At 37.8% G+C, this 72,089-nt stretch overlaps 4 protein-coding genes and 1 pseudogene across 4 annotated transcripts; 1 reads left to right on the top strand and 4 right to left on the bottom strand.

Annotated features, from left to right (window-relative positions):
* Nucleotides 1-15,158: 15,158 nt before the first annotated feature.
* Nucleotides 15,159-16,169, top strand: LOC112180470 (annotated as a pseudogene).
* A 2,222-nt stretch (nucleotides 16,170-18,391) lies between these two features.
* LOC112180351 lies at nucleotides 18,392-20,046 on the bottom strand. Its single transcript, XM_024318885.2, has 4 exons — nucleotides 19,631-20,046; nucleotides 19,246-19,382; nucleotides 19,023-19,120; nucleotides 18,392-18,930 (listed from the first exon to the last, which is right to left on the bottom strand). Exons 1-4 carry the CDS (start codon nucleotides 19,884-19,886, stop codon nucleotides 18,678-18,680), a joined length of 744 nt encoding a protein of 247 aa, XP_024174653.1. The 5' UTR covers nucleotides 19,887-20,046; the 3' UTR covers nucleotides 18,392-18,677.
* A 728-nt stretch (nucleotides 20,047-20,774) lies between these two features.
* Nucleotides 20,775-25,262, bottom strand: LOC112179336 (ubiquitin carboxyl-terminal hydrolase 21). The gene is made up of 8 exons (XM_024317734.2): nucleotides 24,551-25,262; nucleotides 24,296-24,416; nucleotides 24,051-24,161; nucleotides 23,655-23,827; nucleotides 23,228-23,563; nucleotides 22,883-23,005; nucleotides 21,375-21,945; nucleotides 20,775-21,281 (listed from the first exon to the last, which is right to left on the bottom strand). The coding sequence occupies exons 1-8, from the start codon at nucleotides 25,094-25,096 to the stop codon at nucleotides 21,037-21,039; spliced, it is 2,226 nt and encodes a 741-aa protein (XP_024173502.1). The 5' UTR covers nucleotides 25,097-25,262; the 3' UTR covers nucleotides 20,775-21,036.
* Nucleotides 25,263-42,613: 17,351 nt separating this feature from the next.
* On the bottom strand, nucleotides 42,614-48,071 carry LOC112178733 (probable ADP-ribosylation factor GTPase-activating protein AGD8). The gene is made up of 7 exons (XM_024316936.2): nucleotides 47,809-48,071; nucleotides 47,549-47,667; nucleotides 45,822-46,254; nucleotides 45,442-45,702; nucleotides 43,966-44,091; nucleotides 43,182-43,280; nucleotides 42,614-43,040 (listed from the first exon to the last, which is right to left on the bottom strand). Exons 1-7 carry the CDS (start codon nucleotides 47,875-47,877, stop codon nucleotides 42,933-42,935), a joined length of 1,215 nt encoding a protein of 404 aa, XP_024172704.1. The 5' UTR covers nucleotides 47,878-48,071; the 3' UTR covers nucleotides 42,614-42,932.
* A 15,265-nt stretch (nucleotides 48,072-63,336) lies between these two features.
* Nucleotides 63,337-64,096, bottom strand: LOC121050637. The gene is made up of 2 exons (XM_040511406.1): nucleotides 63,419-64,096; nucleotides 63,337-63,345 (listed from the first exon to the last, which is right to left on the bottom strand). The coding sequence occupies exons 1-2, from the start codon at nucleotides 64,094-64,096 to the stop codon at nucleotides 63,337-63,339; spliced, it is 687 nt and encodes a 228-aa protein (XP_040367340.1).
* Between the last annotated feature and the right edge of the window lie 7,993 nt (nucleotides 64,097-72,089).

Here is a 72,089-nt window from a genome sequence, read left to right as displayed (position 1 = left end):
AATGTAATCAAGAATAAGCATGCAATGAAACAAGTAAGCATATAGGGATGGAATTTACGAAAATGACTACCAAAATAAAGAAAAATTGGAGAAGTAAAAGGGAGAGATAAAACAAATCTGCGTTGACGACTCCTCCACAGCTACTTCTGAATTGGGTTGCCTCCCAAGCAGCGCTTAATGTTTATAGTCTTTCAGCCTAGACTTGTACCTCCATTTAATCCTCAGGGTTTGGAACGTTTTGGAGGGGTACGGCCTCCACTTCATGTTCCACAAATGCCTCATAGTAAGGCTTCAAGCGGTGGCCATTCACCTTGAACTCATTATTTGTATGTTCACTCTTTATCTGCACAGCTCCATGAGGAAACACATGAGTGATAACAAAAGGCCCAATCCAACGAGAACGAAGCTTACCTGGGAAGAGTTTGAGACGAGAATGGAAGAGAAGAACTTTTTGACCCACAACAAAAGTCTTCCTTCGAATCATTTTGTCATGGAATGCCTTCGTCTTATCCTTGTAAATTTTAGCACTTTCGAAGGCATCATTCCTAATCTCCTCTAACTCTTGCAATTGCAACTTCCTATGAAGCCCAGCTGCATCAATATCCATGTTGAACTGCTTCACAGCCCACCAAGCTTTGTGCTCCAACTCCACAGGTAAATGGCATGGTTTGCCATAGACAATTCGATATGGTGACATACCTATGGGAGTTTTGTATGCAGTTCTGTAGGCCCACAAAGCATCCTCTAGACTCAAGGACCAGTCCTTCCTGTTGGGGTTCACAGTCTTCTCCAATATCCCCTTAATCTGACGATTAGAGACCTCAGCCTGCCCACTAGTTTGTGGGTGATAAGGTGTAGAAACCTTATGTGTGACATCATATCTCCTCAAGAGAGCCTCAATCGTCCGATTGCAAAAATGGGATCCTCCATCACTAATGAGAACTCTAGGCATTCCAAACCTGCTAAAAATGTTAGACTTGATAAAATCTGCAACAACCTTAGAGTCATTAGTTCTAGTGGCTTTTGCTTCCACCCATTTGGAAACATAGTCCACTGCAAGCAAGATATAGAGAAACCCAAAAGATGAAGGGAAAGGTCCCATGAAATCTATACCCCAGACATCAAAGATTTCCACAGTTATGATATTAGTTAAGGCATTTGATCTCTAGGACCTAGGTTTCCTGTTCTTTGGCACTTATCACAAGTTATACAATAGGCATGTGCATCCCTAAACAATGTTGGCCAATAGAACCCAGACTCTAGTACCTTAAATGCAGTCTTCTTAGACCCAAAGTGTCCCCCACATGCTTTAGAATGGCAAAAAGAAAGTATGGCATTTTGTTCATGTTCAGGCACACATCTCCTAATCAGTTGATCAGGGCAATATTTCCATAAATAAGGTTCATCCCAAACATATTGCTTAACAATTTTCCTTAGCCTATCCTTATGAGCACGTGACATGGTATCAGGAATCTTTCTAGACACAATATAATTCACAATGTCTGCATACCATGGTTCACTTACCTGAAGTCCAAAGAGCTGCTCATCTGGAAATGTCTCCACCAGAGGGAGATGGTCTTCTTCATGCACCAAGCGACTCAAATGATCAGCTACCACGTTTTCACTACCCTTCTTGTCCTTGATTTCCACATCAAACTCTTGCAAGAGTAGGATCCATCTGATAAGCCTTGGTTTCGCCTCCTTCTTGGTCATCAAGTATTTCAAAGCTGCATGGTCAGTAAAGATAGTAACTTTGGTACCAAGTAAGTAAGAGCGAAACTTCTCAAGGGCAAAGACAACTGCAAGGAGCTCTTTCTCTGTGGTGGAGTAATTCATTTGTGCATCATTGAGAGTCCTTGAGGCGTAGTAGATGGCATAGGGCAGCTTTTCCTTCCTTTGTCCCAAAACGGCTCCAACTGCGTAGTCAGAGGCATCACACATTAACTCAAAGGGCAAGGACCAGTCTGGAGGTAACATGATGGGGGCAGATGTCAACAACTCCTTAAGCTTGTCAAAAGCTTCTTGACACTCCTTGTCAAAGTGGAAGGGCACATCCTTCTGGAGTAGTTGACATAAGGGTCTCGAAATCTGAGAGAAGTCCTTGATGAACCTCCTATAAAAACCTGCATGGCCAAGGAAAGAACGAATCTCTCTCACAGAAGTGGGAGAGGGTAAGTGACGCACCATATCAACCTTGGCTTTATCAACCTCTATACCCCTAGCAGAGACAATATGTCCTAGAACTATTCCTTGCTTAACCATAAAATGACATTTTTCCCAGTTTAAGACAAGGTTAGTTTCCATGCATCGTTTCAGAATTATTTCCAGATTATTAAGACAATCATCAAAATTCTTTCCAAAAACTGAAAAGTCATCCATGAATACCTCTATGATTTTCTCAATATAATCTGAAAAGATACTTACCATACATCTCTGAAACGTACCTGGAGCGTTGCAAAGTCCGAAGGGCATACGTCTATAGGCAAATGTTCCAAAGGGGCAAGTGAAGGTTGTCTTCTCTTGATCTTCATTTGCAATTGCAATCTGGTTGTAACCAGAATATCCATCCAGAAAACAATAGTAGTCATGTCCAGCTAGGCGCTCAAGCATCTGATCAATGAATGGCAGAGGAAAGTGGTCTTTCCTTGTAGTTGCGTTGAGCCTCCTATAGTCAATGCACACTCTGTGGCCTGTGACTGTCCTTTGGGGCACCAGTTCGTTATCAGCATTCTTTACCACAGTGATCCCAGACTTCTTGGGCACGACCTGAACTGGGGAGACCCACTTGGAGTCTGAAATAGGGTAGATCACCCCACAATCAAGGAGTTTGATAACCTCCTTCTTCACTACTTCCATCATTGGAGGGTTGAGACGACGTTGAGCCTCTCTAGTAGGTTTAGACCCCTCCTCCAGAAGTATCCTATGGACGCAAGTTGTAGGGCTGATTCCCTTGATGTCCGCCAATGTCCATCCTATGGCGGTCTTGTGTTGCTTCAACATGTCCACCAACTTCTCTTCTTGTGGAGTCGTTAGTGCAGAGGACACAATCACTGGTAAGGTCTCCTTGTCCCCTAAGTAGACATACTTCAAATGGTCTGGAAGAGGTTTTAGCTCAAGTTCTGGGGCCTGGACCACTGAAGGTAAAGTCTTGTTAGTGGATAACTGAATGGACAAGGGAGAAACAGACTTACCTATGAAGGGTGATGCCTCAAGGAAGGAGACGTTTTCAATGATTTTCTCCTCACAAGTGTCTTTCAACTTGTCCTCTGGGATGGTGACGCCTTCCTTTGTATAGCCTACCCCACTCTCAAGGGTAGTGACTAGGGTATCCTCATGCATAACATCAAACATTTTCTGCGCAAGTTCATCCAAAATGTCAGCAGAAAAACAATCATTAACCTCTAGGGGATACCTCATGGCTTCAAAGATGTTAAAGCCAATAATGTCACCATCGAACTCCATTGTAAGAGAGCCTTCATACACATCAATCTTCGTCCTAGCTGTCCTTAAGAAAGGACGTCCCAAAAGCAATGGAGTGGAACTTACAGGGGAGTCCTCCATTTCCAATACATAAAAATCAGCTGGGAAGATAAGATGGTTAACCTGTACAAGTACATCCTCCAACAAACCTCTAGGGTATGCATTGGATCTGTCAGCTAACTGAATGATAACATTGTCAGATTTAAGTTCCCCTAGACCTAGGGTTTCATAAACTGAATAGGGCATAACATTAACAGATGCACCTAGGTCTAGCATAGCATTCTTAAATCTAGAGTTACCAATAGTACACGGAATAGTAAAGCTTCCAAGATCCTTACACTTTGGAGGAATCTTTCTCTGAATCAGGGCAGAGACATTCTCACTTACCTTTACCACCTCCTTTTCACGGTTTACTCTCCTAGTAGTGCAAAGCTCTTTGAGGAACTTGGCATACTTAGGGACTTGCTTGATGGCCTCTAGGAGGGGTAGGTTTACTTGCACCTTCTTGAAAGTTTCCAAGATGGCTTGGTCACTTTCATCCTTCTTAGATTGGGCAAACCTGCGTGGGAAGGGCATGCAAGAAGAAGAAGAAGGGTTAGCAATAACTGAACTCGATAGGTTAGAATTATTACCTTTGATTTCCGGTTTTGCCTTTAAAGATGAGGATGCCTTGGTCTCTTCCTTTGACGTTGCAGGGTCCTTCTCAACACCCAACTTGGTGGGCTCTTGGTCTTCCTCAATCTCTATGCTCATTTGGACCTTCTTGGGTTGCTTGGGTGGATCCACCAATGGTCTTCCACTCCTCGTAGTCACAACTGATGCATTCTCCACATTACCCTTAGGGTTAGGTATTGTGCCACTAGGAAGCTTCCCAGTCTCATGAATCTTGCTCATGAAGTCCACAACTTGGCCCATCTGCTTCTTAAGATCTGCAATATCCTTAGTGTGGGTCTGTTGTCCTTGAATCAAAGCTTGAGTAGAGTTTGTCAAGGCTTGGGTGGAACTAGTCAAGGCTTCCAACGTTTTGTCATAGTGAGACATTGAAGGTCCTGAGTTCTGTTGAGGAGGAGGCATGTAGGGCCTTTGAAAAGATGATCCTTGGAATGAAGGCCCTTGAGGACGTTGGAAGTTCCCACCAAGAGGATTCTGAACATTATCATTGTTGGTCCACTTGAAGTTGGGATGGTCCCTCCATCCTGGGTTATAAGTATTGGAGTAAGGGTCATGTCTAGGACGTTGAGGTCCTCCTTGATATCCTCCTTGATACCCTCCAATAGCATTTGCAGATTCCCATCCTCCATTCTCATTGAGTTGAGGGCACTGATCTGTAACATGCCCTTGCATAGAGCATACTCCATAAGCTATTGTTGCACTTGGTCCCTTGGAACTTACCACTTGATTCATGAGTAGAGTAAGCTTACTCAGTTGGTCTTCAATGGCAGTATTCTTGCTCATCTCATGCACCCTACGAATAGAGTGTCCTACCCCCTCATATTGTTGGGAGTTCAAGGCACGATTAGCTATAAGCTCCTTCCCAACTGCAGGTGACTTATCCACGAAAGCTCCTCCAGCTGCAGCATCCAACATTTGCCTTTCCAAGGGTAAGAGTCCTTCATAGAAACATGTGAGTAGGGTCTCATCCTTCATCTGATGTTGAGGACATTGTGCAAGTAAGGAATTGAACCTCTCATAGTAAGCAGCATAGGACTCATCATGGGCTTGCTCTATTCCACTGAGCTTCTTTCTAAGTGTGATGACCTTAGAAGCTGGGAAGTATTTCTCCAAGAAGGCCTTTCTCATTGTTTCCCATGATGTGATACGTCCTGCAGGAAGTTCATATAGCCAATCCTTGGCTCTATCAGCTAGAGAGAATGGAAATGCTCTCATCTTCAGAAGATTCTCATCTGCCCCTTGTGGTTGCATGTTTGCACAAACAGATTGGAATTCTCGTACGTGCTTATTAGCATCCTCCATATTAAGGCCATGGAAGATAGGGAGCTTGTGCAACAGTCCACTCTTAAGCTCAAACTCTGCTTGTCTTCCAGCTGCAGGGGCAGGGTATACTATGCCTGTAGGGGGTCCTCCTTCAACAGTTGCGGTGGAGAGTTCCCTAATAGATGCCATTCTCTCTTCTTCGACTTCTTCAAGTGGTGGTGAAGGTGGTGGTGTAGAGTTGGACGAAATCACAGGTGAAGGTGAACGTGAAGGAGGAGATGGACTTGGTGTAGGTGATGTAGACTCCTCAGAAAAGTAAGTCCGCTTCCCTTGCTCGTTAAATGTGTACTCTTTGTATGTTGAAGGGGAAGGGCTTGTGTGCTCAAGAAGTGAAGGACCCTTCAAGCGAGCGAGCCTTGCTTCGATTTCCTTTAGTGTAGAGGATCTAAAAGGCTCGGTCATTCATAGGAATCCTGAACATCATCAAAATTCAAAGAAGTTAGCAAAGTATAAAGTGAGTTAATTACAAATTAGTGATTTATACATCAACCTTACTATTCACGAGTCACTATTCACAAGTTACTATTCACGACTTTACTATTTATGATTTATACAAGTATAAAGAGAAGTATAAATTACAAACTATCCACAATCTTTTCACAAATAAACCACGTAAGAAGTTTATACAAGTATAAAATTGTACAAACAACACAATTTACAAGTGGAGGTTATGTTCAAGTATCTTATTATCTTTACAAAATAAAGTTAATATCTCAATTGATTACAAGTTGTAAGTCGAGCCCAATAGAAACCACTACTATTGGTGAGATACGATCTAGGGATAGTCGTCTAGACATAAGTCGCTTTCCTTTGTTTCAGAAGGCTAGATGGCCAGATTAAGAGATAAGTGAGAGGGAGGACTCATTTTGGTGACACTACGGAGGCTACTCCCTCATTGAGGTTTAGGCCCCTATTGGCTACTCCCACATTGTGGTTTAGGCACAGTCTATAGTATCTCTGAGATCCAATTTGAACCCATCACCCAGGGTCTCAACCTAAGACACCACCTATATGCCTCTTACTCAGCTTGGAAAGAACTCATGTGTTAGACAGTTCTCCAAATGCTAATAAAAGCCGCCCACAACCTCATAAGACCTTAGAAAGGCACTAATGAAGGGTTAAGGCCAATATTAACAAAAAGGCCCTTATCTACTCATACGATTTTACACACTTATAACAATTAAGGACTTAACAATATTTACAATTAATTCTTTTGTTTTCTTTTGTATAACAAGACTTGACACATTGTAAACACAACTTTTACACAACAAAACGTCACACTTTGTACAACTTCCTCTATTTTTTTTTTTTTTTTTTTTTTTTTTTTTTTACTGAAAATACTTACAAGTGATTGTTTTCTTTCCTTTTCTTTACAATTATTTTCAACACTTAGGTACGGGAACAGGGAGTCTCGATGTGCAGTGGGACTGAAACAGCTACCCTTTTCAAGACTATGTTTAATCCAATATACCTTAGTGAATCACAATATTTTCATTTATTATCTATATCATTGATTTCAAATTCAATTCCAAGCGGTAAATCAAGAGGACGTGCGGCCCAAGTATAGTCGTCTAGACACAAAGTCCCTCCTACATCCTTTGGGCAACCTTACTGAGATGGCCAGGTAGGGGAGGGCGACCACGAGAGGTAGAATCCATTTTGGCATGAGCTACTCCCACAATGTGGTTTAGGCTCGTTTGCATGCACTTCTGGATTCAAGAACCAGTCATGAGCGTTGTCCCCTTTCCTAGACACCATCCCACATAGGCTATACTTACTTGGATGAAAAAGATTCTAAGTGTGAAGACAGTTCAATGAATGTTAATAAAGGCCGCCCTCAACCTTAAGGGACCTGGACTAGGTACCAATAAGGGGTTTAGGCCAATATTAATAAACACGACTTCACCTATTCCTTCTTTAATTTACAACTCACAATTAGAATTCGTATTCAATAATATAAATAACAACCTAAGTAATTAACTAACTAATTAACTAATTAACTAACAAATTATGAACAATTAACACGTAAAATTTTTTTTTTTTTTTTTTTTTCGAACACAACATATAAACAAAACAAATATTCACATATTTAACAAGTGATTTTTCAATCCCCGGCAACGGCGCCAAAAATTGATGTCGCTTTTGTTGAGCGACCAATTTAACCCTGAAATGTCATTAGTAGTATAAAGTAAATAGGGATCGTTCTATTCCGGGGATTGAGGGTACACCTGTCAATGTAGGACAAACAAACAATTAAAATTAAAACAAAGTATAATATTTACAAAAATATAACAAAATATATACATATTTACGAAAAAGGGGGGATTTTTGATTTTTGGTTTTCTAGTTTTAAACTGAGTTAAGAAAATAATTAAAATGCAAAAACATAAAAATATAAATGGGATGCAAGAACAAAGATCAAATTCGAAACTCATGATTAAAATTGATTCAAGTTCATCATTGTTCATCATAGTCATGCAAGAGGAGTTGATCATGTGAAACGTTCAAAAGCAAACAATTTCCCATATTTTACTTTCAATGCTAATTAACCTAAGCGAAAGCACCTAGATTAATTCTATCAAACATGCAATCAAACCCTAGAAAGCTAGTCAATCATGTCATGTTTAATGCATTAAGCACCTAGAAAGGCTATCAACTCAAATGTGCAACTTAGTATGAAAAAGTCCACCTAATTGCAATCTTCTTTGATTAAACTCGGTTTTTGTACAAAACCTTTACTACTTATCGATTCAAGAACACAAAACCAAAAAGTTGATCCATGTTCTCGAATTCGTAGCAACATTCACATAAAAACCCTAAATGTTTCGAACCATTCAAGATTATCATACAAAAGATTTCTATCATGCAAATTTAATCAAACACTCACACAAAAGCAACCATAAATCGCAATATATGAATCTGAAAATTAACAATTAATCATAAAATTTCAGAAAACAATATTTGTTCAAACAACTGTGTCAACTAAGGCATAACCAACGAAAATTACAAAGCAAAGGTTACAAGGAGAATCGGATTACACCGTGATGAAGATGAGATGAATGAAGTGATGAATGGACTCTTGAATTTCGAAAGCAATCTTCAAGGATGGTGATGGATGATGTGCACGGCTTGTCTTCTTCTTCCTTGGCCTTGCTTGAACTTCGTGGTTGCCCTAGAGGATGGAGATGAACACGGCTAGGCTAGGGAGAGTTTCTGATTTTTTTCTCAAAGTGTAAATGCAAAAGTGTGGAACTAGGACCTTCTTGACGTTGAGAGAAGAGAGGAATATATAGGGGACGGCTTCTAGGTCTTCAAGCCGTGAATTTCTTCTTTATTTTCCATGGAATTAATCTGAAAATGCCACATAGTTTCCTCCAATGATAGCATGCCACATAAGCCCTATGAGGTGGTGCAACCAATCACAAAATTCTCTTTTAATTCCCTAGAAATATTGCCGAAATTCCTTGAGATAATTTCTGATTTTTCTTGTTTAATTTCGGCCAACTTCCTTTAGGAATTCTAGGAATGAATCTAGACTCCATTTAAGCTTTTCTTGGTCTCCACCTTTTTCTCTTTCCTTAAAACTCTCTAGGAAATCTTTTTGCCGAAATCTCTTTGTTTACTTCTTGATTCACACGGCAATTCTCTCTCCTTCCTTGTATTTCTCACGGCAATCCCTAGCTTCTCTCTCTCTTTAAACGGCAAAGGCTCAAGATAACTCTTCCAAGAATATCTCATTCCAAGAAAATCTCCCTAGAAAATCTCCACCAAAATCTTCTTATTATTTCCTGATTTTCCACGTCATCTTCCTTGTTTCTCTCTAGGATTTCACGGCAAAACATCTTTAGGGCTAGGGTTTGCGTCACAAACCCTAGTTCCATGGGCCTTTGTGGGCTTTTATCCAAGTAGCCGAAAATCCAACAAGTCTTGAGAGTTTTTGGGCCTCCATGCGTCACCTTTATGCCATGTCATCATCTAGAGTCTTCAAGAAGCTTCCCTCATGCCATGTACTTCATTAATTCGATCTCCATTCTTGGTTGGCTCAAGAGTCTTGTTTTGGCCAGCTTTCCTCTTTGGACAGGGTTTCCTGGTTGGACCAGGAAAACTTCTTTTCTTCATTTCTGCTCATTTGTGCTTCCCTTTGTACTTCATCTTTGCTCCCCTTGTAGTTCGCAAGCTCCTCTTTCCATTTATGAGTTCATTTCCACTTTCTAGCTCGGAGGTCCTGAAAATAGAAACTAGTAAGAAAAATAGAAACTTTCCTAAAATGAAAAATGGCAACTTTCCTAAACTGAAAATGGGAAACTTTCTAAAAATGACAAATAGAAACTACCGAAAATGGAAACTTACTAGAAATGATAAATAGAAACTACAAAAATAGAAACTTTCTACAAATAGGAACTTTCCCAATCAAAGAATGGAAACTTTCCTAAACAGAGTTTTATTAAGGAAATAACGCAGAAAATGTAGGGAAATGCAGTTAAAACGTCGCATTAAAATGCTCCTATCACATTGCAAGGAGAACAGCATGGGGGTGTCCTTGAAACTGGTCAACAATTTGAAGGAGTAGAACCCAGGCTGTTTTTCGATGGTGCAGTTGACGTATTAAAGGGATGAGTAGGGCTGGGTGCTGTGATTTTAAGTGGTACAGGTCAATTAATGGGTGCAATGTCTATTCCACTACCAGTTCCTATTAACCCTATAGCAGCGGAGGCTTTGGCTTTATGGCATGCATTAAAGTTTGGTAGAGCATTGGGTGTGAGACGTGTGAGAGTTTATGGTGATGCGCTTAATGTGCTCAATGGCCTGAATGCTTCTGGATGGGATTTGAGTACTATTGGAGGAGTATTGGATGCAGTTAGATTGCTTATGCGGGAGTTTGAAATGATTTCTTGGAAGCATGTGAAGAAACGCTCCAACTTGGTGGCTCACAAGCTGGCGAGATCGGCTTTATCATTGGTACAAGCTATGTTTTGCAAAGATGTAGGGCCTCCTTGGCTCCATGATCTAATTGATGATGTTTAGTCTGTTAGCTCTGTTAGGGTTCTCATTTGAGAACAATTGTCCTTTACTTGAGTTAATAAAATTCTCTTTCAATAAAAAAAAATAAAAAAATTTCACACGTTTAGTCCCTGTACTTCAAAATTTCAGACCAATAGGTCCTTGCCATCTAAAAGTCGCAGCGAAATGTCTATTATACCCTCAGTTTTTTTTTTAATAAATTTATTCCTTTCTCTTTTTTTATATTTTTTCTTTTTTCTTTTTTTTTATTCTTTTTTTTTCAAATAGAAAGAAAGAAAGGGAAAAAATTCCTTTTCAAAAAAATAAATAAAAGAATTAATTAATTTTTAAAAAAAGAACTGAGGGTATAATAGACATTTTTCCGCGACTTTTAGACGGCAAAGACCTATTAGGCTGAAATTTTGAAGTACAGGGACTAAATGTGTGAAATTAGAAGGTCAGAGACTGAAGTGTTTTATGGTCAAAAGCTCAATGACTAAACAGTATTTAGAAACATAGATGGTGCAAAATGAATAGCAGGGCAATACACACACACAAAAAGCTGCTCACCTAATTAAGGAACAGTTGTTCAGGAACCGTGAGGAACAACTGCATTTGACGACTAAGAGTAAATACACAAGTTTAAGTTATATATTGTAATTTCAGTTTTTAAATTTAATACATGTAGCTTTGATTAATTTGTCTCTTACAGTCCCTTAAAACTGTTTCTTAAGTGAGCAAACTTATATGTATAGTCCTTGAGGGATCCCTTTTTTTGGTCATTTTAAGGAATTCTTTGTGGGAACCACTTTTTGATCCCATATCGACATCTTGACCATTCACTTTTTAGAACTCCATAAACTACTTTTGCAAATCTTCAGCCAAATTGATTACCGTTATCGAACTAGATTAAATCAATGGACCTAAAAACTGAATAGTGAAGATGTCGAAAAGTGATCAAATAGTCGGTCAAATAATAAATCCCTTAGTGAGGATCTTTTTTTTTTTTTGCCAGTTTAAGGGATTCTTTGCGGGACCCACTTTTTGATCGCATATCAGCATGTCGACTGTTCACTTCTTAGGACTCCATAAATAAATCACTTATGTAAATTTTCAGCCAAATTGATGACCACTAAGGTATCTAACTAGATTAAATAAATGGACGAACAAAATCTGTCTAACCTGAAACATTCATGCTTATAATTGAAGCACAGTTTTGAATGCCTGAACGATTATCAATTTTGGTTCAAAATTTGCAGAAGTGATCTACTCATATAGACCTAAAAACTGAATGGTGGAAATGCAGAAAAGTAATTAAAAAGTCAGTCAAATAATCAATCCCGTAAATTAAAATCACAAGGGAATTCCTAAGAAACAATATGAACCAGATATCAAAGCCAAAGCTAAATACCCTATAGCTAATTTTATGTCTAACCATAGGATTTCTGGGTCACATGCACTTGTTGTTGATCAATTATCTACTGTATCTATTCATAGTAACGTGCAGGATGCATTGATGGATCCAAAATGGACAAAGGCGATGAATGAAGAATTGGCTCTTCAAAAGAATGCAACATGGGAGCTAGTAATCCCTAGTACCTATGCCAGTTGGAAAGAAGATTGTAGGATGTCGTTGGGTATTTACTGTGAAACTTAATGCAGATGGAACTATTAATGGATACAAGGTGAGGTTGGTTGCCAAAGGACATACACAACGCTATGGGATTGATTATGAGGAGGCTTTTGCACTTGTGGCAAAGATTAATACTGTCCGAATTCTAATCTCACTTGCAGCAAACAAATATTGGCCCTTGCACCAGTTTGATGTGAAGAATGCGTTTCTTAATGGGAATTTGAAGGAAGAAGTGTACATGGATGTGCCCCCAGGTGTTAAGAATTACCCAAGTGACATTGGCAAGGTGTGTAAATTGAAGAAGTCTTTGTATGGCCTGAAGTAGTCTCCAAGAGCTTGGTTTGGAAGATTTTCAAAGTCCATGAAAGCCTTTGGATACAGACAGAGCAATTCTGACCATACCTTGTTCATTAAGCGCAAGAATGAGAAGGTTACAGCTCTTATTGTATATGTTGATGACATGATTGTTACAGGGGTTGATTCGAAAGAGATAAATGAATTGCAAAAGTATTTGTCCAAGGAGTTTGAAATGAAGGATCTGGGACAACTGAAGTATTTTTTGGGTATTGAAGTTGCAAGGTCTAAGAAGGGGATTTCACTTTCACAGAGGAAATATGTTCTTGATTTACTTGCTGATACGGGGATGCCGGACTGCAGACCCATCAAGACACCCATTGAGATGAATCACGGACTTGCTATCTATCCTGATCGATCAAGTTCCAACTGATAAAGGGAGGTATCAACGTCTTGAAGGAAGGTTGATTTATCTTTCACATACTAGACCTGATATTGCTTATGCTGTGAGTGTTATTAGTCAATTTATGCATTGTCCTAGTGAAGTGCATATGGATGCAGTCTTTCGTATTTTGAGGTACTTGAAGATGGCGCCAAGTAAAGGGTTACTGTTTCAGAAAAAAAAAAAAGATGAATTGGAAGTTGTTGGATATACAGATGCAGATTGAGCTGGTGATAAAACTAACAGACATTCTACATCTGGGTACTTCACTTTTGTTGGAGGGAACCTTGTCACTTGGCGTAGCAAAAAGCAGAAAGTTGTTGCCAAATCAAGTGCAGAAGTTGAGTTCCGAGGTATGGCACACGGAGTTTGTGAAATGTTATGGATTAGTAATGTCTTGAAAGACCTGGGTTACAAGCTTAAAAATCCTATGGATTTGCATTGTGATAATACAGCTGCCATTGAGATTGCACATAATCTAGTTCATTATGATAGAACAAAGCATGTGGAGGTTGACCGTCATTTTATTAAAGAAAATCTTGACAGAAAGGTTATTCGCTTTCCATTTGTAAACTCAGATGAGCAATTAGCTGATGTTCTTACTAAAGGAGTGTATAGGAAGGTATTAGACAGCTCAGTTGACAAGTTGGGCATGATAGACATATATGCACCAACTTGAGGAGGAGTGTAGAATCGTTGTAAATCTGTATATAATTAGGATTTTATTTAATTAGGATATCCTGTAATTATGGAAAGATTGTTTCCTATTAGAGTTAGATTACTCATTTGTACTTGTATAAGAGTACTTATTGTGGGATGAATAGAATCATCGAATTAACCCTGAATTGAAGTATTTTTTTCTACTTTCATCAGGGTAGTAATAGTAAAACACATGCATCTGTTTTCCTTAAACATACAATAACTCCAAATTATTGATCTAAATATATACCGATTCCTTTCTTCTCTCATTCCATTTGTCTCCGATTCATGATTGATCTCAATTCCAAGTAAGTAAATGTGACATTATATATACCGAATCAACTGCTCTGCTAAAGGAGAATGATCGATGAGAGTGCGCCGGCTTACATGCACTATGAAAATACGTACAATATGGCAAATGATATGAAGATTATAGTAAAAGCGGCCATTAACTAGTACAGAACACAATTAGCATTTTGCATTACTTAAACTCTTGAGAGGGAGTACTAATCAGATTTGTACGTATTATTTGCATTTGCTTCCATTTCAACTCTCTTTTATTGGCTGCCGCCGGCTTAGAAATTTGGAACAAACATTGACTTTAAACCCCATTATCTTTCAAATGCAGAAGAGCTAGAGTGGATATGAAAGCTCTTTCCAAATTCGAAATAGTTGGTGAACACTGAAGTGTAACATTAGAAGAAGAGAGATTTTGGAAAGCCTGTACTAGAGTCTAGAGCAGTAGAGTGACTAAAAAGCAAACAAGAGCCAAGGGCCCTTATAATCAATCATCAACTCGCACGCCATCCACCCGCCCCCCATTTTTTTCTTTTTTGGAACAATTTATTGAGTAGAAAAGAGGCAATTAAATAGGAGGCATGAGACCAAAATCTCTTTATATAAAAAAAAAAATTAATGATAATATACAACAAGATTACTCATAGCATTTAGATGAGTCATAGATGTCCGGTTGTCGGTAAGATTTACGAACTTATTTAACATTGTTTCGTCTTCAAATTTTTGCAGTTAATAATATATATAGAAGGTGTTCAATAATACTGCAGTTCACACACATGTTCTATTTTCGTTAACATAGTAACACACATATATATATATATATATATAACTTCAAATAATCGATGCAATTTATACCGAACTAACTGCACTACTAAAAGAGAATGATGACAATGCAGGCATATATGCAACGAGCTAGGAAAATATAATATAGCAAATGAATTATATATCATACTGAAGCCATTAACTGGCTACTACAGGGAACAATTAGCACTAGCTAGTCTACGTTAATTAATTCTTCGTTAGTGTAGATTAAGGCAAATTGTCTACTTTGTCTAAGTCACTGATGTGAAAGGGATTGCGTCCCAGTAGTTGGTAGCTAAATTAGATGTGGAGGACAGCATAAACACACTATGTATCTGTGTAGGACTAATGAGTGAGATAGAGCTGCAACTATAGTGAGATTAGTGGGTCGTTCATGGTTGTATAGAATTGCATGTGCTTTCATATCATGTCCAATCTCTTTTATTGGACCATTGTTTTTGAATTTGGAAACCCCTTTTCGATCAATCTGATTCTCCTACTCCTATAAATACCCACATTCTCTTGCATTGCCTCATTCAAGTTGTGGGATACAAACTGATCGAGTCTAGGTATTGATCGATCCCATGGCTCCCAGAAAGACAGTTAGCGTTGTTTTCCTTGTGATGCTAAGTGTAGGCATCTGTTCTGCCACTAGAGTCCTCTTGGGTTATACCGAGACAGTTACACGCCCTAGTTACGGCAATTCTCCGGGCGTAGCCCATGGAGGTGGTGGTGGAGGCGGACGTGGTGCGGGCGGTGGAGGTGGAGGTGGAGCCGGGGGTTCTGGACATGGAAGTGGGTCTGGTGAAGGAGGGGGGCAGGGTACGGTGCTGGTGGAGCGGAGGCAGCGGGGTATGGTGGAGGAGGAGGCGGAGGTAGCGGTGGAGGTGGAGGCGGTGGTGTAGGTTATGAGGGAGCAGGGAAGGGTGGTGGTGAAGGGAGTGGTTCCGGAAGTGGTGCTGGGTATGGTGCTGGAGGAGCAGCCGGAGGTGGACATGGTGGTGGAGGAGGCGGTGGCGGTGGAAGTGGTGGCGGCGGTGGAGGCGGAGCCGGGGGTGCAGGTGGAGGTTATGGTGGTGGTTCAGGATCTGGTGAAGGTTATGGTGCTGGTGGTTCGGCTGCTGGTGGAGGCGGAGGAGGTGGGTCCGGTGGTGGCGGTGGAGGTGGCGGTGGCTCTGGTGGTGGTGCAGGTGCACACGGTGGTGGAGCTGGCTATGGAGGTGGAGCTGGGGGCGGTCAGGGCGGTGGTCAAGGTGGCTATGCACCATGAGAGCACCTCTCTCACTGTATGGATCAAACACCTCTTCTTACCCAAAGTATTAGGAAAAATAAATTTTAATGCGGTAAGAGGAGGATGATTATAGTCATTTACTACGACGGTTGTAAAAAAAAGGCCAAAGGCATGCTATGATTGCTGCTATCCGAGCTGGTTGTATGATACAATTGGAACAGATCGACTGGATCAATTGATTATTGCCATGCAATTATATATGAAAATATTGATGAAGTACGTATTCTATAATTTAACTGTTTGGTGTGGTCAATATTCCATCTCGATTGATCTCAATGCATGATCAGCGTACAATCAACAGCGTAAAGTGTTAATTGTACGATCGGGATATATGCTTTGTTATAACAATTCGTTGAGAATGTGAAAACAAAAATAGAAACTCTCATGCATATTGGTAAAAATATAACCTCGTTTATAGATTTAATAAAGTCCGAGTTACTTTTTCACAAAAATTCTATCATTTGTTTAAGTTAGAGCGTATTATGAACTTGATAAGGATATATAGTTGATAACTGAACTTTTTTTACATATATATTTGAATCAGGGTGCTAGAACTTCATGATCGATTTTCACAAATCAACACAATGACAGAGATAAATCACATAACTTTTTTTTTTTTTTTAGAGCAACGAAAGACTAATCTATTGATGAAAATCATAACGACCTCACTCGGTCAAGCATGATGGGTACAAACACCCTTCATATTACAATCCAAGCTCATCCAGAACTCAAAAACCAAAAGGAAATCCAGAAAACAAAGTTCAAACCAAAGAAAACTACCAGCAAAAGCAAAAGAAACCTAAAAAGCAATAATCCTACAGCTGCCAAAGTGTGACACCTCCTTGATTCAGTTGACGCCTAAGACCCTTCTAGTGTACGCCGCCCAAAACAAACAAGCACCATCACTCCTAGTAGGCATAGGGGATCCTCTCCTAATCAGCCCGGGAATCCGACGGAGCTGTCGCTCCCTCAAGCCGTCCATGCACACTGCTAGGACCATCCTCAGTAGAGGCCATGAGACCCGGAACCACCACTCACAGACATCGCCGCCTTAACCTTGTTTCTATGTCCTCGAGGCCTGCCCTTCTTCTTGTACACCTTGGGAGGCGACATCACCTTCACCTACACCAAACCATCAGAGGAGAATTCCAGCCCTAGGTTTTCCAGTTGCAGAGTGCCCAGGACCAGAGCTAAACTATGTTTAGCTCGTTTTACCAGCATCCTCATCCTCATCCTCCTCCTCCCTAGGGCGACGCATGCCAACCACAGGGACAAGAGCAGAGGTACCTTCAGTCCCAAGCGAAGATTCCACCTCCGGGAGAGGATGAATTTGCACTTGTTTCTTCTTCAATAAATTAGGAACCTTGAAAGTCGAAGGCAAGGAAAGAGAGGGCTGGGAATTAGCCCTAAACACGAGCCCTGGGAGAGCCGGCCCCGGAGCCTGCTGCGAACCATCATCCACTACAGTGTCAGCCTCCACCACATCCTCCCTTGTACACCTCTGTCCTCCATGATTCAAGAAAGTACACAGTCTGCACCTCCCCAAAAGCCGCTCGTACTGAAACCTCAAAGTGAGAACGTCGGTAGGCGAAACCCTAACACGACGATCCAAGTGTACCGGGTCATTGATGGCCAAAGTAATCCGAACCTGAGCATCACCACGCCGGATAGCCGATTGATGCACCTTCAATCCCTCACCGATCGTTCCTCCCACCAACCGGACAATGGGTTCAGTCAAGATATCCGGTGGAAGGCCATGGATCCCAACCCAAATCCAAACAAAGTCAAGCTTCACCTCATCAATCACCGAAAAGCCATCATAATCATTCAACAAAATCATAGCACACTGAAAACTCCAAGGACCACCCTTCTTCACCCGTGCGACATCACGTTCAAGAGTGAACGTAAACAGAAAACGATCCCCGCGTGGTTGGACCTCCATAGTCCCCGTCAGTCTCCACATTGACCACACCGCAATCCTAAAAGAATCCAAAACCACCGCCCTACAAGTGTTGAGTTTCCCCACCAAGTAGAAATGACGAGCAAGAAACTCCTTCCCTGGAACCCTAAGGTTTTCCGGGTCAACCGGTTCCTCACCCTCTCTGAGCGACAATTTGGTCGCTAGCCTGGCCGTCATGGAAGCAATAACCGCTGCCATGAAGTGGGATGCCGCACAACTCAAAAAACTCCAAACTCTAACCCTAGCAGAGTGAGAGAGATAGGGGAGAGAAAGTCGCGGTATTAGCTTACTAACAAACTCAGATAAATCACATAACTTGATCGACCAATCTTAGAATAAATTAAGCACTGCACTGATGGATAGACTGATGACCCTCAAATTAGAGAAAAGTACTAGATGTGTCTCCCTTGTCCAAATAAATAGTAATTTATTTCAATAAACTCTGATAATTTTATTGCATTCATAATTTAGCAATGGTCATTTCCGATAGAAATTCAAGGATGAAAGGGGAAAAAAGAAAATGAAACGAAGAAACCGATGAATCTCACCCACAAGTGCAGGGGCATGGATGGAGAGTGCAGATTATCAATTATTACATAACGAAATCCTTGGTAAAACACAATTGCCAAACAAAAGGGTAGTAGCTGATTAGCTTGCTTGACAATCACTTGACACCGTAGCCAGACATTTAAAAACCATCGCAAAGTCACTAATAGCAATCTTCAGAGTTTAGCCTCCACTTCATCGATCTCCAAACATTCCTCCTCTCTTTGTTTCTTCATTCCTAGACATCGCCTAGGGATCTGGATCTAGATCTAGAGCGGTCTTCTCGAGCACGTTTCGGTTTGTTAAGAAATTCCTTCAAATGATCAGAGATCATGAGAATCGGAGTAGATAACAGAGAAGGTGTTGAACCTCCGACGGTGCTATCTATCATAGTCCTCCCTTTGATCATGTCAGCCTCCCCTTCTTCGTTCATCATGACCATGTTGCATGGTAGTTTCCCATTGTAAAACTTCCTGTCATTCTTTTGATGTCTGCATGCAGTTACACATATCCCATATTACTAATTGTTGGATAACAGAATCTCACATCAGAAAATCTAAGCCTTGCAAAATAATATGCCTACCTATCGAAGACGACCCATTTGGCATGAAAGCCTATAATTTCTTCAACAACAAGCAGTCTTGAGGGATAACCCATGATAACCTTCTTTTGTAGTACAACCTGCATTGACATAAAACAAAGATTTAAATGTGGTTACCCAAGTAATTTGATAAGGATAATAAGCTAAATAAGTACGTAATACAATAAGGTATATATATAATTATATATATATATATATGATATACCCCATAGTTTTTGCAAAGATCCACAACTGCCTGCAACTTCAGATATTTGACATCGCTCTTCCACTCAATTTTCTCTTTCACAGCTGATAGTTCCTCTAACCCAACGGGCCAAATATCCAGCCATGTCTTGGAAGACACTACAAAACACCACCTCCCAAGTTACTCATCAAAGTCTTGTTCATATCGATCAAAAGAGTGATGCTAGAGGATTGTCTCTTAGACCACATATAGGATCACATCGATCTCTAATAAAAAAACAGTTAACCGACTCAACGAGGAATTAGTATAGAAGAATATTGATTTGAGATGGGCAAACGCATTTACTTCTATAATGTGGTCTAAATAATGTGGTGCAAATAGGGTTTCATTTTTCGAATACACTTACGAGGAATGTTGAGCCATGGCATCACACCGAGAAGAATAACAACAGTGCCAGCCTTGATTACATGCTCCAGTGCCCACTCGAGAGGCGCCGTGTTGAACTCTTTCATGGCGTCCATGACGATGATCACATGTCGAGCTGTATTTGCCGAACCTGGTGACTCCTGCAACAGGAGATCGTCTAGCAATGCTCTCTTTGTCTTCAAACTAATCGATCTTCCCAGTCGTTGCTTAGCTCCTCCTTTGAAGAAAACCACCATATTGAATAATCAATCAACCTCCCAACTTTGAAACTCTACTAGTTAAGCTAGTATATTAGATTGAATGTGATCAATGTAGAGAGAATTCTGTGGTAGCTAAAGGGAATTGTTATGAGGGTTCTCATTCCTTAAATAGCGGAAGAACTTGTCTCACAGGAGAAGTCCAGGTGTTTGGGTCGATGGATTCGAAGGCAGGACCTTGTAGGTAGTTTGACAAAAACAAAGATTTCTTAGTACATTCATGATAAAAATTTGATCTTCCCTAGATTCAAGATGCTCCTTCCTAATTCTTATCTCCAACCAAGAGTCTAGAGAACCATAATTACTAAGTTCTGAACTCACCAACAAATTATATCGACCTCGGAAGCTTCCCTCTTTTAACTTATATGGTGAAGATACAGCTGAAGTAGTATAGTCATGCTATTCAAACTAGGTTTAATTTGTTTTATGCTGTTAATTTATTTTGTCCTTTGCTTCATATATAATGTTTGCAAATGATCTAGCTCTCATTCAAATACGAGCCTAAACATTTATCTTATCCTTTTCTGGATTTTATAATGAATCCAGGTGAGTGGGTGACTACCTAAATTGGTCATTTTGCTAATTCGAGCTAAATCACCACATAACTCCAAAGCCGTTTAATTAGTGTACAAGTTGAGTAGTATAAGTTTTTCAACATTGTGATATACAACCTCGAATGATAATTCAAGGGGAAAGCTAGTACCAATCGGAACAGACAAACTCGAATGATAAGGAGGCTATAATAATTAACTCTCAACATGATGAGCATGTCAAGTTAATAGTGGTATGACCACTAGTGCAATTGAACACTGTTCTGAAAGATTGTTATCTATGCTAAGAAGCAAAACCACAAGAATCAGGTGGTCAAAAACATAATGAAATTTTCTTGATTCTAAGAGCAACTCCTATGAAATATTTCTTTCTGGTAAGTAACCAGATCAAATATTTAAAAAAAAAAACTCATCTTTACATTTGTGGCTGAAACGATAAACTAAATTTGACTACAGTTCCCTCCACCACCAGAGGTAAAGAGTGACCTAAAACAGCTGTAAAAAGCGCATTGTATTTCCCATACACCTCCGGCCACTTGCCAAAAAGACACTCTACAGCGCTTGGAAGAGGTGGAATTTCACATGGTCATGATCCCCACTCTTTTCCTTTTCTTGTTCAAACCCTCACTTTGAGGCTCCATGATAGCAGCAAGAAGCTGACTTCTCCTGTCCCTGGGAGCACTTTTTGATTTTGCAAGATATCTGATAGCTTCCTTTCTCTTCGGATCTTCTGGATCTGGAGGAACAACCTTGCTTGATCTTCTTTTATAGATCACATTGTCTGCTGACTTCAGATGATCTCGGGGAATATGATATTTTGGTTCTAAATATTCATTTTCAACACATTAAGTTAGTTCCATTACCAAATTTCAAGAGATAACAAACAGAACCTTTTAATCAGAGTGAATTGGCTTACCTGGAGTAGACTCAAAAGAAAACACGTCTACACTTCGAGATCTGGGTGGTGTCGAAGGAGGGCAACCAGCATCTCTGACTTCATCAAACGTCTTATGTATGTCATTACCACCAAGAGAGGATGTACTGCACATATTCTCATTGTGTGAAGTACCAGCTAAACATTTACTTGTGCCAACTGAAGTAGAAGCAGTAATCATAGGCATATTCTCATCAGTCTCCTTGAAACCTCCAGCATCATGCTTGGATCCATCAATCTTTTCAGAAAGTCTATCAGCTTCATCTCTGGTGTCAGTAAACAAGACCTCTTCACGTTTTGCTCTGCGGAAGAAAGTAGAAATTTTCTGGCCAACATCTCTGGGTGCATTGGGAGTACAACCCTCAGGATTATTCACAGTACAGATGTTCTCAACATTATCTAGCACAGACTTAGGTGATGTATTCATAATGGGTAGGTCTGAGCATGACATCTGTCCTTCCATTAAACTTGAAAACCAGGGAGTACCCTGCTTGGCATAGAACAGAATGTATGCCTCCTGTGATAGAACAAATTCTTCTCGAACCCTAGTGACCTAAAAGGAAAACAATATTCTTGTCAGCCCAGAAAAGAATATTAGGAAAAGCAAAAAAAAATCAACATATACGTTAAAATGCCCTTCTATTACATAAAAAGATACAAATCATTTAAAATTGACAAAAAAAATTAATCAAACGATAAATATGCAATGCAGTAGCCACAGGTGGTTAGAAGAGTGCCCTCTCTGGAATCCCAAGACTAGGCCCATTTGGCTCAGGTCTTTTCAGTCCAAAAGGAAAGTACATGGCAGTCTATGAATCCAATCAATAAAAAGAGTAGATAAATTTTTGAAACCAAGAGCATTCTAAGAGTTGATGTTTAAATTTTGTTAGGGTATTTGGGACTAGTGCTATTAAGAGTCTATTTTGAATCTTGGGGTTATATTTGAAGCCCAAATATAAGGTTATTTGCTAAAAGTAGCACCGAAAAAAGGAAAAAGCGAGACACCAAGGCAGATTCGAATGAATGAAAATTGAGTGTTGGTCTTGGTGCTTTGGTATCTCCTCATATCTTGTTCTCTCACTTCTCCCTCTATTCTCTGTTTCTCTAAGTTCTCTCAAGCTACAGCATCTATAAACCACCTTTCTTCTAAAACTATTATATTTCTATAAATTTTATCTTCTTAAACCACCATAGACACTCACACCAACCCTTGCTTTGTCCTACAAAGGGGACAAAACACTAATATTGAACAATAACAATGAGGATAAATTCACATAGAAATATAATCTGACCATACTAACAGACTATCAAGTACCATCTAGGCAGTAAAATGTTGTGACCTCACCAATTTGGTACTTCTTCAGGGAAATATTAAGGTTTCAACTAAGAAGAAATTCATCAATGGTAAACAATCTTTTCCATTACTCAACTTCACAAGACATAAAATTAAAGTAAACAGCTTATAACAGTTAATATATAAGACTTGTTACCTTTGAGTCATCCAACCTATGCCATGTATCTGGAGAGGATCGAATAAAGCAGAAGTAATGCCCAGAAGTAGATGAAAAGCCAATATGCTCCACAATTGCATAAAGTTCATACTTCAATTCCACCTATTGCCAAGACACATGGAATGAGAACTTGAGAGAACAGGCACGCACACATTTAACTCAATTAACACTCAAAATAACATTCCCAGAGACCATATCGGTTCATGCATAAGAAACACAATAAGCATTTGCAAGTGATGCAAAGAAACTAAGTTGTGTTGTCATATGTCAACAAATCAAGCAGATACTGATTTGATACATATAAACCAATAAGCAGCAACTCACATCACTGTTATTGCCACTGGTGTAGGGCTTCAAGTCCAACTCCAAAGGAAATTCCACATGCTTATCAATCTTCTCAACATAATTTCCATCAGTTTTAAATCTCTTTAGATGAAATGCAGCAACTGGAGGTGCCTCATCCACCACAAGCTGCTTCTCCACCGACACTTCTTCCTTGCAATTCTCACACGTAAACTTTGTCTCCACGTCATTTATCTTTTCTATCTTAGTGAAGGATTCCAAGGCCCTCGGAAGAGAGTCAACATCTTCAATTTCCAAACTTAGATCAATCAGAGGTTCACGAGTGTCAGAACAGTGACCACAGCTACAACATCGGAGCTGAAAGAAACCATCAATACAAAATCAATAAAAAGAATTAACAGAAAATTGGTTTCATAAATGATGAAAGTCAGGTCCTGAGGAGTCATACTTTGCTAATGAGACTGCCACCAAACACCCTGTTCACAAGGTTTTTATCTTTGCAAGTTGAAGTCTCATTCTTTTTATCAGAATCCAACCAAGATCTCTCTAGTTTATCTAAAAAACATTGCAAGAACTCATGGGCATCTTCTTGCTGGTATCTTCGGAAATAAGATGAGAAATCTAAGGGAGTTGAGTTAAGAATCACAGTGCAATGCAGAGTAGACTTCTCAGTAAACTAAAAATAAAAAGTCCAAACCTTTCAACTGAAGAAATTAACAGATTAAGTATATTGCATCAGATGAATTGGTGTAACAAAAACAATCAATCACCTTTAAGAACTTCCAAAAAAAATCAAAATCAAAATTAATGCAAAGAAATCTCAGTCCAGATGATTGAAGGATACAGTTCAAATTATCAACAAGCTTCGATGGTGAAAAAGCCCCTCCCGAAGATACTATTGAAGTATCAATGTGTTCACGAAGAGCACAAAGAACGCAGAACCCTTCACTACCACCTGAATACACCCAATTTCACATTAAATCCAATACATTGAATCAGAAAGTGATACTTATATAATCTATATCAAATTCTCAAACAAATAAAAAAAAAAAGGACTATGGATCAAACAAAATAGCAGGTAGGTCTTACAATCACAAGGCAAGGGATGATTGGAAGAACGGAGACCCTCCACGAGGGGCACAGTATGCGTAAAGCATTGCAGAATCGCATTGATAAAGCACGTATTGCCAAGATTATAAAGCCCTGCACCCTGCAAAACAAAGCCCATACCACAACTTAACTTCCCAAAATACTTCAATAAATCCCAAATCACTATAACCAACATAAAAGACTCAAATACTTTTAGAGTGCAAGTGTCCAATAGATTCTGAATAGAGGGCATACCACCATAGAGATCTTGGATTCCTCGATCGGATACGGCTCTGCGTAAACCACTGATTGCTTGCTAGAATCCGATGAAGGCCACCGAGACCAAGAAGACCAAGACTCCGAATGCGAATTCGACTCTGAATTCAATACATTATTATCATTGTGAGGAGAAGCTGATGTGGGGTCACCTTCTTGCCCTTGTTCCAAACCTTGCGAATCAGGATCCGAAGATTGAAACCCTAGGGTTTCGAGAGGCGAAGAGGACGAAGACCCATTTTCAGTTTCAAGAACAGGGGCCAAATCCAACTCGTACACGTCTTCAGTTTGTGAAGACGGTGAAGACCCATCAAGGGTTTCTGCAACAACAGAAACCTCATCTTGGGTCTTGGACCCATTTTGATTTTGGGCGTCTAGGGCTTCAGGTTGTGAAAATGGTGAAGACCCATCAAGGGTTTCTGCAGGAATAGGCATTGAATCTGGGGAAGAAGAGGTTTGGTGTTGGGGATTTGGGAGAAATGAATCTGGGGGCAGAGAGTTGGTTTCAGAGAGATGGGTTTCCATTGGAGACTCTGTGAGGAAATTGGGGGTTTTTCAGAGAAGAGGGAATTGAATCTGAAATGGGAGGTTTGGGTTTTGGCTCCAGAAATTAGGAGGGAAATGAAGATTGGGGGTTTGAGGATTTTGGGTTTTCAATTATTTTTTAGGGTTTCGTTTTTTGAACAGTCCGTTGTGAAAAAAGAGGGAAACTGCAAAATATTTGTTAATGGAGGGAAAAAGTTCCAAACTCCCGCGCTTGAAAGAAGAAATTTCGTTTCGGTTTTTTTTTTTTTTCTTTCTAAGTTAATTTATTTGAATATTTGTAATTTCTGATGAAATGTATGTGTTATTGTTTAATTTCTTTTTATTTTTTTGTTTTTTTGTTTTTCATTTTGAAATATAGTTTGTTAGTAGTTTTAGAGGAAAAATTTTTGAGGGAAGGAGGTCAGCCTTTTATTGAATTAAAAGAGTTTACAAATGAGAGAATTCAGCTGCAATTGCAGCTTAAAGAAAAACAGGGGAAAAAAATAAAAACAAGCCTGCACAAGAGTACTAGCATGTGTAGCTAATAGGCGAGCCACTAAATTCGTCTTCCTTCCAATATGAGTCACTCTCAGATTGATATGCGACTCTAAGACAAGTCCAAGGTCTTCATAAAGACGCCCCAAAGCAGAAGTATTACTAACTACATGGGAGTTTAGTTGACGATGTACTTCCATAGAGTCAGTTTCCAGCATTGCCTGCAGATAGGCATGGTCCACAGCAAATTCTACATCCATTGTACAAGCCAAAATCTCAGCATGCTCAAGAGATATCAAGCCACTCAAAGGATAACTCCCACCCGCAAGCATAACCCCATGAGAATCACAAAACCTGCTCCCCCCCCCTTCTGGTTACATGATTAAAAGCACCATCAACATTTATTTTAAGCAAACCAATTGGAGGAGCAACCTCTATGCTCTGTAACTTCGAGCAGCAATACTGGTCCGCTTCAAGTTATGAAATCGAAATTCTTGCAGCCTTGACATAGCTTTGATCAACACATCACAAGCCTCACTTTTCTTTTGTTCCCAAACTCTATTGTTCCTCTCCTTCCAGATCCCCCAAAGAAGATAAATGAGATCTCCAAAACTCTTCGAAGATAATTCCTTAGCATAGAATTCCAACCATTTAATCAAATCAAACTGTTCTACCTGACGGTTATAACAAGCGTGTTTCAGCACTTCATTGCTTTGTATCACTAGCTTAGAGAAAGGGCAGTCCCTACATAAGTGTAACGTCGTTTCACAATTAACTTCACACAAGGAACACAATTGTGACTCCAACTAAATTCTTCTTGAGGCTAGTCTCTCAAGAGAAGGAATAATGTCATGACAAACCCTCCATATAATGAATTTTTGCTGAACTAGGAATATTCACGTTCCACAACTTTTTCCAAAAATCACCACCTATAGGTCATTCAAAAGGGCTATGATTCAAAGAAGTAGAGAATGATTTACGATAAGCAGTTTTAATTGAAAATTTACCGTCTCTTGCCAGCTTGCAAATCATTCTATCAGAGACCATCCTCCTGCTCAGTGGAATGCTAATTATCCTCTCTGCCTCTGCTAGAGGAAAAAGACTTTTGATAAGCATCACATCCCAGCTACCCGTACTAGACATCAAGTCACTAACAGTTTGCACTTCTGCCAATGCCACGACATTCTCACTAGGTCTCCCATTTGGTAATTCTGGTACCCAAGCATCTGAGAAGACACTAACAGCCATTCCATCTCCAATCTACCAACAAGAGCTATCTCGTAAAAGTTCTCTAGTAGAGAAGATGCTCCTTCAAGAATATGAAGGAGAAGTGTGAGGGATTGCAGACCAAAATGAATCCTCTGGAAAATATTTCGCCTTGTACATACGGGCGATAAGAGACATGGGATTATTGATCACACGCCAGGCTTGCTTGGCTAACATTGCAGAATTAAAGTTAGATAAACTTCGAAACCCTAACCCGCCTTTTTCCTTCGGATTACACAAAGTATTCCAAGTCTTCCAATGAATTTTCCTTTTGTCAAGTGTACTGCCCCACCAAAATCTGGCACACATTTGTTCTAAATCCTCACAAAAATTCTTCGTTAACTGGAATACGCTCATTGCATATGTAGGTAGAGCTTGGGCCATAACCCGGATCAAGATATCTTTCCCAACACCACTCAGCATCTTCCCTTACCAAATGGATAACTTCTTAGCCAAGTTATCCTTAATGTATTGAAACATAGCCGTTTTCTTTCTTCCCACATAAGTTGGTAACCCTAGATACCGTTCATGTGATGCAACCACTGCCACAAATCCGAAACCTCCTCCTGCATACTATCAAACACATTCTTACTAAAGACAACTGAACTCTTATCAAAATTGACAAGTTGGCCAGAAGCTCTCCCATAAGTCTCAATCACATCTTGTAGTTCATAGCATGCTTCCAACGATGCATGAGCATAAATCATACTTTCATCCGCGAATAACAAATGGTTTACCAAAGGAGCATTATCACATACCTCAATCCCTAGTAACAGGCCAAGTACTTGTTTTTGCTGCAGTAAAGCAGAAAAACCTTCCGCTCCAATGAGGAACAAATAGGGTGACAAGGGATCCCCTTGCCTCAATCCTCTGCTTGGAGTAACATAACCTCATGGTTTCCCCCGCACCAAAAAGGAATATCTCACCGAACTGAAACACTGCATCACCATCTCAACCCAATTACGAGCAAATCCAACTCTTTCCATTATTTTCCTGAGGAATATCCACTCCATCCTATCATAAGGTTTACTCAAGTCTAGCTTCAAAGCCATAAAGCTCTCACTACCTTCTCTCTTGTTGTGCACAAAGTGAGCTATAGTTTTAGAGGAAAATGAATAAACTAATAGAGTTATAGTATTCTAACCTATATTCAATAGCAATTATAAATCAGACCAAGAAATCCATTGAGAAAGTGAAACGGGACATGATGAGTCAATAATAATAGCATTATGCGATGGGTATGTCTGTTGTCTTGTTACGACACATGTCCGTATGATTTGAAATAAATAAATAAAAACAAACAAACAAACAAATTTTTTTTTGATGAAGAAAGGAAACATTACAAAATAAAACTCCTAAAACAACCTAAATTATAGAGATCTAAATTAAAAGCATTAGGGACACTTAAAGGAAGATTGTCATGCCAGCTAGCAACTCTAATAGTATGGCGAGATTCGCCAGAGCATCTATTACGAAATTAGTTTCTCTTCAAAAATGTAGAAAATCGATATGTTGGAAATTGCTAGTCAAAACTTTGATGTCATGTACCAGGGTATGAAGACGCCAAGGAGTAGTAATCTTGTTATTGATATAGTCAATGAGGACTTTTAACTTGAAAAGCCATGAATGGCAGCAGCTTGCAAACCATCTCTCAATGTAGAGGCTTCAACAAACAGAACATTAGAGTAGCTTAGTTTTTTAGCAAATGCAACAATAGGTAAACCCTGATCATTTATAATGATAAAACCAACAGTAGCTTGCAGTGGAGGAGCTAGAAAATTAAGTTTATAGGGGCACAAAAGAAAATAATAGTATCAAATCATTAAAAAATAATTAAAAATAACTCCAATGAGGTAAATATACCTGACAATTCCTCTACAACAGGATTTGGTTTTCTTTTCAAATATTTTAACATCTATGTAAAAAGAAGAAAGATTTATAATTGATAAAAAAATTGATTGAGAATCATTGCTTGACTAGTATATATATTAATACACACACACACACACATTATACACATATTATTATTATTATTATTATTATTATTATTATTATTATTATTATTATTATTATATTATTATTATCATTATTATTATTATTATTATTATTATTATTATTATTATTATTATTATTATTATTATTATTATCATTATTATTATTATTATCATTATCATTATCATTATCATTATCATTATCATTATTATTATCATTATCATTATCATTATCATTATCGTTATTATTATTATTATTATTATTGATGTTATCGTTTCTTGAAAATTTATAAGTTATTATACGATTGATGTCAAACATGAAAGATCAAGTTACAATTGGTGATGTTATCGTTTCTTGAATCTAAGTGCAGTAGTATTGAAAGGATAGAACCACATGCAAGACTCGAACCCTCCCCATCCAGTACGCAAATAAAATCCCGAACCACCAAACCAATTGCATGGTACTGGTACTTTGGAAACAAAAATAATATGTCTGTATAATAAACCGGATATGGAAAATTCTAAAATAAACTGGAGATTTGCGGTTGGGGAGACTCGAACCGACCCCAACTCATGTGCAAATGAAAGCCCCAACCACCCGACCACTTGCATGGACGCATGGTTGGTATTTTACACACGAATAATCTGTATAATAAACCGGATATGGAAAAATCTAAAATAAACTCCAGATTTTGCGGTTGGGGAGACTCGAACTCACCCCAGCCCCAACCACCAAATCACATAATATATGTCCGATTCGGGTCTAATCTATTACATATATATATCATTTGTGTTTGCAAAATACCAAAGTCGTGTAGGTGGTTTGGTGGTTGAGGCTTTTATTTGCAGACGCGCTGGGGTGGGTTCGAGTCTCCCCAACCACAAAATTTGCTGTGAATTTTGTTTTTTTCCATATCCGGTTTATTGTACAGATATATATTATTTTCGGTTGCAAGGTAAACATACCATGCAAGTGGTTTGGTGGTTGGGGCTTTCATTTGCATATGTGTTGGGGTGGGTTCGAGTCTCCCCAACCGCAAAATCTCCAGTTTATTTTGGAATTTTCCATATCCAGTTTATTATATAGATATATATTACTTTTCGTTTGACAAACATTGATGCCATGCAAGTGGTCCAGTGGTTGGGGCTTTCATTTGCATACAGGTTGGGTGGGTTTGAATCTCCCCAATCGTAAAATTTAAAGTTTATTTTGGATTTTTCCATATACGGCTGGCTAGAGTCATTTTGGGAATTTGACTTCCATGTGGGCCCCATTTTTACTGAGTTGGAATGCCATGTTAGAAATTGACGGAATCCTGAGGGACCTATTAGACAAGAAAATAATATCGTGGGGGTATTTTTGATGAAATTGAAAGTCGAGGGATTGAATCGATGTTGGACTTATACCACAGGGTACTAAAAAGTATTTAGCCCAAGAAGAAAGATTATGAAAAGTAGGGCTGGGCGTCCAGACCCGACCCGAACAGAGCAAAAAAGCCCGATTCGGTTCAGTTTTGATTTAGAAATTTTCGGTTCAGTTTAGAGCCCAACCCGAATATATTTTTTCGGTTCGGTCTCGGGCTTCACATATTTGGAGACCTAAAGCCCGATCTGGCCCGATTGTCCTCCATTTTGACTATCTCAGCCTCTGTCTCTCTCGACAACATCTTAGCCAGTCAACCCGTTCATGGCTTCATCTGCAAATCCAGCATTGCATCCCTTTCTTTAAGCATCTTCTCTGTTCTCTCTTATCCAATCTTATCCTCTCTAGCTTCTTCCTCATTAGTTATCGCACTCAGCTCCTCAGCTAAAGAAGCGTCCATCACCGCAGTTTCGAAACCGTCTCAGCCAGTCAGCCCTTGTTCTTCCTTAATTTTTGAAAACCCAGCCCCATTATCAACAATTCAACCCCAGACCTGTTAGCAATTTTGGCTGAAAGTCTGAAACTCCAAACCTGTTAGCAACTCCAACTTTGGGCTCCGATGGCGGGGGTACCCAATCGGCAGCATAATAGTTAGATCTAGAGATCTGGGCACCTCTTCACCCAAGTCCTTGGGTCAACCCAGCCCAATACTCACTTCTCCTAACCGAACCCCTCTTCACTCTCCCCTCCATCCAATGCGCCACCGATGAACTGCATAATGGGGATTGAGGAGGAAGAAAGAAAAAAAAAGATATATATATATATATATATATATATATATGAATAGAACTGCAGAAGAAGAAGAATAAGAAGTGTCGAAGAAGACTAGAAAAGAAAGAGGGAGGAAGAAAAAAAAAAAGAAAAAAGAAGAAGAATATATGAATAGAAGTATAGAACTGCATAAGAAGAAGAAAGTGTCGAAGAAGACCAGAAAAGAAAGGGAGAGTAGAAAGTAAAAGAGGGCAGAGCCTTTTGTTTTGTTTTATTTCTACCACTTAGGACAAATAAATATAAACATCGAACATAATGTTCCCATAGTATCTCATGCTCCAGTGGTTGGGAGCAAGGATTTGGTGTAAGAGGTCAGGGGTTCGAACCTCGTCTCTTACTGAATTTTTGTATAATTTGCATATTGGGCCCGAAAAGCCCGAAGACCGAACCGACCCATTTGGGATCGGTTTTTGTTGGTTTCCATTTTCAAAAAAGCCCGAACCGATTATTTTGGGCTCAATCTCGGTTTTACCAAATTTCAGGCTCGGCCCGAACCGAGCCCAAGCCTAATGAAAAGTAAAGTCTACATGAAGTAAGCAATAACAAACAAAGGCAGAAATACAGACTAACTAACTTTCTATCGTTCAACCAATTTAGTCTTGATTTCATTATGTTTAGCCTAGTTGATGGGATCAAAGGTGTGCTCTAATGGTTCATTTGGGGGGAGTGTTTCCAAATCTAGGTTATCATATGCATTGCATTAGTGTTATTATGGTTCTTTTAAATTGTCTAGTTTAATGTCAAATGCAAATCCTTTATTCTTAATCTTTCACTCTCAAATGGACCCTACTACTTCCTTTCCCATTTCAGGAATTTCTTGCCTTTATGGCAGCTCGCTCTCTCTATCAAATGGTCTCGCAGAGATTTTGTTTGACGATAATGTAGGGCACATGTTGACATTTTTATTTGCGCACTGGTGCTTGGTGACTTTCATCCTTTTGGCTGAACACCTCTATAAAAAGACTCAATTTGTTCCTGCTGAACCAAACTGGGGGCTGTTAACTATTAAGTTGTTATTTAAGGGAGGTGCCCAGTAATGCGTTTCCAGTTTACTTAATATCTACTGCTATGAGTTACATGTCAAATTACAAAGTTATTGGCATTGCAAGCTGTCATTGAATTTGATGATGTCTATTAAAAATGAAAGTTATTAAACCTAAAATGCAGACAAACCGTTTCCTAATCTCTTGACAGAATACATGAGACACAGCTATAATCTGATAACCAGAGGTGGACACCTAATGAGTATATGAGCCCCATGATTGCTTGTCTATACATCCCAATGATGAAAGCAACAATCATATTGTCCTAAAACCTCTTCAAGATGCAATATCTCGCAAATTACAGTCATTGCAGAACCAAGCTCGATGACACCTCAGCAATTTTGCTGTTGCAATTTCACTGTTGGGATTCCTGGTGGAGCCCTGATATAGCAACAAAGTGAAGTCAGGGTCACTCAAAAACAGTTAAGAAGTTGAAACTAAAAGCCATACTTATTTCATTAGCAAAAATTGCAAAAAACGAATCAAGAAGTAAAAAAAACACTAACCAAATAGCAACCATTTGCAAAATCAACAGTTCATTTTAATCAGTAATGGAATGACATCTTCTCAACATAAAACAAATATGTACAAAAATATTCAAACAATTAACAATCTCAGAAGAATCTCTCACTGATATACCAAATCTCAGAACAATATAAGAAGAACACCCAGTAATAATGTCATAATGTCCGTACCTGGATTCAAAATACTTCAGATTTTGATAACATATTTTGCATTTTAGGCACACATTTTTAAGATTTATTCAGTATATGCAAATACGAGTTCTTTTAGAAACTAATAGGGAAATGTAAACAGAATACAAGGCAGTGGAACTGTGATGATACATATAATTATAGAGGCAGCTCAGGTTCTTTTTCCAGAAGCCCAGTAAGACCCTTCTTCAAACATCACACCGCATTCGAGAAAACTAGCTTCAAGGCCAGTTTCGTGCCTGCCTCAAGTGCAAAGAAATTGATCCATTCGCCCAAGAAGGCTGTCAACGCAACCGCCCCCATCTCAATTACGCCAGGGAGAGAAACGCCCAATTTCCCTCGATGCACCCACCCAATGATTAATGAGCCAGTAAAAACCACTAACAAAAAAGTAGGACCTATAATTGCTGAACAAATCAGCTTCTGATGCCAGTAGATCTCCGCTCCGGTGACCACAAGCTCTACCGCATTAGCCAATGCCTACTTCTGGATTGAAGACCACTTTTCCGATGGCTCCCAAACATTGACCCAGAATTGACCTCCTGCCAGTCGGTAAAGGTTTGAATGGCGGCGGCTTCACGGCGGGGAGGACGGTTGGGTCCGGCAGGACTAGGATTAGGCTTAGGCTCGATTCGGGTATCACATTGATGAAGATGTCAGAAGATTTATCTATAGTGTCAAGACACAGGGCATTATAATCTACCGGGAAAGAAAGTGGCGCCATAGGTTCAAGAACCGCCACCGGACTAGAAACTACCGGATGGCGGTGCACCAAGAACCCCGGAGAATGGCCAAGAATCGCCGGAATGGGGACAAGAGATTCAGGCGTCAGCAATCCTGCTCCGTCGGTGGAACCATCGGTAGGGTGGGGGTCTTGAAATAAGGCGTCGAAGAAGTTTCGGTAAAATTGACCTTTCGGAACAGAAATGGGGGCTGTCAGGGTGGTTGTAGAGACGACGGACCCATCGTGTGCGTCCAGAAATACACTCTCGTCGGAGAAGCTTCGAATGAATTGGGGCTTCGTCATCATTCTTTTTGGCGAAAAGATGACGGAACCATCGTGTGCGTCCAGAAATGCACTCTCGTCGGAGAAGCTTCGTAAGATTTGGGGCTTCGTCATCAATCTTTTTGGCGAAAAGAAAAAACCCTAGGTAAATGTGGAGGCGACCGGAAGTTTGGGTTGGGAGGGGGGTGATGGTGGTGGGAACGGAGACGGAGGTTTCGGGTGGTGGTGGTGGTGGTGGGGAAAGCCGAGAGTGGGGTGGCAGCGGAGGTTTGATTTGGGGTAGTGGTGCCAAAGGTGATGTGACCACTGGGAAAAGAGTCCATTGTGACCAGCCTCGACGACTAGTATAAATAGGCACACCATGATACGATGTCGTCACTTTTTCTTTTTTTTTTTACTACAATTTGACTATATCTCCCAACTAATTTTTTTAATAGTATCGCCTATGTAACATAAAACAAAATTTAGAAAGTATTTGTTCCTCTTCTTTTTAGGATTCTAAACACAATAAATAATGTTTCTCATTTATTAGTTCGTTAAAATCCTATTTCACAACACTTCTTTCAGTACGGTCTTATGTTTGTAGAGTATACACTTCGTTTAGTAAATCAATATTATATTGCTTTTTGGAGGAGTAATGATAAGCAGTAAGATTGTGATTTGTTTTTGTTTACTATGTGATCGTCTTCTTCTTTACATTAGGTTTCTGACATCATAAACTCAAACATTTCTTAGTTTCTTTATTGCTTATATCATGCATTATAGATCTCATATTCAAGTTATTCTTTCTCGATTACTTTTTTTTTTTATAGAACGGAGGTCAGCCCTTTATTAAAACCAAAGAAAAACTACATCAAGCAAGTGTCAGTTGCAATAGTAGCTTGAAGAAAGGAAGGTGTAGAAAAAAAGAAAAATTCTTGAGGTTCACTGCACGCATGGGCAGCAAGGATATGATCTGCCATATTAGCATTCCTACCTTTATAGGTGATCGAGAGGTCTGTGTTAGCAGCCAAAACCACTACCAAATCTTCATACAAGCGTCCCAGCACCGATGTATTAAATCACACTTGAGAGGTCAATTGGCGCTGCACCATCAGTGCATCAATTTCCAGTATAACTGGCTTAAAGCCCTGCTGAAGTAAGAAATCAACTGCCATCATACATGCCAATAACTCGGCATGTTCAGCAGAAACCAGACCGGACAAAGGCCGACCACCTCCAGCTACCATGTTCCCTGTCGAGTTCCGCACAACAAAGCCAACCCCTCCCTTCCTGGTAACATGATGAAATGCCCCATCGACATTCACTTTGAACGCACCAACCGGTGGGGCTGACCACTTCACCCCACATGTGCTTCGAGTAGCAGAACTCACCACCTTTGAGTTATAAAAACTGAACTCGTGTAGTCTCATCATGGCCTTCAAGACAACATCACAAGCTGCACTTCTCTTGTTGTCCCACACTCTATGATTTCGTTCCGTCCAAATTTCCCAGAGTAAACAAACTAAAATTCCCCAAGTTATGCACCGTTCGAGAGAGATGAGACATAATACTGAACCCACCGAATGAGATCAAATCCCTCAACTTGAGGACTGTAACACACCTGATTCAACACTCCATGCGATTGCAAAATAAGTTTAGAGTAAGGGCACTCTCTGCAAAGATGCAGAGTTGTTTCACGGCTCTGCTAGCATAAAACACATAGTTGGGACTCCAACTGGACCCTCTTTGAATCGAGTCGTTCCATAGAAGGAATAATATCATGACAAACTTTCCACATATGTGTCTTTGCCGAGTTTGGAATGTTCACTTTCCAAAGCTTTCCAAAGCTTTTGCCAAAAGCTTCCATTCACGGGAAGATCAAACAGAACAATATTAGATGAAGTTTGCACTGAACTACTATAAGTAGTTTTAACTGAGAATTGACCATCCTTAGCCAAATTCCAAACCAACCTATCCTCCACAACTCGTTGACTTAAAGGAATCCTTGAAATAGCCTCCACCTCCGCATGAGTAAATAAGGCCTGAAGGAGAGGAATATCCCAATAACCAGCTTCTGTGATCAATTCCTTGACCCATTGTACTGCCCCGGCCGAGTTGGGACTTACAACCGGCTTCCCAAGAGGGAGGTGTTTTTGAACAGTCCGTTGTGAAAAAAGAGGGAAACTGCAAAATATTTGTTTTTTTTTTTTTGGAAATGGAGGGAAAAAAGTTCCAAACTCCCACCCTTGAAAGAAGAAATTTTGTTTCGGTTTTTTTTTTATTCCTTTCTAAGTTAATTTATTTGAATATTTGTAGTTTTTGAATTCTGATGCGATGTATGTGTTATTGTTAACAAAAGAAAATATACGAAAGTTTTCTTGCACCAATTTCTTTAATTTCTTTTTATATTTATGTTTTTTGTATTTCATTTTGAAATATAGTTTGTTAGTAGTCCTCCAAAACTAATAGAGTTATGGTATTCTGACCTAGATTCAGTAGCAATTATAAGTCGGACCAAGAAATTCATTGAGAAAGTGAAACGGGACATGATGAGTCAATAATAATAGCATTATGTGATGGGTATGTCCATTGTCTCGTAAAGACACATGTCGTATAATTCGAAATTAAATATAAAAAAAAACATTAACAACAACAGAAGCGTTATAAACTAGAGAATATGAGAGAGATAGAACAGGGAAACAAAATGTAGGAGGAGGTAGAAGTGTGTATTTCATTCTCATTAGACCCCTTTATATAAGAGTAATGTTTACATCATAAGGACATAACTAATAAATATTTACAGTGGACAACCATATTTATATAATATTTATAACACTCCCCCTTGGATGTCCACCACTAAATGATATGGTGTTGGACGCGCTTAATGTTGCCTCGTCAAAAACCTTGCCAGGTAACAAAAACCCAGTGGGACAAAAACAACCATGGTCGAAGGAGAAAAAGAGTACAACGCGCATATGTCCTAGGTAGCATAATTTTGAATGCTCCCCCTGATGAGAATCTCCCCCTGATTGTTCCAAGCTTCAATCATGTATATAATAAAATACATGCACTATGTATATTAGATATGGTGTGTCGATCACATTTATGAGACTATGTGTGCATAAAGGGAACTCATCATGAATTGCAATTCCTGCAAAAGTTAGGGCATTACCAATAAAACTATGATATTCGTAATGAATCTTACCTAAGTAGAACCAATTTCATATGCTCAAATTATAGATAAAGATATTAGTTAAAGAATAACAATATAAAGGAACAACAACTGACACATTTACCTTTATCCGAGCATTGAAATTTAAGTATGGCATACTTAGCCATAAATATCAATTAGTGTAATTGATAATTTCATATAGGCTCAATGTGAGCTCTAGATAAATTCATAACTTCGCGAAAGTTAGAATATGTTGCAACATTATGAGTATGATTCGAATTCGATTTCTTAGTCTTGTCATAGTACTCATTGAGGCAATAAGTCACTTTGACCATAATTGAATGAGTATGTATGAGCTTTAGACTTTTGATTCCATGAGTGAGCTTTAAGCTCATTCATTCATGGACTTGCCTTTGGCAATATGAATCGGTCAAGGATTTGATTAAGCAATATGCTTATAATGACACATACGATTTGGGGATTTGCTTTTAGCAATTTTCCTTTAAGATCTTCATATTAGCCAAGACAACATGCCATAAGTCTCTCGTCAATATAACACTGTACTTATAGAAAAGTTGTCGCTTGGAGAAGAATGATAAGCCCATGTCTCTATAATGTCTCTATAAAGAGACTTGTGTTATAGTGATTTTAATTCACTGGAATGAACACCCTCTTGTATTTTAGGGGTTAGAAAGTCCAAATATATCATCACGTTTACAATATTCAAATTCATTGGAATTGCCTCTTTCCAATTTGGCCGACAGTATAATTTATTGACACAATGAAACGTGGTAGTATACAACCCTTGATGATATTTAGTAGTTACAACAGATGAGATATCATCAATGATCATCAATTAGAGATCTATCACACATTCAAAATATATGCATGCATTAGCTATAATAAGCTTATTCATATCAGGTACCCATGCCTCTTTTAGCATTTGTTGTCTCTCAAGGACAAATTAATTCAAGAATGTGGATCTTTGTATAACCTCATGAAGAGTGTTACAGGGCTTGTATAATCTTCCCTTATAGGGAGCTTGAAACATTGGACTTGGTGGATATATCCCACATAATTCACGCCGTTACATTAGTCTTTCCTCCCCTTAACAGCGGGAAGACTATCAGATTTGACCACACAAAATATGTGTTCATAAATATTAGATTGAAAATCCATTGGTGGGTGGCGAGCCCAAACCAATTTTTAGGTCAAGAAAATAATGAATTGAAATTTTTCCTCAAAATTAAAATGAGACATGGTGGACAATTATTACACACCAATGCATGTCGTTTTTCATAAATGATATTGCTCCCCCTAATGGCGGGAGGATTGTCCCATTAAAGTGACAACTCGCAATTATGCGATAAATTATAATTTCCGTGTTAGAATGGTTTGCAACTGTTGTTGTATTATACAACAATGTAGAGTATGTATATAGATAAGTCTACATGACATAGTAATGACACATTAGTCACGCCAAAATAAATTTATTTGGCTCAATGAAAATTTTAATTCATGATATAGTATACAATAGTATACTTATAGTTGATTAATACAACTTAATTTAGGTGAAAATTTCATCACCAAATATATCCAATGATATTCCAGATAGGTAACATAATACGAGCTCAGTTGGAGCCGGCCATCAATCAAGATCTGCAGCTCTTGAGATGATTGTTACCTTAGCTTTTTTCAGCATCAATTGTGAAAAACTATCAACAATTGCAATGGATCATGTCCATAGTTGCATTATATGCATGCAAGACAACTATGTTTGTCATTATATTTATCATGAACATTCATGGTTCAAATTGAATTTATTAATGAACACGTGGTTTGTATTATTATTTGACACTGAAAATAAATGTCAAAATTATATACTCAAATTTCGAGTATAGGACAGTAGTCCATATGGGTATAAGCATATACTCCAATAATATTATATTTATGGACCATAGCCCTCATACTCAAAACATTTGGTTTGAGTCTTCACAATTAGAAGCATGTTCTAAAAGTGGAGTGAACAGAGGTTCATATGTCCTCATAAAGAGAATGGACAAAGGTCCTGACATAATTGGAGATCAAGAAACAAGAGGTTTCGATCTATTTGATTGTATAACAATCAGTGGAGGAATTTTAAGTCCACATGTAATTGGATCAAGAAACATGTAGTTTCGATCTCATTATAAAATGACAATTTTATATTAAATTATCAGATAAGATAATAAGAGGAAATTAAATTGAAGTTGTCAAACTCATGAAAATACATACCTCGATTCTGTTGAAAATATAATTGATATTGTTGATATCAATTGGTGAGTAACAGAATATTCCAAAATAGAGACAGATTCATTTAGAATCAATAATTGAAACATGCATTAATATAACATTATAACAAAATAATCTAAAATCCGTTGTAGTGAAGTTGGTTAGGATATTTGGTTCTCACCCAAAAAGACCTGGGTTCAAGTCCCAGCGATGGAAAATAATTTTGTTATTTTTTCACACACGACATAATCATATGAGGTAGATATGACAAAAAGAATCATAAATAATAAATGTTCATTATGATCACATAAAATAAATAACTATGGTAAGTATCAAATAATGGTAATAGGATGAGTTACTTAACAATAATTACCGGAGAATGGTAATAAAATCGATAATAAAATGAGTTATTAATAACAATAACTACAAGATAATGGCAATTAAAAATATTATCATGAAAATTGTAACTCTTGCAACAAATTCTCATGACAAATTCGGTTATGAAAGAATTGTAATCAAGGTAATTTAAACGTAATAAATGTGATTAAGCAGATAACGATAATGCAACATAATTACGTTTAATCGGTGCCAAAACATAGGCTTAAAATGACTAAAAAAAATAAATAGAGACAAAAAAAAGGCCTAAACATAGGCTTAAAATTTATCGGTGTCAAGATAAACCGCCGCTGATCATGTAATCGATATGTTTTCCATTGTCCACAAAAAAATCAGAGACTTTGAGCTTGTTATCTTCACTGACATATTCTCCACATAATTTTAGTTGGGAGGTAATCATATGTATAGCGGAATTGAAAATCAGTGACAGATTTAAAATTCTGAAGGCGCAAAATGCGTCCATTTATATCGTGCTCCAGATAGAACAATGGTTTTCTGGTGAGCAAATCGATCAGCCAATGATTGCCAAATCTCAAGTGGATCTTTCACCGTAAGGTAATCATCTTTTAGGATCTTATCAAGATGATAAGGCAAGAAAATCATAGGCTTGGCGGGATCTTGCACAGATGACTTATTGTCAACTTTGATGGCATTTCCAAGGTTTTTAGCCATAAGGTGAATTTCAGCATCAAATAGTTCTTGTCAGAAATTTTAAGAGGATCAAAGTCCAATTTTGTTAGATGCGTCATCTTTCTACAAAGATAAAAGATGAGATATATCAAGATCCATAATTATTAGAACAGTATGTTCTATGAAAATTCATATATGAAACAAAGGTTTCGAAGAGTTCATAAATATGAACAATGGATCCCATAAGGAACACACGAGAAAAACATTCGTGTGATGTCTATAGAACCATAGGTTCTAAGACTACTCGGTCAGAAGACTCGAGTCTTGAGCAATGAAACATGTTGTTCTCATTGTCGTATATGAAATATAAATTTTCAACAATTATATTGTATAAAAGATACAGACAAATATATGTAAATGATCGCATAAAGAAAATTGATATTCATCTAGGAGAGAAAGAAGAAAAACTCATAGATCATTAGCTTTGGTCATAAGCAACTATGTTGCACCATAAGACTTGCGGATCATCATGGAGTTCAAAGAAGAAGAAGAAGAAAAATAAGAGCAAATTCGTGCTGATAACGTGTTATAAACTAGAGAATATGAGAGAGATAGAACAGGGAAACAAAATGTAGGAGGAGGTAGAAGTGTGTATTTCATTCTCATTAGACCCCTTTATATAGGAGTAATGTTTACATCATAAGGACATAACTAATGAATATTTACAGTGGACAACCACATTTATATAATATTTATAACAAGAAGTTTTTTTTTCAAGGAAGAAAAGAAACATTACAAAATAAAACCCCTAAAACAACCTAAATTATAGAGATCAAAATTAAAAGCATTAGGGACACTTAAAGAAGATTGTTATGCCAGCTAGCAACTCTAATAGTATGGCGAGATTCGCCAGAGCATCTGTTATGAAATTAGCTTCTCTTCAAATATGTACAAAATCGATATGGTGGAAATGGCTAGTCAAAACTTTGATGTCATGTACCAGGGTATGAAGACGCCAAGGAGTAGAAATCTTGTTATTGATATAGTCAATGAGGACTTTTAACTTTGATTTTTGAAAAGCCATGAATGGCAGCAGCTTGCAAACCAGCTCTCAATGCAGAGGCTTCAGCAAACAGAACATTAGAATAGCCTAGTTTTTTAGCAGATGCAACAATAGGTAAACCCTGATCATTTATAATGATAAAACCAGCAGTAGCTTGGTCAGTATGATGAACATACCCATTAAAATTTAATTTTACAAACTCATCAGGGGGAGGGTGCCATTTGATTGGTTTCAATTGCAATGAAGAAGCTACACAGTTGGAGTAAGAATGAATCATAGTACCTGCAGCAAAAGCAATTTGTATAGTATCTCTCTGAACATTACTAAAAATAAAATCATTTTTGGCAATGCCAAATGTGATAACAGATATATAAGACTAGAGAAATTATCAATTGTGTTTCTTGAATGAGTAGAAGAAATATAATGTAGCCAATAGAAGAAGGAATTATTCCAATCTGAGCAATTGAAAGAAATACCAGAGTAGTTCCAATATTGCAAGTAAAAAAGAGATGATTGTGACAAAAATGACGAGCTCGATCAATATTCAGATTAGTATAAACATTATCTCTTGTTTTAAGACTACCTCAGAGAAGTTGCCAAGCAAAAACCATAGGCTTAGGTGGAATTGCCAGTTTACACATTTTTGTCATGATTTTAGTTCTTGAATGTGCTAAAAGCCTAAAACTTTGTTAGAAAGCAGTACAGAAGCAGACTTGATAGTAAAATATCCATGACCAGTAAAAACAAACAAAGTTCTTTGAAATTAGTTTTGTTTGGTTCAGTCTAAAATTATATTTTAATTTTTGTTAACATAAAGAACTGAAGTGCACTTATACTTTCGGTTGGTTTGGTTAGTTTGAACTGTATTTTGCACATCTCCAGTCGTAGATGCCACAACTCAAAGTGAACAACTCAAGGGGTTGCGCACTCTTTTGCTCAAACACACTTGCGATAGGCCTCAACATCTTATAATGCATCACTGAAAACTATTTCGAAGATTCTTTTTGGTTTTCTTTTCTCACGAAACAAATTGTGATGCAGACAATTAAAATGAGAATGAAACTCTGGAGGTTATGAAGGCATAGTGCAGGTAGTGCCATAGCTGCCGGTCATTAAGGCATGGATTCCGCATTTCAAATTAAGCTCTGCAACCAGCAACTGTTTATAGTATTTGCTAGTCTGAAAGTTAAGCTTTCACTGAAACTATCTCCAACACAGGTCCATACGGGTATCAGTGTAACGGCATCACAAACCGACTCCAGAGAATTAGGAATCTTTCATTTAAAAGTTGGCAATAATGAAAAGATGGGAGGAACTAACAATATTGTTTAAAGTATACAAGATTAACATTGCCAAAGAGCAAATGATAATTTGGAGTTTAAACAGAATTGCCTCGCTCTTTCAACAAAAGGCAGAAAACTTGAGTTTGGTTTTGCAAACTGATAAAACTCAGATCTCAAACCAATACCTCAGCTACAACATAAGCCACTGTTAAGCCTCGAGAATTATCACAAGACATAACACTTTAAAAGAATTTAATGAACTCTTCTTTACAATCACTACATATAGATAAGGGATTGATACATTAACAAACGAACTCAAAGCATATCAAAATCAGAGGATTCTGTCCTGAAGATCCGTCATTAAATTGGATGCCAAGGAGCTAAGCTTCTTCCCGGTCTCTCCTGCAATATTTTTTAAAGAGGAGATATCCTGCTGTGCCTGGAAAATGGAGAAGACCCAAGGATTAAATACACAAATTAGGTTGTCAAAACTCTGACGCGACTCAGAAGCAAAAGAAGATTCATGAGGGGACTGCAATGAAACAAAATAGTAAACTTTCCTATCTTGAAGGAGGTGTACCTGAAAAGATAGACGGTTAATAAGGTCACCCGCAGTAAGATCAAGAGGGATATCTTCTCTGTCACCGAAAAGGTCAGCACTGGAGATGGCAGCAGAACCCTGGAAGAACAAAATTACATGTTATATCAACTGCATTAAAATTACATCTCTCAAAGATTTCCATCTCAGCTTGGTCAAATACGGTGGTAATTCGAACTAGGCTTCAACGGTATTTTCCAGAGTTGGTTTCAAAATTCATTTCTCTTGAATACAGCTATGGTTTTGTGAGCCATTTTACATGTCTAGACATCAGTTCTATGCACTGCTTCAAAAAAAAAATTATAAAAGAAAAAAACTCTGAAGGAAATTTGGCAAATATATAGTATAGCTAGTGCAGGACATGGGGCATTTTCTTAACAAGTGCTATAAGAACTAGCCTATTAACATGTGCTATGCATATGTCAATTTTCTTTTTCCATAATAATATAAAATATATAATAAAAATTAAAAACCATGAGCACAAGGATGAGAGGAATTTTTTTTTCTTTTTTGTGAGATATTGTAATTTTTATTATCTTTATTTATTAATTTGCTGTTGTATCTTAATTTATAAGCATTTTTATGTAATTGTATATTATTATGTGTGGGCATTGAGGAAAGTTCAAAAATTTAACCATGTTAAGAGGAATTGGCCCTTTAAAAAAAAAAAGAGGAATTGGCTTAATATATAAGATGATGTATAGTATATTTAAAAATCAAAAGGAATAGTTAACTCAAATCAAATGAATTTAGCTAATTTGCATACAGAAAACTTCTGCAAGGAGGCTTGAGCATCAACGTCAGCAGATTTGCCCTGATCACCGAAAAATTGTGCGGAAGAAATAGATTTTGCATTTGTGAATTTCTTCCTTGCCTCATCAGTTTCCTGAATCTGAAGACCAAGAGATATCAGATCTTGTAAACGAAACCAGTGAATAACATGAATGGAAAATTGCAATCAATGCTATCAGATGTCAAAGTCCAGCAGTCTTTTTCAGATTCTGTTAGCAACATGCTCAACTAGATAACAACATACAAAACTATGATAGAATGATTTTGCCTTATTTTCAGATTCTCTAATCTCCCAGCTTGTTTACATTGTGAATGCGGTTTTTTTTTTTTTTTTTGGGGTCCGACATTGTGAATGTAACTGGCTACCTTTTCTTTTTTGTCTCCAACAGAATCCAAATTATAGAACTTTCATTTGGTAGTTTTCCATCTTACTTGAATAAAATAAACACATGCAGTGTCCTTAACGTTGGTAATAAATAAATATATATAACATGATCCAATTTACATCTTGGCACAGTAAAAACTTGAAAGCAACAAATGGACCTAAAGAACAGTTCCAACTCCACAACTAGACAATGACATGCAGAACTACCAGAATTTTTTTTGCCTATTTTTTCAGATTTTGTAATCTTCCAACTTGTTTTGCCTTTTAATGTAGCAGTTGGCTACCTTTTCTTCTTCATCAGAAAAAAAAATTGAAATACAGAACTTCCATTTGGTGGCTTTCTATCATATTGATATAAAATAAATAGACTGAGGGTCCTAAACATTACAGATTAAGACATGATCTACTTTTCATCTTGACAAAGTTGAAAACAACAACTGGACCTAACAAGTGCTCTCAAAAACCAAAGAAGCAGATTAGATTTGTAAATTAAAGATATCCATAGTCAGGCTAGCAGGGGTGGACTATAGTCATTATACACATGGATATAGCAAGTCTGAAACACCATTTGAATTGATTTATGGTGATCAAATATTTAATTTTATATCCTAATAATAACTTCAAGGTCAGACCATTGAGCACTACGTATCAAAACAGGAAAACTTTAGAAGGATATTAAAAAAATGCAAGGAATATAAATTATATGGAAGATAGAATTTGAAATTTCTACGATAAAAGATAGACATACTTGAGTTGGATTAGGAAATGGAATCAACAAAAATAGTTGACGTTCTCGAAATATGGTGGATCTCTTTTTTTTTTTTTCTTGTCTTTGACTAGATGATTAAAAGGAAAGCTCAGAATTCAATTCTCTAAAACCTTGGTACCTACACATTTATTAACCATGTCAAACTTTGATCCTAGTCTGAAACGTGCAACATAGATTTCCTAAATGCAGAAATGTACATATATCAACTACATAAATGTCTACACACAGAAGAACAAACAACAATGATCAAGTTTTGCTTGATAGTATGCAAATGTCATTGCTCAAACAGAACTTACTTGCACTTTTGAGGAGTTTGAACTAGTTCTCTTGGGATAACTGCTATCCATTCCGAAATCCGCAAAGAAACTCGATGACTTGGGTGCAGAAACATGGCCGGTTACACTAGCGCCATTAGAATTTATATCAGTAGTTTGAAGAGCTTCTACATACTCAAATCGAGAAGCAAGGGGTGTGACAGCTGGTGGAGTGCTTTTGGTTGAGGAAACTACTGGGATAACTGGTTCTTCCGGCTTCTGATCATACAGACTTTCATTTGGCTGCAATTGTTAAATTTATCTTGCTATAAGAAAGGCATAATCAAATAACAAAAGAAACTCATAAATATATTTAACATATAGTTGTGGATAAAATTTCATTCTAAGTTAGTAATCAAAACCTTTGTAGTGAGTTTGCGAGCACCAAGTCCCCCAGTTTTCCCACTTTTCTTAGCACCAAGGGGCTTCTTGATGGTACTGGTAACAAATACATGGGGGGCTTTGGGGGAATCAGAAACTTCAGGTGTTTCTTGCCTTGCTATAGGCTTTTCTTTTATTGCTTCACTGGTCTTGATATCAGGAAGCCCATTAGATGCTTGTCCCGACTGAGACGCAACAGGTGATGGTGGAAGACCTGCGTCTTCTGCCATACTTTTTGCTACTTCTTTAGAAAGTATCTGCCTATATAACTCGGCAGCTCGTGATGTATATTTGGCCTCAATTTTGCCTCCATCTGTCCATCCATGCTGTTTAAAGAAAACCTGTGCGCGATTATTTCCCCCAAAGGTCATTGTTCTCAGCTGTTCAGGAGTCCAGGAGTCTAAATTCGTAGATCTGAAACAGTACAACAAATTTATTGTGAGACAAAGGTTGTCTTTTATTTCTAGTGCAGTTTCAATCCAACTAGAATGAGTTTCAATCCAACTAGAATTTGAACACGAAGACACAAGCTATTTATCAGAACAAATACCTCCTCTTTTCTGTTGGAATAAAATTCTAATCTGACTAATTATAGGTTAAAGTTCAACAGCTGAACATTGTACTCAAAACTGGATTCAAACTATCAAATCCACCAGCAACGCTAATTATCTTATACCAGATGAAATTTCCTATGTAATCATTTGTCCGGCTGTCTTGGAACCAAAGAAAAAAATACAATAGGAGGCTTCGATAGAAAATAAAAAAATAAAAAATAAAAATTTTAAAAAAAACCTGCAATGGAATTTTTTTGTGTTCGAAACATGAAGCGCATTTTTTAAAAATCTCATTTAAGCTAATTGGTAAACTAACAACCAAAAAAAGCACAAGTCAAATAAAAATATTTACACTTGGCCAGAATAGAAAATAATTTAAAATCACACAAAACTAACAAATTCCTAACACTTATCTTTGTGCTGTGTCCAAAACTTACAAATCACCTATGAGTCTCAACAAAGATTTGTGCAACACACCAATCATTGATCTTATGACCTCTGATATGAATTTGCTTAGAGCATATACTCATCAATTATAATCAAGGCTTTTTCTTCAAAGCAACAAATGCAAAGGTTTTTTCAGAAGTGCAGACTGATCAAAGTAACTCATGAATTAACAAACAATAAAGCACACGTCAATAAGAAATATTCTAAACTAATATCAAAAACAGAACTAATTATATTTATGTTTTTGAGTGTGTCTACAACCCATTATCTACCTTAGCAGTCTGAATGTATATGTGAGCAGAAGTACCATTAGATTTCACACAAGTTTAAGGTAAATGCCATACGCTATCACACCTCAGAATAGCACCAACGAGCCCCAAAAATTACTTTCCACACCTCTTATTTCTCAACAAAACAAAAAACAAAAAAGAGATCGTGGTTCCTACTCCAAGTTCAACCCGCACCTTCGATTCAATGCCACCAAACACCCTCTAATCATCAAAATCCATAGTTTTTTTTTTCGGTCGAAATCATTCAAGTCCTTAGATTCAATCAATAAAACAATCCATTGCTTATTAAGGGCACAATAGTGCATCACCTTATCTTCGTCCCATGTCATTCAAAACAAAAATTTAAGATCTTGCAATATAAATCAGCAAACACCATTCTCAATCACCCAATAACGAATTGAACATTCAGAAATTTACCTAACAAAGCTGATGTGAACGCCGAGACTGCGATGGACGGCCGAGCAATCGATGCAGAGAAAGATCCCGTATGTAACTGAAGCCCAAGTTGGGTTCTTCGCGTTACAATCGAAGCACATCTGAACCCAAAAAAAAAAATCACCAAAACCAATTAAGATCCACGCCCGAAACCCCCAGATCTGAATTAGATCTCACAGACCCAGATCGAATTTCGCACAATAATCATCATAAAAAAAATAAAAAACTCAAAAAGCACAGACCTTGTTCTCCGACTTCGATTTCAGCTTTTTGAAAACAGCATTCTTGTCATTGAAAATCTCGGACGCCATTTCTAAATAGCTTGTAAAGACGGCAAATTGAATCCGAAGAGGTGCCTTGAACACCTCCTCAGGCTTTGAATCGAGAAGAAGGAGAAGGAGATCGAGATGTTCTTTTTAAGTTATGACCAAAAAAGAAAAGAAAAAAGAACAATTTGAATCCCCCAAAATTGATTTTTTGATTTCTTTTTGGGTTTGGGAATTTCAAACGGGGGCATTTTATTACCAGGGGGAAGGACGCGGAGGGTTGTGGGAAAGGACGGAAATGCCCCTCAGGTTTTCGATGTTGGTGGTTTGTTGTTGTCGAATTGTCTCTGTTTACGTCCATCGGTCCGTGGCTTTGTGGTGGCAAGTGGCGGTTACTACCAACCGCTAACGGCTGGGCTTGTAAAGATGGGTGGGTCAAGCTGAACCATCAGTTGCTCGAGTCTTCAAGCTTCTTCTTTTTGTGTTTTTTTTTATGGTACAAATTCTTGAAGCTTAATTTAGTTAGCTCACAAAAAAGTGAAAGTATAAGTTAAGGTAGAAGCATTAGCATGTGCTGATGAAAATTTTAATATGTTTTTTTTCTTTGGGGAAAAGTTTTTTTTTTGGGGAAAAGTTTAATATTACTTAGAACTACATTTTTAACATAAGCAAGAATTAGTAGGTTGTTGTTAATTCGTGTGTTTAGAAATTAATTGTAGTGTCTTTTTTTTTTTTCTCAAGCTACAATTGTTGTTAATCACGTAGTTTGGTTACTCAACATCTAACCCCTTGTACTATTTGCTCCCACGATATGAATTTTGTTTTTTCAAGCAGAAGACGACAGCTTATTTGTTAAGATCAAATTAAAGTGCACCAGGCACAAAGCCTCATAGACAAATCACAAATAATTCAATGTTCATAAAGAATGTAAAGTAAAACACACTGTTAAAAGCATTAAGCTAATATACAAATAGTAAACCTTTATTAGACAAGTCAGGTTTAATAGAGTGGTGACAAGCTGACTCGGCAGTCACAGCATAAATGATAACAAAATATAACGCACACTCCAAGAACCAAGGTTGTCCTTCCACCAAATAACTCAACGATCGGATGTAGTGACAAAAACTAGTTGCTACCAACCTCTAAGTAATAGACACCGTGAACATAGAACCCAAACCAAAATTGAGCTTCAACTTAGATCATGCAGCCTAATCTAGCCCAGATGCATATTTGACATGAATTTCAAATCCTACATCTGAACCAGCTAGAAGCATTAGAGACACGCACAACACTCTCAACTTCCAAAAGGATGCAAATACACCCGAAAGAACCCCAAAACAACTTGTAACTCCTACAATAGCGGAATATTATAATGGGGGCCGGAGATGGCCATGCCCCCCCCCCCCCCCCCAAGTTTTAGAAATTTCCTTATATTACTTATAAAATTTTATAATTTATCTAAAATAATTAAGTAAAGTGTTAAATACTGTTTGCTTCTTGAACTTTCAGGAAAAAAACAGTTCAGTCCCTCAGCTTTTAATTTCACACGCTTACTTCTTCATCTCTCAATTTTTGACCAATAGGTCCATTCCGTCCAATCTCCTTTAACTGCTGCCGTTGAGTGGCTGGCGTGGCAGGAAATTAGACGCCAACTCAGCTCTTGGCATGCCAAGTCACTGGAAAAATGTCCAGAATAACCCTTCCTTCATTTTTCCCCTTCTCCATCAATCAAATCCCTCTAAAATTGTTTCTAATTTTCAGACTAAACCCCAAAATACCACAAATTGAACTTTGAAAAAAATCTGACAATTGCAATTATGAACTAAACACTTTCAACAGTAAATATGAATCGCACAAAAACTGAACAATTTCAAGCATCAATTCCACAATTCCAACACTTGAATACCATCCAATTCCATTCATAATAATCCATACAACATAATCCCTACATAGTTTTTGCAGCATTAGCAAGCCATTAACCAAGCTCTAACTTACCAAAAATAAAAAATTAGAGCATTACATCCTCATTAATTATTCAAGTATGCATCTAATATAGCTCTAATCATCTAATCAAAAGATTAGAGCTAGCAACTAAATGACACTGCAAATGGTTGCACAAAAAAGGATGTCTAAATTGATCTGATGGGCAGGCTAACACTTTGTCCAATTGCACAACTATTTTCCATGTTCTTTACCTGAGTTTTCTGTCTAAGCCTCTGAGATGACCTTGTTGGTGCTGCAGCCTTGTTGCTTGATCTCCCAAAAGCTTGTGGAGCCCTTGAATTAGTGGTGGCAGATGTAGCTTGTGCAGGCCGTGAGCTTGTTGGAGTACTTGTAGCTTGCTTAGGCCTACCCCTTGTTGAAGTAGGCATGTTTGCTGCCAACCTTGATGCCTTCAATGCAGCCATCTTTTTCTGGACACACATAAACAAGATAAGCAAGTCAATTAAGTAGGGTAGACAAATACAAATCCAATAAACAATTGTTGAGAGTGTAATATTACCCTTTGATATTCAGCTCTTTCTCTAGCTTTCTGCCTCAACTCATTTGCAGTCAGAGGACCTGTTTTGCCTTTCTTGGACTGCAGCAACAATAACCATATCAATAACATTTAAATTTGTAGTTCACTTAACAAAAATAAATTGCTAATGTAATGGTGCAACATACCTGATTTTCAGAACCTTGTCCTGCTTCACCATTCACCTTCCTCTTCTTAGAAAGAGTGGCAGCCTTCTTTTCCTTTGGTGGCAAGTGCCTCTGACATGTGTCCTACTTGGCCACAGTTGCTACACCTCAAGGATCTTTGCACTCTTCGAAGTTTAGTACCACAATTTATCTCTTTTTCTGAAGCATCCTTAATTCTCTTCATTTTTGGCCTCCCAGGCTGCCTTGAATATTGTGGAGGTAAGATAGTTTGATCTTCACTTGTTGACCACATATCCATACTATTCACAGGCTGTATTAGGTGATTATAGATACTTAGCTAAGTCTTCTCAAGGTAGCAAGATGCCACATAGTCATCCGGGTCTTCCCTCTTCCCATATATTGCAGCAACAACATGCTTACACGGGATTCCAGTCAAATCCCACCTCCTACAACTGCATGTCCTCTCAAGTAGGTCCACAACATTCTTGGATCCCTCAATATTCTCCACTTCTGCTTTGTCACCACCATTGAATGTTGTAATGCAGTCTGTTGCAGTCTTGATCTTGTTCTTCTCTAAGATATTCCTTGGCTTGGGGCATATATTTCCATAGTATGCCTCTATTTTATCCCTTCTAATCTGATTCCTCTTCATTAACTTCCACCTTATCTCTTCAAATATAGTCAAAGATGGCTTGCCTCTTGACTCCAAAATGAAGCTGTTAAAACTCCCACACATGTTGTTTATGAGGATATTACAATCGTTACCAGTTGTGAAGTATGCTCTAGACCAATGTTGAGGAGGCCTCTCAGGTTCTGCCAGAATACAACATCAAAACCATGTTAAAACATACACATATAATTCTCATTTAAATATAGGTTAAGACAAAACAGCCTCAATATCTGTCAACCAGTTATAGGGGTCTTGATCTAGGGACTTCATCTCTTCTATTTCTTTTTAAAAGTAAGGCAAAGTTGTTGCCTTTACACACTTCCACATCTGATCCTTCATTACTTTACCAGGAAACAACTTGGTAAAGTTGGTCCACAAATGCCTTGCACAAAATCTAATTCAAGCAGCTGGGACAACCAACTCAAAAGCAAGTTTCAAATTTTTTTGTTTATCTGAAATAAATGTCCAGCCTGCTCCTTCATGGTCAATATCCAAATCCTTCACCAACAGCTCGAGAAACCAGATCCAAGAATCCTTACTTTCCATTTATACCATTGCATATCCCACAACCCATGAAGTGTTATTAGCATCCAAAGCTACAGCAGTCAGAAGTTGACCTCCAAAACAACTCTTTATGTGTGCTCCATCCAACCCAATCACTAATCTACACCCAGCCTTGAAACCATTCTTGAATGCCCCCAAGCAAATGTACATCCTCCTTAAAACAGGTTTCTCTTTTGGATTGTTGTAGTCACATTTGATATCAATAGTTGTCCCTGGATCAACCCTCTGAAGCTCACTCCTATAATCCCTTAACCTTGCATATTGCTCTCTCATTGATCCTTCCACTTCCAACATAGCAGCCCTTTTAGCTCTGTAAGCCATTGATCTTGAAACATTTTCTCTAATAGTGGCTGACATGGTCTTTGCTAGAGAGTTTGCAACATCAACTAGAAACAACAATAACAAAATAAACCAGAAAAGTAAGCTAATGACAAGAGTTAGAGACTGATCAGAAATATCTGGACTTATCTCTTGATTAAGTGATATTTGGTCCTTGAACTTTGAGTCACATATCTCATCCTAACCATGTTGTTATTGAACTTTCTTGTGCATTTGTGTTCAGCCACATATTGCTTGATCATCAGTGTACTTTCGTGTTGCATCTTCGAAGAAAATAAGAAAAAGGGGCAGTTTTCCTCCTTGCATACCACCCTCAACCTTGTTTTATCATTTTTTATGAACACATACTCCCATCCACCTTGAATGACCATTTCCCTTAAGGCATCCCTTAACACTTTTATAGTTGCAAACTACTGCAATTTTAACTTGAAGACAAGATGTTTCATATCTGTCGCCGGATTGAATTCAATTCCCACATTTTCTAATTCCCCATCAGAATTAATGTTATGCTGCAACCTCTCATCATCTGAATATTCTTCCCTAAACATGTCCTCATTATCAGAAAAGTTCATGAATTCCTCTTGCACACTTGGCCCTACCCCACTACTGTTTCCTGCCTTCAAACCCTTTTTTCTTCTACCCTCTTCCATCTCTTTTACCATCTCACCTTCCGCCAACCAGTCATCCTCATCAGTTTCATAATGGTCATATTCTTCATCATCGAATTCAGGATCATAGTCCCCATCCTCACTTGTTGCTTCATCATCACTGCCTCTTTCACTTTCAGCTGCTTCTTCAACTCCTAAATCCAAACCACTACCATAGGACTGCAAATAATCCATCACATCCACATCATGCATCAACCCATCCAGTCCACTTGTTTGCTCCACACCACTCAACCCTTGGCCCACACTACTCGGACCTTGCTCCACACCTCCGCCTCACCTCCCGCCTCAACACCCAGATCGAGACACATATGGATCTTCTCCAGCATGCTGTAATTCTCAAAATTCGAAGGGATTGTACCGGAGAGGAAGTTATAGGAGACGTCTAGGTCGGTTATGGAAGGCAGAGCTGAAATTTTCCAAGGTATAATTGTAGACTTGGTAATTGCCAACCTAAGATTATGGAGGTTGGGGGTTCATTTGCTTCTACTTGAGGAGCTTGGACTGTTGCTGGTGCTTTTTGCTGGTCTCACCCAGAACAGATCTCTACTTCTTAGTTAGCCTTTAATCTAAATTTTATTGATATTTGAACCCAGCGTTCTGCAATTCTCGTCGACACCCAAATAGCAATTTAATAATCTAAGGTTTCAGAGAATGACTAACCACTATCCTATCTCTTATCCTTATACTCTTATATGATAATTGGCTAGAGTTCAATAGGTAGTAATGTTTGATAAATAATTGTAGGATTGAAGAAAAGTTAAGCCTGTTAAAGCATTAAGCTGATTGTAGGATTGAAGAAAAGTTAAATGCTCTGTAGATTTCAATCTTGTGGGTATCGTTCATGAGATATGTAAACAAAGTTAAGCACGTTCCCACTTTTAGATGAATACAACTTCATCTCTGTAATCATTTCTACTTCTCAAGTTTCTCCCTTCTCTCTTAACTTCCTTATTTTCCTCTCCAACTCTTTTCGCAGCAAGCTGTTCTTCCCTGCATATCGGCACCCAGATAGCAATGTCCCCGAGAGAGAGAGAGAGAGAGAGAGAGAGAGAGAGAGAGAGAGAGAGAGAGAGAGAGAGAGAGAGAGAGAGAGAGAGAGAGAGAGAGAGAGAGAGAGAGAGAGAGAGAGAGAGAGAGAGAATTAAAAAGAAAAATAAATATGTGAGGGTATAATAGATATTATGGCACAGAATGAATGCCATGTCAGCATCTTAACAAAGGTTTTGGATGGAGAGTGGCGGAATGGACCTATTGGTCTAAAATTGAAAGTACAAGGACTAAATGTGTGAAATTAAAAAGACAAGAACTGAAGTGTTTTTTGGATAAAAATTCAATGACTAAATAGTATTTAATCAAAAAAAAACAAAACAAAACAAAATTGGGAATTTTGATCTTCCCTAAGGGTTGAGCGGGAGAACAGATCTGAAAGTTTTTTGTTTTAGCTTTTGATTGTTTCCATTATGTCAAGTTTTGATCAATTGCAAAAACCAAGGTGATTTTTGTGGGCAAATCTACTTACGCTTAAAGAATATGAACAAGAAGGGTGTTAATGCTTGATTCCATGTTCTACATCTTTAAGGAATATTAAATTTGATTCCTTCTTGCTGTAATTCTTCGATTATGTTTGAATACAAATGGTTAGATGGATGGGATGTTGGTGATGATACAGACTTGAAGGAGGAGGAGTGGTGATTTCGAGGTGGCTTTTTTCTGTAGGTGTATGAAAATTAGGGTAACTTAGGCAGTTTGGTGTTGTATATTTAGTAAAATGTTAAAAATAAATAAATAAAAAAGATGGTGTATTAAGCAAGAAGTATGTATTCAGAATGGGTATTTATAAATGTACCTAGCAAATATCTATCTACACCCTAGCTACTCCCTGTAGCCGCTCCCATATTCCAAACCCTAGCCTTTTCTTCACGGCATCCCAACCTCCCCTCACCGTAAGCATGGCATCCATAGAGGATGTTACTGCAAGCTTTGCTACTTCGCTCGCTTTGGCAAGTTCTGATATTGTCAACATCTCCCACCTAAACGATGGAGGCAACAGATCAAACTCTCAAACTTTTCTTCTAGCCAAACCCTTGACGAAGAAGAAATATGAAGCTATGGACCTTCAACGCCATTTTTGACAAATTTGGGTCCTTGATGAAGGCTTCAAAGTGCAAGCCAGCGGGCAAGGCTGGTTAGTGTTTACTTTTGATCTGAAGAGAGACCGAAACAAGGTTATCCGTGGAGGGCCATGGTACTTTAGCAGATCTCCTGTACTGCTACAACAATATGATGGGCTTGCAGATCCGCTTGCGGTTCCCATGAATCACCTCTTCTTCTGGGTCAAGATTTCAGGTATTCTGGTTGCCCAAGAAAACTATTATGAATGTGGCTTCGATTGCAGGCAAGTATCTAGCCTTTGATCAGAAGCTATTTGATCACAAAGGCCTGATTAGGGTTCATGTAGCGCATGCTATATTCAACCCTTCTTTCTGAAATGTATGTTGAAACTGATCCCTGGTATGGTGAAGGAGATAACATATTTCTTTGAGAATTTACATGGAAAGTGCAGGGACTGCAATTTGATTATCCATGAATATGATGAATGCCCTCTGGGGGCTATACCGAAGCTGCAAAATAACACTGAAGCACAGGTTACAATTGGGACTTCTCTGGCGTCTCATTTTCCTGGCCTCTCTGATCTTCGCTTTCAAAATGGAACCTTTCGTTTTCATGGAGTTCAAGCCCCCATACTGCCATCTATCACTTGGAATCTGTTTAGTGCTCCATTTGCACACAAACCTAGGTGTCCCATTATCATCAGGAATGAGGATGTGAGGCCTGAAGAGGCAAATACTGTGTTAGCCTTACCTACTGCTGAAACAGACCAAGCTGCAGTCAAGAGAGGGCATCCATCCTCACCATTCACATCCCCAAAGAAACTGAAAACTCCTTTTGGAGAGAGTAGCCAGGCTACAAGTCCATCCATGCTCCAAAAAAATCTGAAGTTTCCGGAATTCCACACCAAATTCTCTGCCAAGTCTCTTGGATTGATTGAGGCTCCAGGGGGAATCCTGATTCCTAAGGAAGGAGTTATCAAACAAGAAGACATGCAACCAATCAAGAAGAAGAAAGGAAGGCCTCTAGGGTTGAAGAACAAAAATCCCTCCAAGAGTAAGAAAGTTTCTACTGAAGATGTGCTGAGCGTCATCTGCCCTAGCAAACCTCCAAACCCTGGTGTCAAGGGCAAGGAGAAATTTAATTTTATTTCCTTTTGAACTTTTGCCTATTTACTTGTCATTGGTAACATAGTTTATAGGCTTTCTTTGAATAAGTGAGCAGGGGTATCGTCAAATGATCGGACCTAATCTATGTATCGCTGTGGTGTTACCACAAACTCTTTATCTATCCAGAGATGGTAGAGGGAGGATATGTAATGGTTCTTTTTGGCCTGAGAATTATTAATATCTCGACATGATATTCTTAAAAATATATATATATATATATATATATATCTATCTACACCCAGCAAAGTTTTTACACCCGGCAAAATTATAAAAATTTTAAGTACACCCAGCAAATTTTCCAATAATATCATTTCCTTATTAGAACCCAGCAAAACCTATATAAATGAACCAAAATTTCTTCACAAACTCAAACTTTGTTCGCGATAACCTTTAACGGTTTCATTGGTCTTAAGTTCATCAGTCAGTCTTTCAATCAAGGCAAACTCAAAGCATAAGCCATAAGGTATAGCAAAATCTTACTCCTAACACCAACTGAAGAGCCACTGCATGTATTTTCTCCTACCATCATGTAATTATAATATGTAAGAACAAATTAAGCTGTTGTGGGCTATTTTACTCGAGCATGTATAAATCAATTTAAGGTTAATAGCGCTTTGTAATTCTTTGTTCCCATCTCCCGTACTTGGTCTCACTCTCTCTTATGGTGTTAAATTATAGTTTGGTATTCATTTTTATGTGCAGATGCAAAACTAAATGAATATTTTCTACAAATGAATTCGAATTTGAAAACGTATGGGTATACAGCCGCACTGGATCGGGCAAGTCATGATGTTAAATAAAGCTCTTAATCAGATATTTTTGAAATTTGGGTTCAGGGTTTTTGCTTGAAGAAAACGATGTTGTTACTTGAACACTGTGAACTGCTGGGTACAAATAGAAAATATGATTACAAATTTTATTTTGTTATTATCTTAATTTACCATAACTTTTATAATCATTTTTTATAGGAGCATAACTGTCTTTTCTTGCAAAATTGATTTACTTGGTATAATTAGATATTTGTTGGGTACATTTATAAGGGCATAACTGTCCTTTCGTATTTACCATGCAAAATTTTTTTCTTTTTTTGGAACCTTTTATCAAGTAGAAAAGATACCATTAAACAAGGGATATATGCATAGACCAAAACCTCTTAATAAAAAAAATCCAATGACAAAATTAATCATAGTGTGAGATGAACCATAGAAGTCCGGTTGTGGGTAGGATTTACGAACTTATTCAACACTGAAAAATTTTTGCAGTTACCATTATATATATATATATATATATATATATATATATATATATTTTTTTTTTTTTTTTTTTTGAAGAATGAAAAACCTTTTATTCCAAGATACTAAGATTACATAAGACGGGAATGACTAGTGGTGGACATAATTTTCCCACTCTCTATCCTAAGAACAATCTTAGTTATGGGTATAACCAAACTAATCGCCCACTTTCTCGGGTTACATAACAATACCAATCCTGAGAGTCACGATAAATTCTCGTCGCTAATACTAAGAACAGCCATGTCATCCTCCTCCATAACGTGTCCCAAAATAGCCAGACCACGTACAAGGATAAATAGTAAAATAAGAAATTAAAAGATTTCGTTGAAATTGTTCGTTTGAAAATTTCCCGAAAAGCTAATCGTAGGTTCTTCTCTCCATAGGAACAATGGGGCCGTTATGCTCATTAATACACCCAAAACCACACCTGTAGCCCAAGTCAATTCACGAGCTTTTTTAAAACTAATTGTCACCATATTGACCACCAGAAGCCACCGATAATATCAAATGTAGTCCTAAAAAATAACGCCATATCAATAGCTCACTAGCCTAACAACCACCACTTGGTTTAAAAGGCTGCAAAGGGATATGGGCTTCGAGAGAGTATGAGTTTTACTATTGTACATACTAGGGAGTACACAAGGTTTGGCACTGTACTGGGGCCCGTAAGGGACAGCCAGATGCCATGCCATGGCCCGAGTCCACATCCCACCATGGTGGGGCCGGGAAGGGTGGTCGCCCCAGACATCCGAGGCCCAGTACCTGGCAGCATAGCCCATCAAATTACATGATAGAAGATTGTTACAGGAACAGCCTATGTCCCACATCGAGAGGATGGGGAACTCCTCCCCTAGGCTCCAGTACATAAGGATCAGCACAACAACCTTTTGAGGGTAATAACTCCTTTATCCACTATTACTAGGTTCACATATATATACTTGTAACTCACTCAGGCATCGGAGAAGCGTAAACCGTCCGGTACGGTTTACCCCTCTAACGCTGTGTTCTTGGTACATGATTTAGGTGTTGGATCGGTACCGTAGGAGGTATAGCATTCTGTGTAAGGTATCCGGAGAAAGCCACCAGCAACAACTATGAACTATGAATGTCAAGACTTTGTATAACAAAGTTTAAGCACTAGTAGATGAACAAAGAGATCTTATATTAGATAGAAGAAAATATACTTACAAGATCAACTTGAGACTTGATCATCGTCAAGCCCTGAGTTTTTAGCTATGATACCATTAACATAAGCACAAAGTTTTACACTGAGTTTGACTGAAAATTGCTGGAAATTTTATTACTAGAGGAGAAGGATTTATAAACGGAAGGTGTTTTACAAGAAGGAGAGATTGGCCTTGTTCAAACGCTTGGTTCCTACATCTATTTATACAAGTGAAAAGTAACTATACTATATGGTTACATGTTTACCTAACTAGAGTTAGATCTTAATGTTAAATCTACATGACGCAACAACCAATACATCAAACACAAGATCATATCATACAACACATATACAATATCAATTAAACCAGCTGCACAACATCCACATAGAAACTGCAGAATAGCTTTTCTAGTGGTACTAGGACTCCACCTGGATCATTGACGCTCTGGATCCCTGCAGAAACAACTTGACCAAAGTTAGACATCTTGAGCAACTGGAACCGAGAATGAATAGCAGTAGAACTAGAGCAGAAAGCCTTCTATATGTCAACACCAAAAGCTTCAGAATGGGGCTGAACAATATGCTTAACAAAGGTGATGAATACAGGGACTTTGCTCCCTTTATATATTGGCCAAAACCACGAGTTAGACTCATCCCATAAGGAGTCCAACACTTCTTCATGTTTATCGAGATAGGAGACTTAGAGTTTATCACAAACACTTAATGTAATTCAGGTTGATTACAAATGAGTTCCCTACTTCTACTAGGAGATATACACCCACGTAGATAACTGGAATTAGAGTTATATTCATGTACTTCTTGTTATTTACATAGAATTAAATCAGCTGGTTTTATCTCAATGTGATTAAGATAATGTTAAGTCCACATATTCTAACATTCTCCCACTTGGACTAACATTGTCTGTACACAACACAACTGAACTAATAACCCCATATAGACAACAAACTGAAGTGTGCACTGAAATACACAAAAACTCATAGCTCATTCAGCTTGGTCAATTTGCAGAAAATAACGCAGAATCTCAAACCAATTTTGATTAAATAACCAGATTGATTAAAGATCACTAACATCAAATACTGCAATCACATAAGCTCAAAGTGATAATAAGAGCAAAATTTGGATAAGTATATCTACCTGCAAAAATCCAATGCTCATAGTCCAACAAAATGAATTTGACAACTCAAAATCTTAACAGCAAAACTGAAACCACTAGTGAACTGATATTTGCTTAACTGCAAACTAAAACTGAAGCTGCAAAATTCCTCAATGCAGAAAAGTTCACTTGATAACACACATTGATATTTTAAAGTTCAAAAACTGTAATTTGCAAGACTGCAGAAAATAAAATAATGCTGAAACCAAAAGAAACACATATATGAAATACCTCATTTTATTCAGAAACTGCAGTATCAAAATTACAAGCAAAAACAAAAACGACAATAATGGAGCAAGAATCCTATTACACAAAATAAAATTCTAAAAATTAAAATTGGCTCCCACTGAACTCAAGCCTCAAATTCAGATAGAATTCCCATGTTCTTGGTGTGCTTCTGAAAACTTGTAACTGATAATGCTTTAGTGAAGGGATCTGCTAGCTGTGACTCTGTATTTATGTTCAAGACATTTATCTCACCATGCTTCACTCTTTCTCTAACACTATAGAATTTTAAATCTATGTGTTTAGAGTTGTTGGACCTCTTACTGTTTTTACCAAAAAATACTGCAGCCTCATTATCACAAAATATTTTCAATGCATCTGAAACAATTGAACTTAATACTTTAGTATGCAATAGAAATTTTTTGATCCACAAGCCATCACAGACTCCTTCATAAATGGCTATGAACTCAGCCTGCATAGTGGAGGTTGAAATCAATGACTGTTTCATGGTTTTCCATGCAACAGCCCCTCCTGCAAGCATGAAGACATAACCAGATGTGGACTTTTTAGAATCTGGATAATGGCCTGCAAAGTCTGAATCAGTATAGCCAACTAGTTCAAGCTTCTTAACTTGTCTGTAAACTAACATGTGAGATTTGGTTTTCTGCAGATATCTAAGTACTTTCTTTCTTGCAACCCAGTGTTCATGGGTAGGATTAGACTGAAACCTAGATAAAATTCCAATTGCAAATGACAAATCAGGTCTAGTGCAGACCTGTGCATACATTAGGCGACCAATTAACCTAGCATAAGGTTTGCTTTCCATATCAGACATCTTCCCCCCATTTTTAGAATTTTTGTTTTTGGACAATTTGTCACCCTTTGTCATAGGTGCATCACCTGAAGCACAAGATTCCATACCAAATCTCTTCAACACTTTTGTGATGTAATTGTGTTGAGATAAGCCTAATAAGCCTTGTGACCTGTCTCTCTTAATTTCAATTCCTAAAACATAGGATGCCTCACCCAAATCTTTCATGTCGAAATTTTTAGACAGAAAGGCTTTGGCATCTCTAAGCAATTTAAAGTCAGTACTAGCTAAGAGAATATCATCCACATACAGTATAAGAAAAATAAAATTACTTCCAACTGTCTTAATGTATACACATTCATCCACAATATTTTCTGAAAAACCAAAAGATGAAATTACTGAATCAAACTTCTTATACCATTGTCTAGAAGCCTGCTTAAGTCCATAAATTGATCTTTTCAGTTTGCATACATGATCTTTTTTTCCTGTTTTCACAAAACCTTCAAGTTGTTTCATATAGATGACCTCATCTAATTCCCCATTCAAAAAAGCTGTTTTCACATCCATTTGATGCAGCTCCATGTTATAATGAGCTACTAGAGCCATTATAATCCTAAATGAGTCTTTAGTTGAAACTGGAGAGAATGTTTCTGTATAGTCTATCCCTTCCTTTTGTGTGAAACCCTTAGCTACTAGCCTGGCTTTATGCCTTTCTACATTTCCATTTGCATCTCTCTTTGTCTTAAACACCCACTTGCAGCCTATTGGTTTTTGGCTTGGGTTTGGTTTAACCAATTCCCATACTGAATTCTGCTGCATTGACTCAATCTCAGCCTTCATAGCCTTCTGCCATTCTTCAACTTCATGGCTCTCAACAGCTTGCTTGAAGCTTGAAGGATCATTATCTTCACTTAGAATATCAGTTTCTTGCAGGTACACTACAAAATCACTATCTTCCCCATATACTGGTCTTCTCTCTCTTTGGGATCTCCTAGGCTGAGGTGGATTTTGTTCTTCTGCAGGGTTATTTTCTAAATGGACATTATCCATAGGTTCATCTATATGAGGTTCTAAGCCTACTGGTTCTTCTAAAGCTTGATTTTGGCTTAGAGTTTCTGTATCTGCATTATCTGCATTGTTTGACTGAATTAAAGGTAAGATATTCTGTAAATTTTGGTTTTCAGTAATTTCTTCTAACTCCAAGGACAAGTCTTCAAAGTTGGTATTACTAAATCCTTCATCCAGAAATTTTGCTTGATGAGTTTCAAAAGTTCTGGTAAAATTTTGAGCTGCATAGAACCTATAGCCTTTAGATTTCTCACAGTAGCCAATAAAATGGCAATTGACTGTTTTGGATTCAAGTTTCTGTGTTTGTGCATTTGGCAATTTTGCCTCAGCCTTGCATCCCCACACATGACAATGATGCAAGCTAGGTTGCCTTCCACACCACAACTCAAAAGGTGTCTTGTCTACTGATTTACTAGGTGATCTGTTGCAAATATAATTTGCAGTCTTAAGAGTCTCACCCCATAAAAATATAGGTAGACCTGTAGTGCACATCATACTTCTCACCATGTTTAATAAAGTCCTATTTTTCCTTTCTGCTACTCCATTTTGTGTAGGATTATAGGGAGTTGTGTACTGAGCCTTAATGCCATTTTCCTGTAAATATAGTGCAAAAGGACCCTTCTGCTAGCCTGCTTCAGTGTGTTTCCCATAGAACTCCCCTCCCCTATCAGATCTCACTAGCTTAATTTTCTTCTGTAGTTGCAATTCAACTTCAGTTTTATAAATTTTGAATGCATCTAGAGCTTGTGATTTTTCTGACAGTAAATAGATATAGCAGTACCTGGAAAAATCGTCTATGAATGTGATGAAGTAAAAATTTCCACAGATAGTTTTGTGTTTAAATGGACCACATATGTCTGTATGTATTAGTTCTAATAGGTTTTGACTTCTTAAGGCCTTTTTCTTTCTGTAGTTTGTCAATTTCCCTTTAAAACACTCAATGCAGTCATTTAAATCTGTATAATCTAATGCAGGTAAAATTTTATTTTTCTCGAGTGTTTTCAGTCTTTCTTTGGATATATGGCCTAATCTTCTATGCCACATATTTGCAAACTTATTATTGAACAATGTTCTCTTTGTACCTGTGACAGTGTTATTCTTTATAGTGTTTTGATTATTTTCAATCAACATAATTTCCTGTTGAGCAACAGAACAATCTAATTTCAAATAATCATGCACAAACACACCACAGCCAAGATAATTTGAACCCTGAAATAACTTTATTCCACTGAAATCAATAATGAGTTTGCAACCAATCTTAACTAAAAGACCTACTGAAATCAAATTCCTTTTCAAGGAAGGAATATAATAAACACTATCTAGAAAAAGAAAATTTCCTAAGCCTAAATCAATCTTCAGAGTCCCAATGGCCTTAACTGCTACTCTCGAACCATTTCCCACACAAACTTGGACCTCACTTTTCTTTGGTGTCCTCCTGTTTGTTAAACCCTGCAAGGAATTCGTAATTTGTATAGGTGAGCCTGAGTCTAACCAGTAAGAGTGAGATGCTATATTAACAAAATTAACTTCTAGAGAAAAGACAGAATTTGGAAAAGACTCACCCTTCTTTATCATCCAAGCCTTGAAACCACTGCAGTCTCTCTTCATGTGCCCTATTTTCTTGCAAAAATAGCACTTAAACTTAAAAGGTTTGTCAGCTTTATGTTCTGCAGGTTTGCCAGGTACTTTAGTGGTGGTAGTCTTCTTGGCCTTAAGTATGTTCTGTTTCTTCCACTTAGGCTTCTCAACTAGGTTGACTGCAGTAGCTGGTCTGCCTTCCTTCCTGATTCTCTCTTCCTCTACTACACAGATAGAAATTAACTTGTTCAAATCCCAGTTAGACTCTTGGGCATGGTAGGAGGTTCTCAGGTTACTGTAGGTGTTAGGCAATGACTGAAGTGCCACATGCACTACCTGAGAGTCTTTAACTCCCATGTCTAAATCCCTCAACCTCGAGTTGAGGTCAATTAGCTCCATAATGTGCTCCCTCACACTTCCTTTTCCTGAAAACTCCAGCTCATTAAATCTTTTGGATAGCCTACCTGCCTCAGCTTTGTCACTCTCCTGATATTTATCTCCTATGGCTTCTAGAAAATCCATGGCAAGCTCTGGCTCAATGATCGAGCCCCTAACTGTGTCAGACATTGAAGTTCTTATCACATTTTTGGCTTTCCTATTGGCGCTATACCACTCCTTATAGTATTTTCTATCTTCTTCTGTGCTCTCAGTGTCTAGCTCTAATGGCTGTTCCTCAATCAAGCAAAGATCCATATTTTGATGCATAGACAGATAAAATTCAACTTGGTTTCTCCACTTCTTATAATTCCATCCATTAAGCAACTGAATTTGGCCTATAGTGACCATATTTAGACCTAAAAACACAGAAAAAATAAAGAAAATAAGATTTCTGCAGTAAAAGATTTTATCTGTGTGTTAATCTTTAAAACAAAATCATGTATTTGAATAACACAAGCAAAAAACATAAAATTCAAAAAGCAGTCATGAGCTTTAAAATTTTAGCAGATACATGATTAGTTTTCCATAAAACCCCATAACTGAAATAACATCAAGCAACACCTTTGTGGCATAAAACTCAACATTCTAAAGTTCTAAATCACCATACTGCATTTAACAAAAATCAGTCATTCCTTGAACCAGTCAAAATCTTTGGATAAGAAAAGCTTCAAGGTATCTAAATAGATAGTTGTGATTACATATGATGCTGTTCTGCATTCAGAATTACACAGTGAACTACTTCTTTGGAAGACAAAATATAAGTGCAATTTTAAATGCAGAAACACAAGTTCCAGTTTTGTTAAAACTTAAAATCCTTGAAGAGTGATAATGAAAACTTGCTTTGTGCAAAATGACCAATACAATCTTTCAAGAATATCAAAACTAGAATTAATAACCATATGCACAGTTTCTGTATGAACTTATTTATTTATGCCATGAAAATAACAATACTGCAAATTTTATGTTGGGAGATATATTCCTAATTGTTAGCTAAAAACCATAGCATACTTAAAACAACCAATACTCAATCAAAATCATCAAATCATGCCATCACAGTAATCATATAGTTCTCAAAACCAAAACTTCATATCACACGATTACAGTAAGTCATTCAACCATGTTACGTCCCGTACCTCAATTTATCAGTTTACTAGTCATTTGGACAGTAAACGACAATTACTTTCACTTTTTACTTTGTTTCGATACTTTTAGTGGCCCTAAAAGTTGACTTTTTGTTCGGGTCAAAATTCGAGAAAATTTTCTTAACAAGTTGTAGAGAACGTTAAACCGAGTTCGTAGACATGCGGTACGCAAGAATCGGAATTCGTATGAATTAGTTACAGTCTATGGAATTTTATTTCTACGTTGAAGTTATCGGAAATTTGCAAAGGGCAAAACTGACTTTTCGCAAAGTCAAGTATATAAAGCAAAACCCTAGGTTTTCCTTCATTTTTCCCTTTTTTCCCTTTCTCTTCCTCCTCGGCCGCACGGCCTCTCTTCTCTTCTCTCTCTCTAGTTTTCTCTCCACCTCCCTCTGCCATCACAGGAGACCCCCACATTAGACCACCATCTGGGAACACCTCCACCACCGGTCGAACCCAGATCAACATCTGCCCGAAACCCGACCTAAGGCTGCGACGTCACTGTTCCTCTTTTCCTTTTGATTTCCGGCCACCATCTCACCACACCGCCATCACCTCTTCACTCAACAAGAAACGGAGATCAAAACCCAAAAGTTTGATCACCAGTCGGCCTGAAAAACCGAAGTGTGCTCCATTGCCGGAGCCGACAAGTCTGGGTTCTTCGTTCTTCAATCTCTAGCCACGTTTAAACAACATCTCCACCATGGATGCAGTCGAGGCCTCACGATCTACTAGCCTTCGAAACCCAGAAGCCTAACGCCACTTAGAACCACCGCAAGCGCAGCCCCTAGCACGTGGGTTGTCGGATATCTTGGTCGTCTGCGTTAGGTAATTTTCGTATATTTCTTTGGTTGAAACCTCTGTTTCGGTGTGGGATAAGAAACCCTAATTTTGTTGATGGATTTTGGACTGTGTGAAGGTTATGGTTTACGTGTTCTGAAGTTTTGGAGAAAGGAATGGGCATTTGTTCAGTTTGATATATAATGAAGGTAAGAATCAGGAACTCTATTTTGAGATATAAATTGGTTGAAGATTGTTGTTAAATTTTGCTGTTGTTGCTAGGAGTTCGAATAATTGTTGGTGGTGGATGACTACACTCATTTAAAATTGGCCCTCTATTTGGAGATGAAGAATTGGTGAGGGATTTGGTTCGGTGATCTCATAATTGCTATAATTAGTTTGGTCAAATTATTGAATTGACGGAGTTATTGGTTTGCAATTAAAATGGTTCCATGTATATTTTTGATGGTGTGGTGCTTGTGCAAGATGGGAAGTGACGAATTGTTTACCAATGTGGAAATGTCTTATTGGAAGTGATAAGTAGTTTGGCCAAATAATTAAGGTATTGGGGAATATTGAATGGGTCGGTTTTGACGAGTTTGGCAAGTGACTGAATGTTGAAATTGATGTTAAGAGGAAATTGTTGTGAGAATGACAAATTTTATTTGAGCAAGTTAAATCGATTGTTCGATGAAGATTAATGAAACGAGTTGCCAATTGGAACATTCTAATACTACCATATCCGGGAATTTCTGTAAGGACACAATCATTTGGAAACGGTGATCATGAATTTTACATTTAAGGTTTAAAGGCTATGTAATAAAGTCGAATCGTTAACTTGAATTATAACTTGAAAATGGTGTAACTACCATACTCCAAATGAGTTTACTTTGTTAAGTGGATTATTCGGAAATGGTTACCCGTAATTATCAATTTAGAGTAGATTGGTGAATTTAACACGTTTTGGTTACTTAAGGAAGTTGTCATTATTATTAAGTTACTAATTGGGCTTAATTATTTTATTAAGGATTTGAGCGTGACTACTTGAGATAGAATAAAAGGTCACTATCGAAAATGACTGAATGGAGGAATTTGCAAGCTCTTGACTTGGGATGGATAAGTTGACGGTTATTGCATTTGAATCACTGTGAGTGGACTTTTGTTTTCAAACAACTGATGCATGCATTTATTTATAAAAGCATGTTCTATTTTATTAACATATTATTTTCCGAGCATATAAAGTTGATTGCGAATTATCTCATGGATTTTCTTTTAATAATGATTCTCATGAGTAATTATGATTTATACCGGTAGTGAGTTTTGGATATTAAGTTGTTATGCTCGGATTTGAATTTATAATTGATGTTGATTTTCGACGAATTGTTTTCGATGCGATTTCCGGATTTATACTATTTATTTTATATTTATATTCGGCGAATTGAGATTATTATAAGATCTACGAAATGAGAATTCGAGGAAGTAAAACTTTATACTTATTTATACTCTATTTATTTTGAACTTGAGATGATCTTGGCGTGCGGGGTCACGACTTTATACACTTGGATTCTTATTTCGTGAGATATGTGGGGAAACTATACAGATTTATTGGCTTTCGATGATCTTCTTCCTCACCATAAGCGGGTCATGCGATTAAGTCTCCTCCTCACTTATTTTGTGTTTGTGAGTGGCAGTTGAGGTAGCTTTCTCCTCCTCACGTGGGTGGCAGTCGAGGTCATATTCTCCTCCTCACACAATCTATGTGTGAGTGGAAGTATAGGTTATTAGTTCTCCTCCTCGCACAATCTATGTGTGAGTGGCAGTCGAGGGTAGGTAAAGCCTGGGAGGCTCCATTACCCGTATGGTGATATTTCTTCCCCATATCCTATCATTACTTGACTAGCGGGGCCTAGTCTGATTTCCGTTTAACCAGCGAGGCTGGTCTTATTCTATTGAGTATCGGAGTTTCCATCCTTCCTTTCAGTTGTTTGGGACTAGCGGGGCTAGTCGGTTTTCTTGAGCGGAATTCCTTTTGTTTCGTTTTCATAAATCAGTGCATGCATCGGGAGATTTTCTTTAATAAATTAAATGTGGGAAAGTTTAAAATCTCTTTTGTTTAAAATTGCTTATTTTTGTCCACTCACACTAACGTGTTTTCAATACTTTCCCCTGGGCCCTTCGGTTTCAAATGCCCAGTTTGCAGGCGAATTAGTGAGGTCGGGCGTACACGGTGTCGAGGCATAGTCAACAGCATGGCTTCCGCGTTTGCCTTTGAGTTAGGTTGTCCTTATTTACCTTTCTATTAGAATTGCTCTGATTACCTATGAGATTTATGTTTTTTCAAGTTGAGGTTTGTGTTTTGCGAATTGGAGATTGATGTTGAGTTGGGGAGCAGGGTGGCTCCAGAAGTATAAGGATGATTTGATTTAGAAGTGTAAATGTTTTCTACAGGTTTTGGGTAGCCCATTTTAGGGGAAGTTCTGCCAAATTTTTGGTAGAATTCCTCCTAAGGTGGGCCCCGCAGGGCCACTTCGGATTTCAGGGTGAAATCCGGGGCGGGTCCTATCAAACCATATATGCAGAATTCCTTCAATATGCATGATCAAGCATTCCAAATATGATTATGACAACCCTTTCCATATGCTAAACAGTAATCCATATGACAACCCTTTCCATATGCAGAAATTGAAATACAAGTTCTGGGATTCCCAATGAACATACCTTGGCCTCTGCTACAGCGCTGCAACAAAAATTTTATAGCGGAAGCAAAAGAAAACAAGCAGCAAATTTCAACCCTTCCACATGATCCAATCAATTCTAAAGAGGGGTCTTGAATCCCATAACCGAGAATTTATCTCAGTGAGCCCTAACTCAATCCGATCCCTAAAGCAAAAGTGACCGTTATGTTCCAACGGTAATATTCTTTAATTTATATATTAATTTTGGACTCGGGTTTGGGCTTATTTGCTTAATGAATTGGATTAGTATTAAAGCCGGGTTAAAACCACTTAAGGCCTGCTTTTAGTCTAAACAGAAAATATGTATATATATTTTTTAGAAAATAGTTTTCACAATATGAATTTTCTGAACCAAAACAAAAAAAACACATGATATGTGTTTTATGAAGTTCCTAAGCTCTGATACCATTTGTTAAATCTACATGATGCAACAACCAACACATCAAACACAAGATCATATCATACAACACATATACAATATCAATTAAACCAGCTGCACAACATCCACACAGAAACTGCAGAATAGCTTTTCTAGTGGTACTAGGACTCCACCTGGATCATTGACGCTCTGGATCCCTGCAGAAACAACTTGACCAAAGTTAGACATCTTGAGCAACTGGAACCGAGAATGAATAGCAGTAGAACTAGAGCAGAAAGCCTTCTGTATGTCAACACCAAAAGCTTCAGAATGGGGCTGAACAATATGCTTAACAAAGGTGATGAATACAGGGACTTTGCTCCCTTTATATATTGGCCAAAACCACGAGTTAGACTCATCCCATAAGGAGTCCAACACTTCTTCATGTTTATCGAGATAGGAGACTTAGAGTTTATCACAAACACTTAATGTAATTCAGGTTGATTACAAATGAGTTCCCTACTTCTACTAGGAGATATACACCCACGTAGATAACTGGAATTAGAGTTATATTCATGTACTTCTTGTTATTTACATAGAATTAAATCAGCTGGTTTTATCTCAATGTGATTAAGATAATGTTAAGTCCACATATTCTAACACTTAAACAATATATATATATATATATGACTCTTCCACTAAGGATCCTGGCCATTTTAATGGATCTCTTGTGGGACTCACTTTTTGATCGCATTTCGGTATCTCGACAATTCAGTTTTTAGGTCATAATGTATAGATCATTTCTGTAAATTTTCAATCAAATTGATGATCGTTAGAGTATCGAACTAGATTAAATCAATAGACAAATTGAATCTGTCCAACTAAAACAGTTTCACTAAGGGATATCTTTTTTAGTCATTTTAAGGGATCTTTTGTGGGATCTAGTTTTCGATCACATATCAACATCTTAACCATTATGTTTTTAGAACTTCATGAATATATCACTTTTGCAAATTTTTAGTCAAATTGATGATCGCTAAGGTATCGAACTAGATTAAATCAATGGACGAACTAAATTGTCAAATCGTCCTTATTTACAAGCTAGCAGTATGATAGATCAAAACAGAAGTCACTAACGGACTTATAACAAAACGTTATACTAACGGGTTTGAACTCATCTTCTTATGTTATGAACTTTGTGATATGGAGCTACGAAATCTCCGAAACTTCTTGAGGCTAGAATAATGGGTCATGCTTACCGCAATGACCTGAAATCTGACAAGGTACCAACATCATTGGTATAAAACATGACATACCAAACAAGTAATGACTCTAAACTCGTGAAGAAAGTACCATCACTACTTAAAAAGCAAAAACATATCTTCATGAGATACAAAAGCCTCCTCATGAACAACACGACCCGAGTTTACCCTTCATCTTTTTTTTTTTTTCCGTCGTATGGAGCTAATTATTTCGATGATCGAAGGCAGTATATATGAAGCTAATTGATAAACCCATAAGCATCGTAGTTTAGCTCTACTTCATCTGAATTCTGAAAGATATTATATTATTAGTTGGTCATCTATACGAGGAGGCCCAACTCAATTACACCCATAGTTTTCTCTCATTTTTAGCCTATGGAGATTTTTGGATTGGAGGCTAGGGCAGGCCTGGTAGGTAGCTTGGAATTTACAATCGCAAAACAAATGCATTGTTGACAAGAGCTCAAGAACCCTCAGGTAGTATTAATGAAACACAACGAAAATGATAATTGGATTCATTAGGAACTTTTTGGATCTTTATTATTCTACCTAGCTACCTGCTGCACTACATCTTTCATCGGCATTCATAAAAGATCATCACTATAATACATTCTTTCCCCAGAACATCAGAGATGATCCTCCATGACGATTGAAAATGAGAAAGCTTGGTAATTAAATCGAAATGCCCAAAATGGAGAAAGAAGGTAGAAGTAAAAATACTTTAGCTAGTAGCTACTTTGCCGACTCTAGATTTGGTATGTCCTTCCATATAAGGTCCTTAACCCAACTTACATATTGGGAAAGATTGACAGCGTTCTGATCGATATGGCAAAGGCTGAACTGGCGATGGAAATGTATATATCATATGATATATCTTAAAATTATGTGATGGTGAAAGTAACAGTGCAATTATGAATTATCAGTAGGGAGGAATGAAATACTAGAACAAAGAAGCATAATGCCTTTAAATGTGGGCTGTAGATGTTGGAGACTAGCACTTAATGGGTGAACCATGGAGGGGCCAACTGAAATAACTATTTCAATCCCATGCGGCTATACGCTCTCTCTCTCTCTCTCTCTCTCTCTCTCTCTCTATATCTGTGTACTTGTTCTAAACCAACAGAGAACCATTTCAATCCCATGCGGCTATACAAACCGTCCTTCTTGAGTACATTGTGATTGGGAATCTGATTTCACATTCCTCCCACAATCATACATTCATGTATTATATAGCTAGCTAGCTACAATTTTTCTTTGATTGAACTTTTGTATAGCTTAAGAATTTTGCTGAGCAAGATATAGTTTTCAGGTATAAGTTTTGTTAGATTTGCGGTCTTGCATTTTTTCTGTACATGCAAATTCCTTGATGGTTCTCTTCAAAATAAATTTTTTGTCAATGTAATTGTCTTCGTATTTGAAATTTTGAATAGCTATTATCATTGATATTTTAGTGTACGACGTTGACCTTTAATGTTTGCAACTATATATGGCCCCAAATCCTCCCCCACCATATACTACCGTCCATTACTTTTTCACACTTGTATTATTAGGTAATTAGGGTGTTCTGATCAACAGAAGTTCGAGGGAATAGCAAATGGTTTCTCTTTCTGTTTTTCTAATTTGATATTAGAAACTAATCTTCTGCACACATGTTCTGTATGTGTGAAATTATTATTATTATTATGTTGAGAAAAAAATATAAGTTATTTGAGAAAAAAAAGTTGGAGGTTATCCGAATTATGGATTATTATTGCAGATATAAGTAGTTAACTGTCTGAAACATTATTTATTTTCTTTTTATATAATTTTTAATTTTTCTATTTACCATACTACCACTCAATTATTAAAATTTATTAATTTAAATTAATATAAAGTCTAAGAATTTTATTGTCTTTTCACATCCACCTTAGCTAACAAAGCCTCTTTTTTTTTTTTTGAGAATGAACAAAGCCTCTTTTCTTATATATAGTATAGATAAGAACCAAATTCTACGTGGCTCTATTTTTTTATTTTCTTTTTTATTTTATAAAATATACCAAATCTCCTGAATCTTGTTATTGATAA

Source organism: Rosa chinensis, chromosome 7 (assembly GCF_002994745.2).
Source record: "Rosa chinensis cultivar Old Blush chromosome 7, RchiOBHm-V2, whole genome shotgun sequence".
NCBI lineage: Eukaryota > Viridiplantae > Streptophyta > Magnoliopsida > Rosales > Rosaceae > Rosa > Rosa chinensis.
The sequence above is the reverse complement of the archived record's forward strand: the minus strand, read 5'-3'. Positions and strand labels throughout refer to the sequence as shown.

Bases quoted from the DNA above. Each gene is read 5' to 3' on its own strand.
- LOC112180351 (XM_024318885.2), bottom strand. From the start codon at position 19,886: ATGGTGGTTTTCTTCAAAGGAGGAGCTAAGCAACGACTGGGAAGATCG. The intron at 19,383-19,630 runs GTAAGTGTATTC...GGTGTTTTGTAG, and splicing joins GCCATGGCTCAACATTCCTC to TGTCTTCCAAGACATGGCTG. The intron at 19,121-19,245 runs GTATATCATATA...ATGTCAATGCAG, and splicing joins ATCTTTGCAAAAACTATGGG to GTTGTACTACAAAAGAAGGT.
- LOC112179336 (XM_024317734.2), bottom strand. From the start codon at position 25,096: ATGGAAACCCATCTCTCTGAAACCAACTCTCTGCCCCCAGATTCATTT. The intron at 24,162-24,295 runs GTAAGACCTACC...GGGTGTATTCAG, and splicing joins TCATCCCTTGCCTTGTGATT to GTGGTAGTGAAGGGTTCTGC. The intron at 21,282-21,374 runs GTAAGCCAATTC...ATGAATATTTAG, and splicing joins TTCTTTTGAGTCTACTCCAG to AACCAAAATATCATATTCCC.
- LOC112178733 (XM_024316936.2), bottom strand. From the start codon at position 47,877: ATGGCGTCCGAGATTTTCAATGACAAGAATGCTGTTTTCAAAAAGCTG. The intron at 46,255-47,548 runs GTAAATTTCTGA...GTACTGTTTCAG, and splicing joins GTTCACATCAGCTTTGTTAG to ATCTACGAATTTAGACTCCT. The intron at 45,703-45,821 runs GTTTTGATTACT...TAACAATTGCAG, and splicing joins CTCGCAAACTCACTACAAAG to CCAAATGAAAGTCTGTATGA.
- LOC121050637 (XM_040511406.1), bottom strand. From the start codon at position 64,096: ATGGTCACTATAGGCCAAATTCAGTTGCTTAATGGATGGAATTATAAG.